This window comes from Cydia fagiglandana, chromosome 17, assembly GCF_963556715.1.
Source record: "Cydia fagiglandana chromosome 17, ilCydFagi1.1, whole genome shotgun sequence".
NCBI lineage: Eukaryota > Metazoa > Arthropoda > Insecta > Lepidoptera > Tortricidae > Cydia > Cydia fagiglandana.
Window position 1 is genome coordinate 10,308,070 of NC_085948.1, and position 71,180 is coordinate 10,379,249.

At 36.5% G+C, this 71,180-nt stretch overlaps 4 protein-coding genes across 5 annotated transcripts; 1 reads left to right on the forward strand and 3 right to left on the reverse strand.

Moving 5' to 3' along the window:
- Positions 1-44,620: 44,620 nt before the first annotated feature.
- LOC134672883 (uncharacterized) lies at positions 44,621-46,515 on the reverse strand. Its single transcript, XM_063530831.1, has 3 exons — positions 46,351-46,515; positions 45,122-45,272; positions 44,621-44,796 (listed from the first exon to the last, which is right to left on the reverse strand). The coding sequence occupies exons 1-3, from the start codon at positions 46,513-46,515 to the stop codon at positions 44,621-44,623; spliced, it is 492 nt and encodes a 163-aa protein (XP_063386901.1).
- A 15,545-nt stretch (positions 46,516-62,060) lies between these two features.
- Positions 62,061-65,217, reverse strand: LOC134672884 (uncharacterized). Its single transcript, XM_063530832.1, has 2 exons — positions 65,199-65,217; positions 62,061-62,725 (listed from the first exon to the last, which is right to left on the reverse strand). Exons 1-2 carry the CDS (start codon positions 65,215-65,217, stop codon positions 62,154-62,156), a joined length of 591 nt encoding a protein of 196 aa, XP_063386902.1. The 3' UTR covers positions 62,061-62,153.
- A 182-nt stretch (positions 65,218-65,399) lies between these two features.
- LOC134672713 (uncharacterized) lies at positions 65,400-67,814 on the forward strand. 2 transcript variants are annotated; one of them, XM_063530659.1, is made up of 3 exons: positions 65,400-66,675; positions 66,758-66,885; positions 67,361-67,814. In XM_063530659.1, exons 1-3 carry the CDS (start codon positions 66,187-66,189, stop codon positions 67,659-67,661), a joined length of 918 nt encoding a protein of 305 aa, XP_063386729.1. In that variant the 5' UTR covers positions 65,400-66,186; the 3' UTR covers positions 67,662-67,814. The 2 variants fall into 2 exon arrangements, with proteins under 2 accessions (XP_063386729.1, XP_063386730.1); XM_063530660.1 differs by having other exon boundaries at positions 66,758-67,814.
- Positions 67,815-68,971: 1,157 nt separating this feature from the next.
- LOC134672885 (uncharacterized) lies at positions 68,972-69,454 on the reverse strand. The gene has a single exon (XM_063530834.1). It carries the CDS (start codon positions 69,452-69,454, stop codon positions 68,972-68,974), a length of 483 nt encoding a protein of 160 aa, XP_063386904.1.
- Between the last annotated feature and the right edge of the window lie 1,726 nt (positions 69,455-71,180).

Here is a 71,180-nt window from a genome sequence, read left to right on the forward strand (position 1 = left end):
GTGCACATGGGTATTCAAAAATAATTATACTAATGGTGACAGTGTAAAAATAAATGGTTACTGTCAAGAATGCAGTGGTAAAATTTTTATCTACACCGATAATCGTGATAGTAATTCGATTTCTGTAAAGTGTATTCTGCAAAATGTAGATTCAGAATTGATCCACAAGAAAAAAGTTAGAATAACAAAACGCACTAAAGAAAAACTTGCTGCTAGCTTGGAAAATGAATATCCAATAGTATTTCGAAACAAATTAATGAATAGTGTCCTTGGTGATGATGATACACAGGAACCGCCTTTCATTCCTACACTTAAAACTCTTCAAAATATAAGGAGCCGGACTAATACTTCCACATATTATCACAGAGTTGTGACGATGGCGTTATGGATAATGAGTTTTACGCCACCATTTGATACTGTAATTCGGAATGTTTCCCTCAACCCCTTCTTTGTCTATTATTGGACGAAGTTGCAGCGAACATTTTATGAAACATTTTCACATACAAATTATACTTCACTGAGCCTAGACGCAACTGGATCATTATTTAAAAAAATACGGCCTCCAATCGACCCGAAACGCTGTTACCAGTCAAAACATCTGTTCTTATACGTTGTACTTCTTAAAATTAAAAACACGTCTATACCAATCGCTCAGATGATTTCAGCTACTCAAACACTAGACAACATATATTTATGGCTAAAAACATGGATACAATCTATGCCAAAACCTAAGGAAGTGATTACCGATGACTCCAGCGCTTTGATCGGTGCTTGTGTTAAAGTGTTCACTACCTTTAATACGACAAAAGCTTACATAAATCACTGTTTTTCACTTTTAGAAGGGCTAACGAAAGTTAGTCCAAAGTGTATAATGCGCCTTGATTCGTCACATTTTATAAAAACTTTATACAGACTTAAATGTTTCAAAAATGTTGACATGCGTGTGAAGAAATTTTACATACGGCAATTGTTAAAGCTTAAAACGTGTAATATTTATGCGACGTCGAAAGAAATCATACTAAATGTTATAATAGTTGCAGTTAACAGATTTGATCGATGTACAAAAAATGGCCAGATAACGAGATGTGAAATAGCTAAAGAAAAGTTGCTTGGCACAACTGAAGAAATTGAAAACATTCTTGAAGAAATGGAACAACCAGAAGAAGTAATAGAATCAGACAACGAGGGTTCGATATTTGAAGAAAATGATGACGAATTACTTCTTCAGAACACAGTTATTGCCGATTTCGAACATATTATAAACAGAGAAAAAGTGCACAGTGATCTGTGTGAAGACACTAATTTTGAAAATGTTTATTTTTTTCCTATATTTATAGAAAGCTTTAAGAAACTTATATATAGACTGCCCCTTTGGACTAATCTAATGTTGCCTTTTTTCAAGGAATCGACTGACAATGCTAGTAGCAGCAACGTTGAAAGTTATTTTAAAAACATTAAACAGCTACTACTCAATTCAAGAAGCGGTCTTTTGCGTGTGGATAGATTTATTATGGTTCATACTGATTATTTATCTGGAGAATTAAAGGCCGCGAAATGCTCTTATCCTGATATTTTTCAGACAGCAAATGGTTCCCTTGATTGTACTAATGATTCACAAGAAAAATCACAGAAAAGCTTTGATGAAACTGATAAATCTTTCGGGGATAATTCTATATTCATAGCTAAACCAAAAAACGAAGAAAACTGGCGAAACAAAAACAATACTAATAAATCGAAACCTTTAATCGAAACAATTAAACCAAAGAGTAATAGAAAGTATGTACATTTGATTCCAAACGGAAATATTAGTAGATCAGGAATGAAAGATATAATTTTGCAAAATACATGCGCGTTTGATGCTGTTCTACAAGCATTTGCCGTACTTTATAAAGAGAATAATGTTTTTGCTCAACATGTCGACCGTATAAAATCGACTTTTTCTATGTTGGTTAAAGCAGTATCTCTGAATGACTTGGATGTTGATGTATTACGATTAAGGTCAGATATTCTTATAAATTTTTGTGACAAAATTTCTTACCAGGGTAATCTCAAAATTTATGATTGTCAGTGTAATGTGACCAAGATTTTTGAGTCGATTCTCTTTAGTGAATATTGTAGTGCAAGAATTTTAAAAACATGCAATACTTGTGACAAGAGAACAGAAAGAATGTTACCAATTTTACCGTTGAATATCCTATACTTGGAGGAGAGTCTTGCTGGCTTAGAATCATCAGCAAACTCTATGTTGAGCAATGAATATACAAAGTGTAATAACGAACAATGTTTTGGCACAGTTGCGATGACCTATAATTTATCGGATCATATTATATTTGAAGTCGTTAATACAGTGACTATAAAAGAACTGCCAAAAACATTAGTTCTGCAAAGCAACAGACGATACGACCTAGCGTCAATTATTGAATTTGTACCTCCAACAGTTGCAACAGGACTTGGTCATTTTACAGCTCATTGTAAAACGGGACCTTACTGGTACTGCTATGATGATCTCAAGACAAAGGTACATAAAACAAATTTTGGTAAACCATTTCAATCAAACATACTTATTTACATCAAGAGTTAATTTTATTAAAAATGCAAAAAGTCAATCAATGTTTATATATGTTTAGATGATGATATTTTGTCAATAAGATAACTTAAAAATAGTTTTCAATCGATTTGTTTATTATGTTTCCTTGTATAACATATTTTACGTTAAACAATTAAAAATGATATAAAAATATGGTTTTATGAATTGTAACTCCTATAAGTACCTAGCAATAAAAATAAAAGTACTTAATCTTCGTTTTAACGTTATCAAGATACTTCAATAATGTCATGTAAAAAACACGAAGGTACGACTAAAAATAAGTACGTACGTTTATGATCAATGCAACTACACCCCCATTGCTGGTTGCCAAGAAAAAAATTGAACTCTCACCAGAAACCAAGTTCATAACATAAATAAAATGTGTGTATCTCATTATACCTAAATAAAAACACAAAGTTTCGTACGTTTGATGGCTCCTCTACACGATGGGCCAACGCCAGCCACTCCAAGGGACGCAGCCATGCAGTAGAATGAGATAGCAATATCACTTGCTCCCTCTAACGCATAAATGCGTCCCTTGGAGTGGCCGGCGTTGGCCCATCGTGTAGAGGAGCTATGAGAAGTCGGCTGGAGGCGCTTGCGTCCTGGCGACAATTAGTTAATTTAACTAGCCATGGCTAACTCGATCAACATTAAAAACTGCAGTACAATTTTTTTTAGGCGTCTTTTTTGCTAAAAAGTAAGTATTTACGTGAATTTTCTTTAATTAAATTTTGGGGTTGCTGGGGAGATGCTCTACAGCAAGTCCGAATTGAGTTAATTGTACTCTCGATCTATTGAGGTACAAATTTTTCTAAGTATGTACTAATTCAGTACATATTGTGTACATCAGCATTACGTTTCAATAAATCACAAAACAGACAGTGGGGTTTCCACGGAGCATGACGTAATCTAGAACAAATTCGGGATCCGGCACTGATCCGATACCAATCCGGCACAGATCCGGTACCAATCCGGCACGGATCCGGCACCAGTCCGGGACGGATCCGGCACGAATCCAGCATGGATCCGGAACTCATCCGGCACAAATCAGGTATGCATCCGGCACGGTTCCAGTATCCGGCACGGACCCAAATCCAGAAACGGAAAACACTTAACCCCGCTATATAATACTGACGTATTGATAAGTGATATATTGAAAATATGGTAAAAGTTGTAACCAAATAAGCGGTACATACATAGACTAAAAGAATTCGATCTACATCTGTAAATAATCATAAACGTATCCGAACTATTCAAAATAAAACGGTGTTCCAAAGGTTTCACGCTACCCGCGATGTAACGAATGCTTTAATTATATTATGGATAGGCATTACAGCAAACACTAAAAAAAAACCTAACTGTTGGTCTTGAAGAGAAAACTTGCAGTATAATTGCTCTCGAGTGAACGAATAGGCCGAAATGGGTTTACCCAATTATTTTGTTCTTGATAAAATTAACGGTGTCTTTGTTTCTAAGCGCCCGTTAAACATAAACTTCCTAACATAGGAAATATGAAATGATAATTAATTTCAACTAAACAACAACCAATATAAGTGTTACTAATATATGTATAGGTATATAATCATAATAATTTTACACCACTGTTACTATTGTAACAAATTAATTGGGTAATTAAGATTTAACTCAATCAGTTCTAATATTAATATCAGAAATACCATAGTGACTTGTAGGTACTTACCACTTCTGATGTATAATAAAAATTCCTTCTTTCATAACAGCAATATATTTCTTGATCACAATATTCCGTTACAGTTCAATCTCCAATCCTCTCACTTCACAATCGTCCTCCCTTCACCTCTGCCCGTAACCGAATGCCCGTTAACCGCCATGCCAGTCGTCTTTTATTCTTTCTTCCAACTACCTTCTATTTACAAAGGTCAACTATCAATCACGTTACTTTTAAATTTATTAAATTATAGATTACCAATGATTATTCAACTCTTTATTTCATTAAATCTGTTTCTAATAATTAGTAATTTTAATGAATCTTACATTTGTATGCAAAGTTGAACTAGAGCCTCGTCATTCAACTGTAAGAATAAAGTCCGTATTCAATAGGTTCTACCATGTGAATTAAATATTAGCGGTATTTCTGTCAACGGCAGTCCTGTTTAGGGACTAGGTATAATTATATATTATTGAAGTGTGGAAACCATATTATGATTTTAATTCATAATGTCTTAACGTAACTGCCACTGGGCTGGGACGCGACACAGAGCACAATACATTTTCACTAATCATTAGTCATAAATATTAGGTAAATGATTTTGTATAAGTTCTTCATTAATCCGAGCCCAGGCTTGGCTGGCCTAGCCCAGGCTGGGTTCGTTGGTTCGCTACGAACTCTGGTTTGAAAGTAGGATGTACCTAGATAGACATTATGATGTCTCTTAATTCCAAATTAATCCCTTAATTCGATCATAATTACCCGAACTTACCATATTGGATATAAGATGAGTAGGTACACTTTGCACTACAGTTGGTAAATTGTGTTGGCCAAGTTTGTGATCTGAATATCAAATTATTATGTTTCGGGATTCCATTTCCGGGAAGATCCGTCTTGAAACGAAAATCCTGATCTGACATTCAGTTAATCTTTACTGAGAACAAAGATTTTCAACCCTTCGGTAATCCAGATGTAAAAGAATAAAGAGTTTTAACTCAAAAATATCTGAGCAACCGAGCGGTGCTTACACTGACACAGTAAAATTTTATTGTTAAAAAAAACAGCTCGCTTGATTATCTAATTTAGCGGCTAGAACTTAAAACATGTGTTTAAAAGTAAACAAAACTAGGCTCTTATAAAAAACCGCCAGCATAAAACTTTTGCTTTTTATGATTAACACTCTCAAAACATATCTTGCTCATCTCCAGCAATAAAGCGGCTTTTTGTTTTTATTATTAACACAAACATAAAGGTCCAAATTGAACTTTCAGGTAATAATGCGGCGTTGCCGCTGAAAACGTCTTCTACCGGTTACGTTTATCTCGCAATTATGGTAATGTAAGCGAAACAACGTACTCGTAACGCTCCCGCACCTTTTGGAGCGAGTTCGAACTGCCACTGTGCTGGGGCCAAATTCGACATGTACAACTCGGCTGCCCTAAGCAGAAAACAAGTAACCCAGTTTTGGCAAATTTTTGAGGAGAGCAAAAAAACGTAATTTGTCTGTTTTGTTAGGTATTTGGTCTAAAATGTAACATTTTTTTATACCATTATGTTAAGGGCGATAAAATTAAGCTTATACGGACTTTATTTTTTTATATTCTTGTATACAAAACTTTGTACAGGCATAAATTGTTTTCTGTGTAGTTTACTGCCCGAAAATCTCAGAACCATTCTACACAAATTCAAGTATCTTGTGTTTAGCTTTGAAATAGCAAGCACTTTAGCTTCTTAAATACTAAACATATTTGGCTCTCCGCTCAATAACTTTTCAAATTTTCATGCAATTCTGAAGGAAATGGTATCAAATAAAAGCTAATGACATAAGCTACCGAAAACCCATTTTTATTTCTTTCAGGTTTGTCGACTTCAAAATTTCTGTTAGATAATAAAAACGCTTGAAAAAAATATATTTTTAATATATATTTAAAACTCATTTTCTCTTGGAAAATATACTTTTTTTCATTAGTAATGGATGTTCCCATCCTCAGACCTTCTGACACATGGTTCAATGGTACCTATTTCATCGATTTTATTTATTGCCCGCGATTATTTTGTGATACAATGTCCCATTCCTTCCACAAACCTTGTCTTCGTGGATGGGTGGTATCAAACTTCTAAATTAACGTAAAAAAAGATACGGTCGTTTATGCCAAAATACGCAGGTATTCGATACTCTCACGGGAATCAAAATTTAAAGGGTACCTAAGTAGGTAGAACTATGAAATTTGGCAAGTAATATTGTCTTACACTATATGTAGAGGGAATAATCTGAAAACTATAAAGTACAAAAAAAGGAATAATTTAAAGTTATAAGGTGGGCGAGTCCGACTTGTTGCATTTTTTATAGTCCTATTTGACAGATGTCTTTGATAGGAATGAGGCTGGTGCATGGCATGGTGAGAGCTGGTGAGTCCATTCAAATCAATATTTGGGGACAATCTTTCACCGGTTGACCTAGCCCCAAATTAAGCAAACTTTGTACTGTGAGTACTAGGCGAAGATATACATACTTGCATAGATAAATACTTAGGTACATAGTTACTTTATTTACTATTTAACTTTACTGATGTAACAAAGTAAAAATCTAATTAAATCCTTCAAGTCAGTTTTACCTATTTCTTATAAAGCAATATCGATTCTTGGCTATGTTATCTATTAATATGGTAAGTAATAAAATTGGTGGTTCTCTTTAGTGGCTAGAGTTAAACCAAGAAAAGTCTGCAGAGATTCTGACAGCACACGCAGTGCAGGTGTTATTTTAAACGTCAAACTTCTACGAAATTATGATATAAATAACACTGACACTGAGTGTGCTCTCAACATCTCTGCAGACTTTTCTTGGTCTAACTCTACTAATAGACTCCTCGAATGATTCACTTTACCACATAATATATGTCTTTATAAAAAATCAATTGTTGGCATTATTTCTGGATTAAATATTTCCCTTTTGGTCAATTGAATCCATTGAGTTATTGTTTGTTTCTATTTTTTCCAAAACCTTTGGCATGGATACGGCATGATTATGATTTTTGTTTTCATTACTGTAGACAATACAAATAATTTTAATTGTTTTAACAACACTTTTTCTCTATACTTAAATCTCACAGACTCTTCGCGTGTTAGCCTTTGACACGAATATTGCTAAGCAAATTTGTTTTCTATGTATATGTTTAAACAAGGTACCTTCTGTATAACTATGTAACTAATTTCTAACCTAAATTGCAGATTCTGTTGGGAGATACTTGTTTTACCATTGTAATAAACTGATTCGCAGTTACGAACATCTACGCTAAACTCAAGTATGTCGGTCATCTATATAAATTACAAGTATCTCTGTTTAGTTACTTGAATTTAGCGTAGAAATGGGACATATACTTGAATTTAGCGTAGAATACGGGGTCAAAAAAAGATAATTGGATTTTAAAAACATGAATATTTTAAAAACTACGCATTCTTTTACAATTATTTTTTTGGTGAAAGATGCGCCTGAAATTGTATATTCCGAAAATCCAAAAAACCCGTTTTTGAAAATTTCCGAGATACTTGTTTTCTGCTTAGGGCAGCCGTTACTGTCAGATTTCGCATCCACGTCAAATCAACAGTTGATTTTATTGCATACTGAGTGTTGATTCCATCAACGGTGGATAATATCATTTGGTACAACCAAAACTCAACTCTAAACTAAGGGTGGTTCGGTTTGGTTTGCTTGTCACCCTAACTGTGGATTGTTAATGTCAAATTTTGACATTGTACGTATTCGAGAACTTATGATTTTTCCCACATCAACGGGAGATCAACACGATACGTCAAACGTCGCTTGTCGAATAGGGGTCCTGGGACGCGAATAGGGTGACCAGATACAAATTTCAAAAGTCCTGACAAAATTCCTGATTTTCGGCCGAAATTCCTGACATGAGCTGTTGCGGCGGGTGGCGAGGTGGCGGGCGGGGGGGGGGTGCATTGGCATGCCGCGCGTCCAGTCCAGTTTATAACAGTGCGCGTGTCGTGTCCTTAACATGACGTCTAGTAGCAAACGCCCGAGACTATACAGGGTGAAATTTAATTCACTGGCCAAATTGAAACACCCGAAAGAACTCGAAAAAATATTAAACACGTGTTTTTTCTTTTAATACCGCTCAGTACATTTTTTTCGAAATAACTCATCATCAAGTTGTCCTAAAAATGGTGAACCGACAACTACCCACTACATCCGCTTCTCTCTTATCAGTTAAGGTCATTGACACCCCGCCCCTCCCGCTGTTTGCAATAGCGTCACCAATTATGAACCCTATTGCAGCGAGATAAGACGCTTACCTACATAAGTTGCTACATTTTTCCTTCATACTTTAACGGGCTTAGAACCGTCAAAATGCAAAGGCAACCCATTTTTAATCTAAAATATTATTTCTGACTAATGATTATTAACAAAACGTCCGTGGCTTAAAAACAATGAGTAAAAACTAGGTCAGGAATCTTTGCATTCAGGCGTATTTAAAAAATTGAATCAACTTATGTACTTACATTTGATTAAAAGTCGACGCAATTAACGAAAGTCCCACGAGATGGTACTCTTGGATTCAATCCTTGTGTGTGAAGGCGTGGAACTGATTCCATTTCGTATAATCTTTGTGCACCACGTAAACACTCACCACTTAATAAATAACACCGTACCATTTCCTAATATTCCCGGTTCGAAAACATTTTTTTAAACCTAAGTACGCGCGCGATTATTATTTTAAGGTTGGCGAGTGACGAGTGACTAATCATTTATGCTAACCGTTATGTTTACCGCTAGCGCGGAATGGTTTAGACTACCCTCGAAATTGATAAACCTGCCTACCATCGCCAACACTAACTGGGTGGACCCTATTGCAACGATTATAAGGTTTAGTGAAAGTCAGATAAGGGTTTTGCTGATGTTGTTGTTAAAACCTACTATTAGGTTTGTTTACATTTGTGGTAATAGGGTGACCACGACTCGTGGAAAATATTTAAAAATTGAAAATTTAAAAAAAAATGTACTCTTTTTTTCGCTAAATAGATTCCTTAAGTGTAACCTAGTGCCTGGAATGAATATGGCCAGCAGTGTTGGCCGAACGTTAATGCAATTGACCATTAAAAATTAACCATTGAAAAGGTTAATTGCCATTAGCCATTAACCATTGAAGGAAAATTAATTATCAATTGCATTGAACATCAATTTGCATTAATGTTAATTTATTACGAACCACTAACAATTAAAAATAATTAATGGTTATTGCTTTACAAACCATTAAAAACTAAAACAATTTTTAATGAAAATTAAACATGTGATTGATAATTAACAATTAACAAGAATAAATATCGTAATTTTATAAAGACGTCCAAGGGATCAAAGGTCTAGTGCAGCGGTCGGCAACATGCGGCCCGCGGGCCGCATGCGGCTCGTGAACCTATCACTTGCGGCCCGAGTGCCGCCTTGGCTATTTTGTATGTAATAGTGACAAACGACAATGTCTCATAAAGTCATAAATATTAACAAAGTACGGCCCGCGTCACCATTTATTTTGTTTATTTTGTTTATTTTATTATATATTTTATTTTATTTATTTTATTTATTTTATTTATTTTATTTATTTTATTTATTTTATTTATTTTATTTATTTTATTTATTTTATTTATTTTATTTATTTTATTTATTTTATTTATTTTATTTATTTTATTTATTTTATTTATTTTATTTATTTTATTTATTTGATTTATTTGATTTATTTGATTTATTTTATTTATTTTATTTATTTTATTTATTTTATTTATTTTATTTATTTTATTTATTTTATTTATTTTATTTATTTTATTTATTTTATTTATTTTATTTATTTTATTTATTTTATTTATTTTATTTATTTTATTTATTTTATTTATTTTATTTATTTTATTTATTTTATTTATTTTATTTATTTTATTTATTTTATTTATTTTATTTATTTTATTTATTTTATTTATTTTATTTATTTTATTTATTTTATTTATTTTATTTATTTTATTTATTTTATTTATTTTATTTATTTTATTTATTTTATTTATTTTATTTATTTTATTTATTTTATTTATTTTATTTATTTTATTTATTTTATTTATTTTATTTATTTTATTTATTTTATTTATTTTATTTATTTTATTTATTTTATGTATATGTGCAGTTTGCATATAAATTATTCCCATTTTTCCCCACTTTATTGGTGTGGGGACAAATGGGAACACATCATTATCCGATATTTTCCCATTTGTTCCCGCCTGGAGCAGATGGAATAAGCGCTTCATATAAATGAATAAATCCCATTTGTCCCCGTTTCCCATTTGTCTCCAACTCACATATGACAGGGACAAATAAAAATACACCAATAATGAGCGTATTCCCATTTAATAGTTTCAAGCAAAATGAACATAAATTATTAGTTTATGAAAAAAATATTTAATTCCATTAAACGTTAATGCAATTGAGAGTAATTCTAATTAATTTTTTGAAACTTTAATGCCATTAAATAGGCAATTAGATTGACAATCAATGTAATTAAACGTCTCAAGATTCAATTCTAACTAACTTTAATTAAATTGATGCGTAATGCAATTGATTAATTGCGGAATTAATGGTTAATGCAATTGATTAATTGTTAATTAGAATTAACCATTACGGCCAACACTGATGGCCAGTGATTTAAATTTCACCCTGTATAATATTTTTAAATGAAAGAAGTGAAGTTCTAAGCTCGTAAAGGGAAATACTTATGTCAGTAAACTGTTTTACTATTTTTTTTGTTATTTTGATTAAAAATATTATTTTTACTGTGTATACCATTTTATTGTTTTGTTTATTTGTCCTTCGGGAAACGGAAATGCCAAAATTCCTGACATTTCCCTTTTCCGGCCGCATTCCTGACATATGCCTAAAATTCCTGACATGTCAGGAAAATTCCTGACGTCTGGTCACCCTAGACGCGAAACGCAATAGAAATAACGATGAATATGTAAGAGCTTTTACTAGCCTTTTTTAATGAACAGTTCACGACTAAAGGGCTAATTTACACGGCGCGTGAACTTGCATGCGATTTTAGTTACATTGCGGACTGTTGATGGTAATGATGGTTACGTTCAATTCAATCGACCGATTAAAAACCGCAATGTACTCGCATGCGAGTTCTCGCATCGTGTAAATGAGGGTCTAAAAGTTTATTTAAAATACATTACATTGGTACAAATCGACAGACGCCGAAGAGACTAAAAAATATCACAGACATAAATAAATCATGTAATTCTTTAGATATGACACCGTAAGATTGTAAAACCGTTAGTTTATAATCTAACGTAACCTACTTAGGTTAGGTTAGATTGTAAAATCCTTACCGTCAGTTTATAATTTAACTAGCGATATTATAAACTGACGAGAGTTTACAATTTTATGGTGACAGATATAAGCCATACAAGAAGTTTGAGCGCTAATGCTGTGTTAACTTTACCTACCATCAATAGTAAGTACTTTTTTACTGGCAACGTAACTTACAAGATGTAGCACTTTTGAAATTGTCTTTGAATGAAACATCATCTATTAGCGAGTAAACCTTTCTACCTGCCAACATTTCAGGATTGATAATTCTAGTTTCCTTCTGTGGAAATGGACCTTTTTCAAACCGAAAACTTTTGTCAGGATACACTTTTGTCAGAAAAAGTGTTATTAATTATAAAGTTGCGACCTGTCATCTGATCCCCCTCGTATAATCTACGAGTAAAAGGCTATAGTTCAATGAAGACCATTTTTCATGCCATTGATCACTGTCAAATGCTGGCATGTTATGAAAACAAATGAAAGCGAGTGGCCCCGCGCGAACTCTAACCGTATTGTACACTTGTGATCAACTGCAAAATAAATATTATGAGGATATGCTCTGTATACAAAAAGAGTATAAGTTTTTCTGCTAACGCTTAAGGCGATAGTCAGTGATCACGGGACCTGACTCGCAAAGGCATACACGCCCGTCTCCGCAATATCTCCACTTGTGTCAAAATAGCCTAGTTATGATTTGTGTTGGTATTTAATTAGGTTATTTCATTTTAACCCCTTATTACTTAGTTTTAGGTATAGCAATCACTCAGTGTTGGCCGTAATGGTTAATTCTAATTAACAATTAATCAATTGCATTAACCATTAATTCCGCAATTAATCAATTGCATTACGCATCAATTTAATTAAAGTTAGTTAGAATTGAATCTTGAGACGTTTAATTACATTGATTGTCAATCTAATTGCCTATTTAATGGCATTAAAGTTTCAAAAAATTAATTAGAATTACTCTCAATTGCATTAACGTTTAATGGAATTAAATATTTTTTTCATAAACTAATAATTTATGTTCATTTTGCTTGAAACTATTAAATGGGAATACGCTCATTATTGGTGTATTTTTATTTGTCCCTGTCATATGTGAGTTGGAGACAAATGGGAAACGGGGACAAATGGGATTTATTCATTTATATGAAGCGCTTATTCCATCTGCTCCAGGCGGGAACAAATGGGAAAATATCGGATAATGATGTGTTCCCATTTGTCCCCACACCAATAAAGTGGGGAAAAATGGGAATAATTTATATGCAAACTGCACATATACATAAAATAAATAAAATAAATAAAATAAATAAAATAAATAAAATAAATAAAATAAATAAAATAAATAAAATAAATAAAATAAATAAAATAAATAAAATAAATAAAATAAATAAAATAAATAAAATAAATAAAATAAATAAAATAAATAAAATAAATAAAATAAATAAAATAAATAAAATAAATAAAATAAATAAAATAAATAAAATAAATAAAATAAATAAAATAAATAAAATAAATAAAATAAATAAAATAAATAAAATAAATAAAATAAATAAAATAAATAAAATAAATAAAATAAATAAAATAAATAAAATAAATAAAATAAATAAAATAAATAAAATAAATAAAATAAATAAAATAAATAAAATAAATAAAATAAATAAAATAAATAAAATAAATAAAATAAATAAAATAAATAAAATAAATCAAATAAATCAAATAAATCAAATAAATAAAATAAATAAAATAAATAAAATAAATAAAATAAATAAAATAAATAAAATAAATAAAATAAATAAAATAAATAAAATAAATAAAATAAATAAAATAAATAAAATAAATAAAATAAATAAAATAAATAAAATAAATAAAATAAAATATATAATAAAATAAACAAAATAAACAAAATAAATGGTGACGCGGGCCGTACTTTGTTAATATTTATGACTTTATGAGACATTGTCGTTTGTCACTATTACATACAAAATAGCCAAGGCGGCACTCGGGCCGCAAGTGATAGGTTCACGAGCCGCATGCGGCCCGCGGGCCGCATGTTGCCGACCGCTGCACTAGACCTTTGATCCCTTGGACGTCTTTATAAAATTACGATATTTATTCTTGTTAATTGTTAATTATCAATCACATGTTTAATTTTCATTAAAAATTGTTTTAGTTTTTAATGGTTTGTAAAGCAATAACCATTAATTATTTTTAATTGTTAGTGGTTCGTAATAAATTAACATTAATGCAAATTGATGTTCAATGCAATTGATAATTAATTTTCCTTCAATGGTTAATGGCTAATGGCAATTAACCTTTTCAATGGTTAATTTTTAATGGTCAATTGCATTAACGTTCGGCCAACACTGCAATCACTTATGCTTTGACAGACGAGAGTAGTCTGTTCGTATCCTAAGCATAAGCACACATTAGTTTAAATAAGCACTGAACCGCCTACATAATTTACAAACATAATTTTAAATAAAAATATAAATTTAATTAATAATATGTGTAAGTTTGTATGTGCACGGTGGTCGTAATTTCTGCATAATTCTCGATTTTAAAATCTGTGTAAGTTGGCAACACTACAATTCTAAAAGGTGCGTTGAAGTTTGAATGCGTTAACACTCACAAACGATTGCATTCGTTATATTAAATTTTAACTATACATAAAATAAATAAAAAAATTAAATAAATAAAACCGCAAGATCATTCTGAAAATTAAATACCTACGGATACAAAAACAGTAAAGAGATTAGGTAAACTTTCTCTGTGAATGGCTTTTCTAGTCACTGGCGTCAGAACTTCAAATAACATCAGTAATTGTATAAGTTAAGTAGAAACGGAGTTGACTTACCTACTTCTCGGATTTCACGAGTTATTTGTTGTAGAAATGGACCTATTTTTTTACCAAACGGTGACCCGCCTACTTATTCTGTTTGCTTCCAGTTTCTGCCTAAACGAATCATTGTTCATAATGCTGTAAAAATTAGGTCATTGGATGACTTGTTTTTTTAACATTGACACATATGTTCACACAACATGTTTTTTTATATAAGTGCCTATATTTGCGACGTACGAGATCTATAATTTATATTCTATTTATTTATTTTACAAAATAGATTGTAGATTTTAGATAATGCACTAGAATTTTAAATGGGCACAACATACATTTTAATTCATGTTATTACTAACTGCTTAAAAGGGAATATTTTGTTAGATAGTTTTTCTCTGTAGTTGAATGTAAAATAGTATATCAAAGTTGCATTTACCTTGCACTATGCGCATCTTTTCTTACAACTTGAAAAATGTTTCCTTCGTACTAACGTAGAATGGCGCTGATATAATAACAAACATTTTAGCGAGAACAAAACGGGGGTACTTACTTATGCATCCTTGCTGCCTTCTTATACATATATCGATACGGAATAAATTTTCTTCTTATACATAAAATAGAAAAACAACTCCCGAAAGTCTTTTGATATCTGAAGTTCTTCTGAAGACCTACAGTAATAATAAAAACGGAAATCAGTAATGGAGATAATATAACATACAAACGCTTCTTAAGTTGAAATCCAAAAATTACGTTGAAGGCGGTTGAAGATCGATTACTCTTCCGTATCAATCGGGATCCCCTGTCTTAACGATCTGCCGGAAAACGATTACAAAAATCAAAGAGTAGGAGGGTATAGGTCGAGAGGCAAAATATGAAATAAGTAGATCGTTCAATGATCGCGGTGAGCGAGTTTAATCCCACGGGCGAACGAGTAAGTAATCGACGTTTCTCGAGCGTTGGTATTAGCAAACTCGCGCTCTGATTTGCCTGACGAAAATTTATAAAATAATCCTCGAATTTAAGGATATCTAACGCTACAACGAAACTATTAAGCTCGTTTTAATATTTAATATTTTTCCACGAAGAACAGGTGTCAACTACTTACAAAATAAAATGACATATGCACCTGCACTCAAGTTACGGTGTTCTCATTGGTCATATTATTTTTCAAACAACTTGGGTACGGTGATAGCTGTCATCTCCATACAGTATAAAATTATATTCACCTAAAATTATATTGAGATGTTACGGTGTCCTCATTGGTCATATTATTTTTCAAACAACTTGAGTACGGTGATAGCTGTCATCTCCATACAACATAAAATCATATTCACCTAAAATTATATTGAGATGACACCTGTGTTTGAATAATACTATAAACTGCTGGATGGGCACTAGTCTCCTTTACGAATTTTCAACCCACATGAGACTTTTTAAATTACGAAATAGGAAAAATAAGAAATAGAAATTGATTTAATAGTAGATTGTACAACAAGGGCATAGAGTGACACATCTTTACCGGAGGCAATTTTTTGGTCTGAGCGAAGCGAAGACTAAACTAAACTAAACGCGCAGCCGTCAGGGAGGAGTGGAGGCGAGCCGTCAAACGTGTCACAAAGGGAGACTTCCAATGACGACCACGACCGCTCTATCATGAGTGACCCGATCAAGAAGAAGAAAATTGTGCAATATGTTTTGACTGTTTGGCTGTTGAGACCGATTACCTTAGTCTTAGAAGAAAATTTTACTTTTATGCTCTAGAGCATAAAATGCGATTTTATGTCGTCTACGCACGACATAAAGGTGCACTTTTTGAGCATGAGAAGTGAAAATAATATTATTGTTCAGAAAAAATCCTTGTCAGTTGTTTCATCTCTGAATCTTAACTATGACAGGCTTTTGCTTGCTGTCTCATTGCCTCACCCTGATTTCTCTGTCTTGATGTTTTAAAATGATTCCGTTGAAGCTTCGAGACGACAGTCAAGATCGAAATACCTACTCAGTATCAAAGTATTCTGTTTTCAAACAAATATTTGAATAACGAAAAATTGCTTTCTAGCACTTCTTCTAAATGGTTTTTCACACACGTGTCAATATTCAGGTCACGTTTGTGGTCTGATGGCGTACTTTGGGTCAAATCGGATGTGACGAAAATGAACCGAATTGCTGAAGTAAAACATCTAAATTGGCATAAGTGTAAAGTCAGACAGTAAATAGACACAGCGATATTCCGTATTGTATTGGATGGCAACAAAGTATTTTGATAGAAAAGCTGTTAGTAAATCAATATAATCCTTCGGATAGATGAAACGGCACACCCTTACCGCTACTGCAACGAAAGGATTTGCACATTGGAGACTTTCAAGAGCAATTGCATCCGAGAAATGGTGGCACCTTCGACACCACGGGTAGTGCTTGAAAAATCGTTGCATACAAATTCACTGAAAAATCGTTCAACGCCGAAGTAGCCGCGAAGAAGTAATATAAATCTCATTACCATTGCACCAAGATTGACGTTTACAGAATGGATGTAGTTTATAAATTCTTGAATTTATCTGTTTACGGCGTCGGAGTTTTCTTATTTTAGCGGATACGCTTTTCTTTTAGTAAGAGTTATTTATTAGGAGCGCTGGTAGCCAAGTGGTTAGGCGTGTGGCTTCGAATCCGAAGGCCGTGGGTGCCAAGTTCGAACCCCAACACGAATCAATTCATGCAATTTAAATTCGTTTCATATTCTATATATCATTCCGATATCGTTACAAATATCGTTTTATATGAAATCGCTAATATAAATAAGAAAAACTGCCTACGTTTAGGTACTTTTTGCTCTATTAACATATTTATAAATTTACGTCTTTAAACGATTCAAAAATACAAATACAGGGCTGCTCTTAATAGAACTTGGGAAGCATCCGCAGCTGATCTTATATTTCCATTTGTTTCAGTAATGCGTGTAATGGAAAGTATGACTAGACAAAATGAAAATATTTCCATCTTGTAAGTGAAATTGCGATTTTCCTTCAGCATTAGGTATACATTCCTTGAGGGAATTAAGGCTCTCACAAAGTGAAAGTTGTGTTGTAGCCACTTTAATACTCAGCGTTTAGGTATTAGGTATTATGTATATGTCATGTGTTCAACCGTAAAAACTAGGTACTGAGCCAATTTTGGTAAATTAGATGTCTAAGAGGAGATGGCGGGACGACCTGGGGGCCGATTTTTGAATTTCGATCGCTCGATTTCGTCACTCGAAAATCGGTGGAAAACGGCGATATGCTAATTTTTGAAATATGAGCGATCGAAATTTGGAATCTAGTGGTATTGACCACTTGAATTCAATTCTATTTTTAGAATTTAAACGCCTAGTAGTGGAGATATCATTTAACGAAATACACGAAATTAGGTAGTCGAATTTCAAAAATCGGCCCCCTGGACGCATTTCTCAGCAACTGGACGGAAGTTGCAGTTCATCGGGAGGATTAGGGGCTTCTTTGCCCAGCAGTGGGACATCTTATAGGCTCGTTAAAAAAAGATGTCTATCGATTAGTTTTTATGACGCATGTCAAAAATGTCACACGTATCACATACAAGACAATAGGCTACATAATTATTTAACCGAATTTGAAAGAGGAGGAGGAGTTTCAACAAGAAACCGTAATAGTAAGGTTAAAGTTTTTAAAGCTTGACTATTAGTCATAGTCATAATATACTTACATAATAATAGATAAGTTAAAGCAAACTTCATCCAAATATTATTTTTACGTCAAAATTTAGATATTATCTGTTACTTATATTCGTTAACTTTTGTTCAGTCTCTTTTAATAGCTAGCATATCTCTTAAAATAATCACTCCTCTTAACAGCCGGTTCTGCTTTATACAAAATTGATCTCGTATTTTAACGGCGTAATTTTAGGGCTGCCAAAATTTCAATGTCTTTCTGTTTTTTATTTTTTATTTTATAGATAGCCCTATAAATCGCTAATTGACTTTAATGTGTTCGGTTTGGCACACGATAGCAATATTCGCAACCAATAAAGCTTCACTTTAAGTTGTTTTTGAAGAGCTATCACAATGTATTTAGGATTCGCCAAGGGAAGTTTCACTTCAAAGGAATGTTGATTTTATCGACCCTTTTCCTAGGTTGATGTTTGATGTGCCTGAATAATGAGGTTTAGTCAATTATATAGTTAGGGGTGCCCTTCGTAAGCACTCAGCCGCTCACACGGTCAGAAACCGCTTATTCCGCAATTCAAACAATTTACCTACCTCGAATTATTTCGTTTTTAAAAAACATGACATTGATATTCGTAATGCGATTACTTAATCATAGGTATTTTTTACTGGTTCACTTGGGTTTGTGTGATTAAGCTTGTGAGTAACAACTCTCGAAACTTTAGGTACACTGTGGTTGAATTTATACTTACAAGTGCAAATTAAAAATACCCAGGCGAGCAGTTTAACTATATAGAATGCATTGTTCAACGTGAATAATTTAATTATCTGTCTAATCAGATATTGATAGAGAATGATAGACCTGTCATTATGTCAACATGCGAGATTTTTGCCTGTGTTTATGGATGTGGGAGAATTTTAACTATTTCAGAACCAACAGTAAAATCAATTTAATGTGACTTTCTTGATCTAATTTAGGTGCCAATTTTTCTGTTTATTGTAATTATTGGAATATTTTTTATACCAGTTATATAATCATAAGTATCATAACATGTACAACCACTAGGATGAGGGATGTGGTGTGATCCTGCGGTGGCCTTCGACCGCTACACCGCAGTAATTTGTCGCCGGACGACGGTATGTGACATTGTTATCATTTCCCTGCGCTCGACATATTGCCTTGAGTACCGGCAATAAAATGTTGAGTAGGTGATTAGTTGGTACCTCACCCCTGTGTGCTCGTGACATGTACAAATATAGGTTGACTTGATGTATTTTTGTTATTAGAGAGCGGGGCAGTTTACACCGGAGACCTTCAAACATGTATTCCACCTATCCAATTTCTTTGTCCAATGTGTATTGCGTCTCACTGACAAGAGACATGTGGAATTCCATAGGTAAGTACTAATTAGTAGTGAGGAGTTTTAGGTTAGATTTGTACTAATAAAATGATTGCTCGAAAAAGTACTGTGTTAGGCAATATTAATATTGTTAATATGTAAATTATACAATTACTTACCGTATCTCGTAACATAAAAATATAAATTAAAGGATTTTTACCTTTTATAAATTAAACCAAATTAAATTATTGGTGCAATAAATGGTGGTAAGAATATTTACTAACACTTAACCAGACGTTAATCAGTTAAACCGTTAACTCAGTGTCAAATTGTAACTGGTAACCATGGCAACTTCAGATTTAACCGGCTAATCCCGGGTTAGTGGAATGGTGCAAGTGGCGCTTACTTACCAAATCATATATAAATATTTTTATCCCTAACCACTTTCTAACGCTTTCAACCTAGGTTATTGGTTCCCTAAACCTAGGTTAGGTATAGGTATACCTAGGTTTCGTGCTTATGCACATGCTTTAGCTTTTACTAAAGCCTTAGGTAAGTATTGACATTTTAACCCTTTAAGTGTTTTATTTATTTTTTAATCTGTGCCGGGCACATAAGGGAAGAAGGGAAATGAATGATATAAATCCCTAGCGAGTAAAGCCGCGGTCAACCTTTAGAAGAGGCCCACACCGCATAGGGGATTAACGTTTTGTGACCAATGTCAAGTAAAAAATTATTACGGTTAAGCCAGACAGAAATAGTTAAGCTAAGTTTATGAGTCCTCCCCGATTATGTATAGTTAGTACGAAACTTAAAGTCACGTTACTCTGACTCCGTCAAGAACTCAACTTACCGCTGTTCGTGCAAGCAACGTGAATTCATACTCAGAGGGCTTACCGCGAACCATGCTCAACGTGCTGCCTCTCTGTCCCAGTTGTAAATTCGTACGTAAGTGTGACTGGGAGGCAACACGTCAAACGTGGTTCGCGGTAGGCCCTGAGTTACTCATCGGATAACGTACGATACAAAGGCTGGCTTAGTGCAATCTACCGCGGATTACCATCTTTGTTCACTTTCCACACAGTCTTTTTAATTTAATTTCGGAAGTATCCAAATGTAAGAGGATTACTACATTATGCATCTAAAACATAACACGTAGCGTTATTGGTATCCGCGTTCCGGGAACGTGATGAGAATTCGCCCTCACTATACAAACAAGGGACAAACCTGTGCCACAAGACATACGTGACAATACTTTCTAATATACTTGCTAGATTGTTCAGAAGTAACTATATTTTTGTGGCTCGTGCATCCTGTATTGTAATTACGAGATCTTGTGAGACGGAAGAACTCTGTGTCAAAGGATACGGAACGTAATACGAAAAGTTAGCTGAGCATAACCCGGCTTCATTCCTTTAAGAAAAACAGACGGCCCTGACGGGGCAAGGGAAAGAGCATTACGTTTTGCATTTCTGTTTATCCCACACGGAGACGGGATTATTTCGTATTTGACATAAACATCTAAATACCCGCATGGAACTTGATAAGGGTGTGCACGCACCGGGCGTAAATCGCTTTGGATCATCCACAATTTACGAAAGCGAAGGATCGTAAAGTAGCGCACTCTGAAAATTGTTTCCGTAAAGTAATTCCTTTTCTTACGCTTTTCACACTTCACGGGGTTCTACGTGCTAAAACCGTTTTATATAGGGAGATAACTGCGCATGGTATCGTTCCATTTTATGTTTCACAAAATGCTTACCAACAACTTACGATAGGCATATACAAAAAAGAGAAGTTCCGTCAAGATGTCACGAGACACCCAGTTTTTAGTATAATTGTGTACTTCCTACATTTGAAGAACATACCTTACAGATGTAGTGCATAATTGTTTTCCTTCATCATTTCCCGGAAACGTTCGTATTTGTCATGCTACTCGTACTTTCAGTCAAGTTCAGTATAGTACATTTCGATGCTAGTGCGGAAGGTATGTCATTACTTCACGAGTACCGAGATATCTTGCCACGAGCCGCAGGCGAGTGGCAAGACTCGGGACGAGTGAAGAATGACATTTCCGCACGTGTATCGAACGACGTTTTTTAATACAGTTGCGAAAAAATAAGAAAAACATTGTTAATCGTACACTAAGCAAAAGTGGTAACAGTGACAGCTCGGTTAGACGTCGTCTTTAAGTATATTATATCTATGGGCGTTTGGCAGCTATTCCGTTCCATTCAGTCAACTTATTAAGAACGGAATTTTCAATATTGAATATTAAAAAATAAACGTGTTATAATGATGAAGAGGTAAGTAATTAAATATGAAATATGTAATATTTTTCGTATTCTTACATTAACGGTAGGTTTTTATGCTGATTACGACGTTTAAAGGAAACTAATATTAACACTCATCAATAAGTAGTCGTGAATTGGAACAAGTATAAATTTAAAAAAATTGGAAAAGTAAAAAGCACTAGTTCGAGATAACCAACTTTCCGCACGCTAAACAGCTACGTAAAGTAGCACTTTTTGAGCAACTGTATTAAAAAGTACTTTTTGTACGTTGATTGACTGAAATAGCAAGACACATTCGTACGTTTCCGTGAAAATACGAAAACAATTACGCACTACATCTATCTGTACCTACGAGTACATTTAACGATCACACATAACTGAAAAGATAACTTTACTCGTAGGTAACTTTCCTGACAAAAATCTATTAACGCATTTAAAATAAACAAATAAATAAATAAATATTATAGGACATTCTTACACAGATTGACTAAGTCCCACAGTAAGCTCAAGAAGGCTTGTGTTGTGGGTACTCAGACAACGATATATATAATATACAAATACTTAAATACATAGAAAACACGCATGACTCAGGAACAAATATATATCTGTATCATCATACAAATAAATGCCCTTACTGGGATTCGAACCCAGGACCATCGGCTTCGCAGGCAGGGTCACTACCCACTAGGCCAGACCGGTCGGCATTTATGTATATATACTTACACAATACTTTTTTTATGAAATTTCTTAACAAATTTGCAGATTCAAATATTTTCAATTTCATGCCAGAAGAAATGACTGGCATAACTGAACGATCGGGCTTTGACTGCTCAGATATTGTTCACTTTTAGAGAATTGTTTGTGTGATTTCTTTGAGAGGCTTCCTTGCGAAACGTCCTGTGATTGCGAGATAGGTCCCGTTGAGATGGAAACGAAAAGCTTTTTAGATTGATGCGATAAAAACGCTCATTATCCGAATGCACAATCAGTTTCTTTGATTAATGCTGAAACTTTAGTGACTGATTCTATTCTAGTCTTTTTCAGAGCCGGACATTTAGTTGATGAAGTAGTATTTTTATGTATATAAAGTGCTTTAACTATGCAGCTCTTCTACATAATGCAGCGAGGTAACACTTACAGCACCCAGTTGTGAATAAGAAATACCTACTAGCAAAATGGAAAATTGCATTTCCCACCCTAGGGTGGAAAGTAATTATACTTAACTTACCAATAATAAACCTACATTTCTCGTGTTTAACTTTCCTCATAGTCGAAATGAAAAGTAGAGTGTTTAACTCGGGTAAAAGTAACCATCTCACCCTCGAACTATTGGCGCTCTCTCTTCGTTCGAGCGCCAAAAAATCTCGGGTGAAATGGTTCACTTTCCACCCTTGGTTAACAATCTACTATTAATACCGATATAATATTTTAAGCTGTCGCGTTTTGAACACATACCTATTAACTCACATTATAAACGGGTCTAACGCGAATTATATTCAATTACCTTGATTTACCGACGTTTCGACACAGGTTTCACTGGTCGTGGTCGCGGCTGACTCACATTTTCAAACCACCCACCACACATAATGTTAATTATTGTCAATAGTTGTTGTTATTGTAGAGTGTTGCGTGTCGGACTATGCATACGAATCAAGGTAATTGAATATAATTCGCGTTAGACCCGTTTATAATGTGAGTTAATACCGATATGTTACAAATTAAGTATATTTGCTAGCAAAAGACGTACGGTGCTGTGGTCATCAATTTGTATAAGTACCAAATATTTATGCTTGCTACATCTAATCAATATTCATTGAACCACAACAAAATCGTGTTTTCTACCTCGATCTTTTAAGCATTTCCATGCCGCAAAAATCGGAAAAGCACTTTGCGATTTCCGACTTTTCATTTCGGAGGCTGCAAATTGCGGTTACCCTTACCGAGTTATGATTATTACTAACGTTTTAAGAATATATACGAATGAATAGGTACGATTTTATATATGCAGATTCCAATATTTGAAACCAGCCGGCGGTGGATTAAAATTATTATGTCTTAAATTAATTAATTTGGTAGGAAGTTTAGTAACCTTTAGAACAGTCAAATCATAATTATTTAGGTACATACCCGACATGACATTACAATGGCTGTTTGACAAGCCGGAAGTAAAATTAGTCTCTGTTGAGCTTAATTGTCTCTCTAAGTATTTATAGCCCGCAAAGGGCAGACGTTAAGATTTCTCTTATTAGGTCGCCATTTCTTTTCTTTAGTATCTATCTAGTGAATAAGTCAATATCGAGTGAGAATCGTTAAGAGATTACAGCGTCGCGTCGTGAGTGGAGCTCGCCATCTCAAGAGCCACGATCTCGCTGACGCGACCACTCGGCCAGCCCTCGACCCAACCTAACCCTATCCGACGCCCACCCCTCCGACACAGTAAGCCCTCTTACTCACACCACGCTAGTTTGCAAAGGACGACACTATTTCGATAAGAGAATCGACAAGGGTCTGAGCAGTGCATACCAGCTAAGTGTCCTTACTCGCACTTTGTAAGCTACTCGACATTGAAATCATGTAACATATATACAAGATAGAAATTGTAAAATTTAAAATACCTTTATTGTGACATATAATTCTATACAGTAAAATAATCCGATTCTATTAATAATTGGACTTCGCACCGTTGTTTCGCGCCGCAATAAATTAGTCTAAAAATTAATTGATATATACCTACTGACCGCACTATTCTGAAATCAACATGACACGGTGTCGGCATCGCAAGGCGGGTTCATAATTTCTCAAATTATGTGTTGTTAAAAATGCAGAACAAAGACAATCTGCGCAGGGGAGGTTGTTCATTAGCGTCACATTCTTGCCGGCCGGCACTTGTTCACGGCTGACACCCTCGGAATTGCTCCACGCTTTGATCTGCCATTCACATTGTTTAAATAGCGAAAAGGGACCGTGAGAGATTCATTAACGGAAGATTAATAATAAACGAGTTATATTATAACATTCCGAACATAACCATTTGTTATTAGACGGGCGCCTCAAAAGGGGGGATGGAGCTGTTATGTAACTTTCCATTTTATGTAGGTACAGTCGCCATCAGATATATCGGAGCGGCCAAGGTGTTCACAAAATCTGAATACGCACTCTAACGCTTTGACTATAGAGGCGTGTTCAGATATTTGTGAGCACCTTGGCCGCTCCGATATATCTGATGGCGACTGTACCTACATGACATGCCTACTTCACTTTGACTGAAATATTATATACAGCATAGATATCACATTAAATATGGCGAATAAAAGAAAATGCTACGCTTCGGTTTTTTTAGCAGAGTAAACAAACTTGACACGTTTTTTTTATTGAAAAACACTTTAGTAAAATAATTTACAGCAAATACGAGTATGAAACAATTATTATTTAGGTATATTATTTTGGCTTAATAGTAATAGTTACTATTTTTAAAAGCGTTTTTAAATAAAAAGACACGTAAAGATTGATCCCGTTCCCTAATGCTAAAAAACGAAGTATAGGAATCAAAACTTTACTTCAGTTTTAAATATATTTAAATTTTATTGAGAAACTTACTTAGGCGATTATAATTAATGTATGCTTTCGTTTTACTAATAAAATAAGAAAACATTAAGTAAACAGATAATAGTTATTTGTTTTACAAGGGGGCAAAGTTGTTGTTTAACCGCTCGTGCTAATATTGATACCCGAGCAAGCGAAAGATTCCAAAATTGAAACACGAGCGTAGCGAGTGGTTCGAAAAATGGAATCTTGAGCGTTGCGAGGGTTTCAAAGCACGAGGGTTAAACAAAATTTGCCCCCGAGTGAAACACAAAATTTTTCACCACACCAACCCGAGGCAAATATTAAATGTAAAATATCAAATCCAAATGAATGTTATTAAATATTTATCATTCATAATCATCATTTAAAAGTCAATTCTACCAGTCAACATACGAAAACAACTTCAAATTTGCATTTGATTACTTTACCTCACATGTGAATAAAATGCAACTTTGCTATCAGTTCTTGAAGTGCAAAGTAAGCCTTTCCGAGCTGGTGCGGTGAAAAATAACTTTATGCCGACCAACTTGCTTCAGTAATGTATAATTGAAATTTCAGCTCAGAAACTATCCAACTGATTGTATCTAGAACCTATCTAGATCCCTCGTTAGGCCGGGCGTTACAACCTAATACAATATAGGGCAGCTGTATTTACATTAGTACAATCGGACATTTCTATTCAGACGGAGATAATGAACCCCATTCGTGCATCGGAGCACGAATGCCGTTACGCAAAGGTTTTATATTAAATCAATTATACAGGGTGTCGCCTTCGAATGATAAATGAACTTTTTATGCGAGAATTCTGGCTACCCGCCAAATCTACATTGACATTAACGATTTAAATGGCTCAATAATCCCTCGTCAATAGAATTTTATCATTTGCTCTAAGGATAAATTGTTATGTTTGTATATAGGTACCTACTTCATCTTATTTTCGTAAATACTTAATAGGTGTCCCAACGAACAAAAGCGATGAATAACAGCCAGGATAATACTATTAGAATATTTGTAATGGGTGGGTATTAGAGGTAGGTAGATTAAATTACTTATCAATGTGATCGATTCAGCGTTAGAAAGCAGAATTCTAAAGAAGTGTCACTGTCAGAAGAAGAATATTTTCAAATTCCCAATAGTCCCAAATAGCACTGTGTGAGATGGAAAGTGTAATCATTTTTGCTAAATCCAGAAAAAAATACACACTCATCACTTATTGATCACCATTATAAAATCCGACACCAACCTATACTCTTACTTACCCCATTATCAATAATCGTACATTTTCCAGCATTTTTGGTGCAGCAGAGTGGTGTTAACGGAATTGGTATAGATAATTTCAACTGAAATAGTAAATTAAGGTTAATATTAACGTAATTAACGCTAATCAATCATTAGGGTTGAAATTATTTATACCAATTCCGTTAACACCACTCCGCTGCACCAAAAATGCTGGAAAATGTACGATGTCTGCCCATTATACTACCGTTTAAGTTGTAGTATGTAGGTATGTAATTGCGGTCGGTCGATGAAGTTGGCTGCTAATTCGCCCATTTTAGTGTTCGCGGTCGAGTAGATAATAAAACGGATGCGCTCGCTGTATCGCCTCGGAAGCTAACAGGTCGCACGTTACACGCAATTTTACACACGCGCCCGCTGATCTTGAATGAGATAGCTTGGCAATACTGTACTTACTTGTTGCTGTACCCTGTTTGCGATAGCGATTTAAATCCTATTATGAAAACGGGCTTTTAAACATTGTTAATTTTAGACAGGAGCACAGAATAAATGATAGTACTAGGTACAGAAGACTCACTCTTTAACAAAACGTGTCTGTTACGATCAGCACAGATATGGCCGCTAGGTGGCGACAGCGCCACGCGCAGCTTATGGCTTTATTTTTGTTGTCGCTATAACAAAAAATACTTAAAAGTACGGATCCCTCGGTGGGCGAGACCGACTCGCACTTGTCCGGTTATTTAAATGTACTGTCAGTTTCAAAATGTTTCTTCCTAAAAATGACGAATAAAATAGCTTTTAAATCCGGCTGTCGAGAGCACTAAGCATTCATTAGAGAGCTCTCATTAATAGAGTAAACAAAAGAACAATCCCCTGTCCGAATTCGCGAACAGCTAGATTTTTCAATTAGCAATGAAAAATCCCCAGTACCTAATTACGCCGTAGGAAGGAGTTTTATATTTTTACGCAGCTCCCGGACCAGAATAATTACGTTGATTAATATTCAGGGGACGTTCGTGGAAGTAAGAGGTATTCACACTTCGACTTTCCGAAGCATAAGAAGGATTTTCCTTGATCCTTAACTTTTCTGCAGAACACATCTCACCGCAGAGATGCATTGTATTGAATTATTGCCTTGTATGTAAAGACATGTACTTAGTGAAAATAGCCATGTAGCAGCTGAACTGTCACGGACCATTAAATATAATATTTTTACAGCTTTTCTTCTAAATAAAATAGTAAGATATACTTAGTTACACAGTGTCTGTCGGAAATATGTAGATGCGTACCGTTTTAATGAAGTCAGTAATGACACCGCAGACTGTGGCACACCCGACGCAAGCTGAAATTAAACTGATTACTCCCAAGTGGCTCCTCTTCAGGTCACATTATTCAAATTGAATAGGAATATTATTAAGTCAATCCTGAAGACATCGCAAGTAATCTCGGATATTCAGCTCGACGTGATTCTTTAACGTTTTTATTTAAATTTATGCAACGCAAGAAAATTTATAATTCACTGGAAAAGGAATACTCTTTACCAACGTCACGTCGACACTTAAGTATGCCAGTTAAATATTCGTAACATATAAATGAATTTACTGGAGCTAAAAGCTCCGAAAAATTTGTTAATTTCGAAACGTTATTCGAGTTTTACGTTCCTGGTGTAGGATGGTCGAGCTTTCTGCGTTCGACTTTAATGGGCGCACGTGTAAGAGCAAAGGCTTGTTGCCGATGTAGGTATGTAAGTACCTCCCTACGCTGGGTAACGAAAAAGGTCTAGTCAGCCGTGAGTCAAGAAATTGGTGGGGCGTTCAAAATGACGTAGGTTTACTCTTTTTTTTTGTTAAAGGAGTAAATCGTGCGCAGATTGACTTCCTCATCCGCTAATCTGATACTGACTGTATAAGGCGCGCTGCCTTACTACTCTTTTTATTAACAAATGTATCCATCATATAATTACCACCAGCGGTAGGGTTGCGAGTTCACTTGTAGTATTTTTTCGTGATTTTCGGATGTGACCGTACCTGCATCGCGCTTTATCAAAGCGAGCGCAGTATTTGTTAATAGAAATTGTATTATTTCATTTCCGGAATAGCTTATGAGAAGCTTCGAAATATTCTCAAACCATTAGTCAAAGGTTAGCGTACCAGGAGATCCGTAAACAAACAATTTCGTCCGTTAATCTGGCCTCGTGGGCTCGTTCATCTAAAATTAGTATAAATTCTAAATGAAAATTTTCGAGGTATCAACTCGGTTGACTTTTGCTTTGTGCTGGTTTTCTTACCCCGCCGTAATTAAACTATATTAACGTTTTCCGCGGGGAGATATTACCTACCTTCAGTAAAATAATTACCAGTTGCCCGATTCGGCTTCAACAATTTGGTGATATTGAACTGGTTTTGATACGACCTTGACGATCGTCTTGGGGATTCTACCCTCCTAAGGTCCAAAGTCCTGCTTATAGTACTTATTCAGTTCAATGAAATTTAAATCATATTCGAATTATTCGATTGGAACAGAGTTGCTTTTTTGTTTCGTTCAGTTTTTAAACAACGCAAAATCAACTCTATTTCCCACGTATTAAGGTTCAAATTTCTGTGGCAAATTTTTTTATTTGCATGGCTGGGCCTTAGGAGGCTACCGCACGACACGACTTTCACTTTATTTCGCATACACCAATCAGCGTGAAGGATACTCAAAGTCGTATCAAAATAAAATCAAAACCGTTGCAAGTTGTTAAATTTGAAACAGGCTCCTGTTATAATTGCTGAATTAAAGTTACTTAAAATATAGAATCGCTGGGATTTAACACAGTAAATACCACTAAAATACATTCCTAGTTTATAATTAGACCTGAGCCTTCAGTGCAATCTCATTTAGAGTACCTAGTATTAACTACAATTTCACTAACAAGTCTAACAACATAATACTGAGATAACAATAGTGTTAATTGAGCTTTATGTTAAACCTAGTACGGGATGACTGTGTTCAACTGTGGTGTTTACCACACAATTCACTTGTAATAAGCATTTACTTTTCAACTTCAAAATAGTTTTTCATAATTGACTGTACATTGATTTTTAATAAATACCTAGGTAATGTTTTAGTTGCCTAAGGGCCACTTGCACCATCCCACTAACCCGGGGATAAGCGGTTAAACCGTTAATCCGGTGTCAAATTGTACTGGTAACCATTTGGTTTTTTTGGTAGACAGGTCATTCCGTTGCCGGGCGTCAGACTGTCAACATCTCCTGAGGATTGTCGAGTATGTCCTTTTGATGGTGGTTTGTTATATTTATTTGTGTATTTATTCTTGCGGTGGGAGGGTGGGGACATTAATTGCATGTAAAAAATACACAAGTAAGTATAACGGGTTAGCACTGATTGACTAGCACGTTATCTTTTCGCAGATTAGTAAAGTAATATTTTTGGTTTTAATTAACCATATTAACTTCAGGTTTAACCGGTTAACCCGGGTAAGTGGAATGGTGCAAGTGGCGCTAAGACACTTAGTAGAAAATTATAAATTCACACCTAACACGCTACGGGTTTTATGTGATAGATATTATGTCACGCACTTGACACTAAACAGGTGAAGTGATGTTGTGAGGAGACCTAGGAATCAACTATACCTAATCGTGTACTTAGAGAACATTATCTTTACCAATACGTACTTATATAATACATAACATGCTTAAGAATAAATGCTATAGGTTATTTAAAAAATCTACTTGTAAGATTAAGGTGAACATATCAGATTTGATGTTACACGTGGTATATACATAATAGATATGTTTGGGTTGAAATAGAACACAATGACAAGCGACCACAGCCACGCGGCTCGGCTCACCTTACCCTAAATAGATAGGCTTAGGTTTGACGGGGAACACTAATGCGACATTTGCTTTGATCTCCTAATGTACCTATTATCCAGATTCCTAATTCTAGTTTGGAATATAAGCTCAAAGGCTGAAATGGTGATATTGATGACATATGGAAAAACTTTAACGATAGGTCTTTGATGTGATCACAAAACAAACAACGAGATTTCTCTTTTATGTAGTTTAGTCGAGATGAAATGTACGGGCCCTGTTTATATCAACATTTTATTTCATATTTTCCTACCGCTGTCAGTGCAATTGAACTGAAATCCGGGAATGCAACTAAAATACTATTTTATTTTATAACCGTTTCAAAAATTTAATTAAACGTCTTAGTCGATTAAGCTCGTACTCGTTATTTCATTAAAATGTAGTTCATTCCAGGATACTAATTAATTTGTTGTAAGCCTGTATCGTCGGCCGTATACGACATGTACGTGCATCGAAATTGCTGAAGCCACGGCAACTCAGCAGCTGATTAAAATTTAATTATCATCACTTGTCGCGAAAAGCCGGCAGCCATTTTAAGACTTACAGTTTGTTCTCACAGATAATAGGGGGAAACGAGGCTCAAAAGCGGCATTACTTCGTTCAGTTGGAAGATGCCTCACTGATTACAAATCGCGCATATGTATTTAGGTTGCTTATGAGAACTGAGCTTTATTTTGAAACGCACTAGGTTTCATCTACAAACAGAGGATTGATTGAGTAACAAGGTTTGGTAAGTAACTGGTTTATATGTGAGTCGTTCAGGTTGGGAGCATTTTGACTCTCCGCGCTCTAATCCCCGCGTCGTAAAGAAGCTCGACTGTCGCCCAAAAGAAGGAGGCAGTAACATGATGGGGCCCTCATATATACGTAGTGACTTCTTTATTTGGTTCTCAGTCACGGACTGTTCCTCTTTTAGATCTTTCCTAGTGTAGCGTGAGGTCATAACTTATGTAGTATTTTTGTAACACTTTAAAAATATATTATACAATAGTGACATAATCAAGGTTTTCAATCTCGTACCTTAATTAGGCAACTCAGCAAGCTTCGTTGCCTAAACACGGTACTCGACTGAAAAGCTCTCTATTATATCACGATTGTAAAAAATACTATATTTTTACTTTTGTAGAATAGTATTCAAGCGATCATAATTAACAACGTTGTTTCTATGACCGAATTTCAAAAGCATTGGTGGCCTATCATCAGTAAGGTGTGTGACTTTCAAGCAAAGATCGTGGATTCGAAACCCGGCTCGTACCTACTTACTAATGCATTCTTGGTGCCTAATACCTACCAAAGAATAAAGATATATATGTAATTCCGTTCCATTATCTTTGCTATACCTACGAAGCAGGACTTCGTGAGAAAACCGGACTAATACAAACGAGGGCTAATTTCGCCACTGAGTTGCAAGTCAAACTGCAGTACCTTTTGTAAAAACTAGTGCCTGCGCCAATTCTTAGGATCAGGCTGCGAAATCAGACAAAACCTCTTTAGGATGCAATTTCTAAAAGTTAGGGTGGAGTTCGAAAAGTACTCATTCATATTAAATAATTTTGCTAGTGCCTGGTAATAGATAAAATAGGTAAGTTAAGGAAATCGACACTGAATATTACGGTATATTAAAGTTTTACTACCTACTAAACCGACTGAAATGAAGTCACGCTTCATTGAATTTATTCAATTTAATTCAAGTGTCCATATTTCAACCTACACTTTTTGGTCGTCGTCGTAAATTTAAGAGTTAGACTCTTGTCGGTGTAGCTCTCTCCATTTGACTCTATCCAGGGCCGCCTCCTTGATTTCCTTATACGACATTACAGCTACCTTTTCTTTTATTTGTGTTATGTAGCTTATCCTCGGCCTTCCCCTTCCTCTCTTGCCTGCAATCTTCCCTTCTATTATATTATTTATAAAAGCGTCATGTCGTATAAGATGACCAATCATTTTCCCTCTCCTACTCTCTATTGTCCTTAACAGTTGCCTTTTGGTATTTATTTAAAATTTTAGGTATAGTACCTAATATAATTTACCGCATTATTTATTAGACGAAATTGCAGTAGACAGTCGAGATTCCGATGCAGCTGAGGCTTCCCCACCGCCGCGAAACAAGTACTTAATTGAAGTAATACTAGGTACCGTGCATTAATAATCAGCGCCGACGCTGCCGACGACGTAATTAAACACTTATCTGCTTAATTTTGTGGTGATATTACCTGGGATACGTGGTAGTGCATCTCGTCAGTATAAGCACGAAATAAAGGAATAATAGTATTTCGTACAGAATATGTAAAGGAGCCCCCTGATTAACAGTTCGCCGGACGGTATCGGCCTGTCAGTTGTTCGGAACTGTCAAAATTTTGTTCTAACTGACAGGCCGATACCGTCCGGCGGACTGTTAATCAGTGGGCCCCTTAAGTATATTGATGTGATATGAGTCAGGCGGTTCAAAAAAATTAAATTAGTCATTAGTCAATTTGTTCTTAAGTATTTTAGGGATTAAGTAAAGTTATTCTAAATTTGTTTATTATTGTAAACCAGTTAACCGCCCCGGCACGGCATCGCACGGGTTAAGGATCGGACAGCACTAGTGTAAATGTAATAAACGGGTGGCCCTGACGCCCCGGCCCCGGAACGGCCCGGTCTAGCGTGAGTCATCCTTTATACAAAGCCTTAACAAATTATGCACTTAAACCCTCCTCAAAAAACACTCTATTGATAGGTGACAACCGCATGAAAATCCGTTTGTTAGGAGTTTTCGAGTTTAATGAGTTTATCGCGAACATACATACCTACACACAAACAGACAGACGCGGCGGTGACTTTAAAACGAATGTTAATTATAAAATCATAATTTTGAATGAAATTTCATTTATTTGAAAGTAGGTAAAAAGGGCATGGCTATATATTATAAGTACATTCTCTTTAAACACGTCGAACACGAAAGATTCTTCAATTTATTCCCCTAACATAAACTCAATAATTAGATTGTTTATTGAGCACGTGGGTGAAGGATTAAAGGTTGACTCACGCTAGACCGGGCCGGGGCCGGACCGGAGCTTCCGGAGCGTCGTTTTCTACGCTACGCCCTTTATGAAAAGCACCACGTGATTACAGTTCAGCCGTCGTAGAAAATGACAAGTCGGACGCCTCGGCCCGGGCACGGTTCAATCTAGCGTGAGTCATCCTTAAAGCCGACCACTGACTAACAGGCCGCCGGACGATATCGGCCTGTCAGTTAGAACAAAAAATTTACAGTTCCGTACAACTGACCGGCCGATATCGTCCGGCGGACTGTTAGTCAGTGGTCGGCTTTATATGTGTCCGCTCTCAATTAATTCAATGATCCCGACCAACCGTACCATAAATCAATCAAACACAAACATGTACGTATATAACTTTAGCATGCAAAACATTTCACAAAAATCGTTATCGTCCACTGGTTGGGATACGCGACCACCCTTTTATTCTGCTAATAGGTAACAAATGGACCCCTTTTCACGGCAGGTCGGTCTGATTGATGTCACTTTGGTCGCCTTGGAAATGACATCCATTGAAAGGAAACGGGAGCTCTTTAGAAAAGCATTCCGTTTATTTTCAACAACACTGAGTTTTTAGTTCTACACGCCGGATTGTAACAAATAGATATTAGAAAATTGAAGGTAACAGGTATTGCTGAAGCGACAATGGCGTTAAAAAAGCCACATTATTTTTAAAGACCTATCTAATGTTACCCCCCATGGGGTTTTGTAAAAAGCAAACGTGGCAAACTGATTAAAAATATACGAGGTTTGTTTTGAACTACCTATCCCGCAAAGTTGTTTCAAACATTTGATTGGCTATTTGAGTAGCTAACTAATGCAGAAAGTAAACTAAAGCTCTGGAACAGCGATTAGCCGAGCTGACAGATAACAACTATCGCAAATTCGCGGTAGAAGTAAATTCAATAGCCCTTGTTAGCAAACGTTGAATCTATTACGGCGAAACAATTCGCTTTCTTTCCAATTTAATTGTAATTGCGGGTGTTCCGGTGAGTTTGGGGTATTTTGGGCCCGGCTACAAAAAACGAGAGTTCAAACTGATTCAAGTTATATTTTTGTAACGTTTAGTTAAGATTAAGATTAGTTAAATAAGCTGTAAACTGACCTTTCGTGGCGTTAATGATTATCGCGATATGGCTATACATTTTGAACTATTTATGAATTAAAGTTAGCTACCTACTTTTGTTTACGTGCACAATTGTGTCGCTTAACTTCAAACTCGGGTAAATCCATTGGACCCTCTCAGCAAATATCTACCCTATTACGTTTTCTTAATACCAAAATCGCATAATCTGACAGATGGATTTACCCGAGTTTGAAGTTAAGCGACTCAATTGTACTTATATCTACACCTACCTAGTTATGTCCATTATTACTATTATTAGTTACCAATACCATATTGCTTCAAATTAGTTAGGCACATGTACCTAATTGTACGACAAAATTGACGTAATAAATACGAGTAATACAACTTAGACGAGCATTGCTATAAATGCTATGTTTAAACAAAGGGGGATGCGTTTATCACCAATTTCAATACCAAAAAGCCTGAAAAGACCTTTATACCGTTCTGGTAATTAGTACGAAAATTGCATGTAAAGGAGAATTAACATGGATCTTATCGGTGCACAATGGTCACTACGAATATGGTCAGTTTGTTGTTGGGGAGATTATTATTTTAACCCGGGTAGCGGGAGGTGTAAGCTCCCGAATAAACTACTACTAACTAGGTTGGCAATTAGTCGGAATAGGGGTTATTGTTATTGTTTGACGGTACAATCTTAGTTTGAAAATGTGGAACTGTTAACAACGCTCGCATTGGTTATATTGTATATTGGTGCTTTCAAATAATGACATTTTAGTGTGGCCGAAATTCTAGCAAATCATACCTACTTCTGTATAAAAGTTATATATTTAATTTTATTAATGCAGTGAAAAAGGTTTGCGTCTTTACTTTGTTTCAGTGGCATTGAATGGCGTGGGTACATCGCTGAGATTTTAACCAGGTTCAGTCAGTGTCTGAACTGATTTTGCACCACGCAATTTAATATCAAATTACAATTATTAGTGACAAGTACGAGTAAAGTTCCAATTCACAAACACAACAGCGAGCGAAAATGTCCAACAATCCGACTGCCAAGGGTTGGCAATAAAATTATGTTTTAGTCAGCTCTAGCTCATCGGTCAGGGCTGGCGATTCGTCTTCGTTACCGCCCTGCCCGCAACCTGCCAGCATTCATCAAAAACCTTGCCCATTAGGTACACCGTGGCCACACTTCACGGCCCCATTCTCAAGTAAACTTAAACGTATCAAAATTGTATTCAACTGACTATATAATATTGGATTCGTGAGTTTACATGTAGGTACTTAAGCTGGATTTTTGTGGTATTTCAGCAGTTCCGTGGGAATCTGCTGAATTCTACACAGGAACGGGTGACGCTACAGAGAACAGTGTCGCCAAAATAACTTTCAATTAGCTTTTAAGATTATTATTATTGTATATATATATTAGTTTGTAATCTATGGGCATTAGTTGCCTGAAAATAAATGATATTTAATTTAAAAATGCTGCATACCCACTACTAACACATACATACACATGATTTATTGCTACTAACTAGTTTGGATAGGATTTAGTAGCCACTGAATGTACGCCCAGATTGAAAAAAAAATATTGCACAGCTCAACAAAAGACTACCTCCCTCAAGCTAATTCAATAGTTATATTCAATTACAGGAAAATAGCTTTATTTAGATGGTAGATAGTTGGATCTAATCGTTTACCTTTGTATGAAATGAAATGGTTAATAAGTTTTACGTTTTTCCGGGTTTTCCGCTTTGTTCTTTTGTTTGAACGATGTAAGGTACAGTTAATAAAAGGAATTGACGAAGTGGTATAACAAGCAAATACTTAATAATAGGCCGGCATAACAGACATAAGAAAGCTAAGAATATATGCTTAGAAACTATTGTATTTTTATTATTTGATAAAATATTTCATTATAGTATATATGGTATACCGAAATAGGTGCGAAGAGTGCGAAGAAACAGTTACATTCATGTTATTGAACGAAGAGTATTTACTGCCATTCTAGTTATGGGACAAAAAATCTTGGTTGCCTACAATTTCAGAAATCTTTTCATGTTAAAGAGGCAATATGTATGATTTCATAAAGCATGTAGTTACTTCAAAATTTTGTTTAGTCATATAAATGTTATGAAAGTAAATATACTCATGATGATATACATATAATAGAAACAAATGACGCCCTGACGTGACGTCTATCCTAAAGAAAACTTGTTTACCATTCGCTCGTTGGGGTGTGAAAACAAAAGACGCGAGACGCGCTTATTACGCACAAGGCGTTAGCGGGGCTTACCTGCCTTAGGCGCTATTAAACAATGCTTAATTATGTATATTTTGTGAAGCGATTCACTTTGTTTGCGGTAGAGAAACACATTAGCATGAATATCTAAGCGAAATAAGTCTAAAGTTGTTATTAAAAACAACACGGGCGGGACCAGTAACACGACAATTCAATTACATTAAAAGTGAGGCTATATTCGTTGCGTATATAAAGGTTAGATATTTTCCTTCCGAAAAAATATGATATAAGTACGTAACTATTAACTTACCTGCTTATAAATAATAAAGGGTACCGCGTGTGTCTGTCCACCTGGGGACCACGGATGATTAATTAAGCCGCAACCTAAATGATCCATGATAAATGACCCTGTCTTACACAGACAGTATCTTCCATATGTAGGTAGTACTTGACACAGCGACAACAACGGGAAATTGCCATTACAGCAAGTAACACATATTATCTTGTCTCATTTTAAGGTGGCCACTGACGAGCCTTCCAACAGTCCAAATTGCGTGGCTGCAATCCAAAATCGGTCCTTGAATGGCAAAAACGTACAATGTTTAATATTAGGATGCCGTCCATTTGGATGAATCTATTGTAACGGCATCCATTTGGAAGGCTCGTCAGTGGCCTGCTTTATGTATCATGTCGCTTTCCATGAATTTTTGTCAAAAGAGACATTTATGACCGTAGCGAACAGTACTTATTATGCATATACATATTAATCATAAACTACCTACTTTATATCAACTTTCGACTTAGGCCTACTGTCCACGGAAGCGTAGCTGCATAGACGCGTATTCGTCATTGTACGCTTGCTTGCAGCCTACATACAAAACCGCACAACTCTGTCCACGGAGCAGCAACGTCGCGTCAGCGACGCTGCATGCAAGCTTCATGCCGCCGGGCGTACTGCGTGTTATACGCCGGGCTGCATCGCACGGACAGCACGTTGAGTATTTGTGAGAAAAAATGGCAGGAACGGCTGCAAAGTTTGTTCAAATAGTGGAAATATCCTTTTACTCATTCTATAAAATGAATGAAATACGTTGTCATTTGCTGATAGTTCTCTAGCAGCTACGAACAGTCTACAATGTATGTTTCTTTATATATATGGATGTATCCAATATAAACGGCGTCGTCGCCGACTTCGAAGATAATAATAGGCCAAAATAACTTCTTCATCACTGGACGACATCATCACGAATGAAGGAAAATGCAGGCTACGATACGCTTACGCTACGCTTCGTGGACAACGTCAGTACGCCGGGCTGCATGAATGCTGCACGGCAATGCGTGCAGCGTCTATGCAGCTACGCCTCGTGGACAGTAGGCCTTAGAGTCAGTTTGATGTAGACATCAATATGGTTGTTTTATTGTGTTATAGAGGTAACTCTGGGAGGAGTGGGAGGGAATATGAATATAAGAACACCATTTATTTACCAGTAAACATATTAGGTATGTAGTTACAAATACATACAAAACAGTTATAAGTGCATGCCTGCATGGCCACTTTATGAGTGTGTTCCATTGTGTCATCAAATAAAACAAAAGAAGTCGGAATTTATCAGTTTTGCTTATTCGTCACATACACATTACCCATCAACCACCTAAAAACGGAAAACACGCAAAATAAAATATAAAATGAAACTTTATACTCGTTATTATTAAATATGAAACTATGGGTAACATACATATATTTTTTGCCAATTTAGGTCTGACGGCTCACTGGAAAGTTTTGACAGTGGTATGTTATTTACCCGTATATTAGTTGCCCGTATCCGCATGTAACTTCCCACCGGCTTTCCGGAGGGTTATATAATTGGATTAAGCAAATCTGACAATGGTGCCCCTCTTCGGACTGTCAGCTAGTTAGGTACATTTACATTTAAGGCTAAAACTTCCTCCTATTGTATCGAATCACTCAAGAGAACTCGTAACTTTACAATGGTAACTTGGCGAATTACGCAAAAGGAAACAAATAATTGCACGTTTATTATTTGCAGCTTAACTTAAGGATTACTTTTAACGTATACATTTTGGGAACAGAATGTTATGATTATTCTTTACAAAAATAATACAAAGGAAAATATTCTGAGAACGCATTGTATGTAATGACTTTCGTTCCCCTTGCTGCTGAGTTTTTGTCGTAAAATCTGCATAGCTAAAGGAGCAGAAAAAATGGATACCAAATTACCTAAATAACCAGCAGTTTGGACTAAATTGTACCTAACTAGGGGCTAGCTCACGATTTAATTGGGAAAACTAAGCTCAATATGTCGTCTGACACTGTTGCTTTCTACGAGCTGAAAGTATAGGTACTTACACAATTTGATAAATCTTTTTCTGTCACAGGAATAAGAAAACGTTATGACCACGGATCCTCCCTGAGATTCAAAGCTTAGAAAATAATAATTCTATGTACGCGTGGCCAAAAGAAAAGACTTTTTTGTTTCGAAATTTATAAAAAAGCAAGTGCCTAAAGCTTAATGAAGGGGATTAATTCGGATGCGGGTTAGAATACCTGTGTTGAAATAAATAAATGTTAGTCCATCGATCAATCGACGAGTGTCGGCCGCCAACCGCTTCCAATATTCACAGGGATTGCCTCGGGATGATTTATTGTCTTCGGGAATATGTACAGAGTGGGCTTATATTGGAAATATCGAATGAATATTTTCTCAACCTATTATCTTCTCCAATGGATAATTGCAAAATAAGTTTTGTTCTGTGCTGAATAAAGTTCAAACTTCGATACAGTAAACATAAGATAGTAAGGTTGAGAAGATAAGCAGTCGATATGAATAAAATCTTCGGCAGGCATCTCAACAAATGACGTTGGCAAATCTGTTTGCGCGCGAAGTTAAGGCGCAGTGAAAATAAGCTAAGCCCGAGGGAACAATAATGTAATAAAATGCCGTTACAAAGCTGTTACCGAATGGATTATTGATAAATATAAAATCAGGGTAAAAAGTAGGTATAGCGCGTTTTCATGTTTTTTTGTATATGTACATATTTTGCGCTTCATCTTGTTAGATATTGTAGAAGGTAGAGTAGGTATATTGTAAATGAGAACGTACCTACGTTCATTATCATTACCCACGACGGTATACCTAAATAAATACGGAGATGTAGGCAACATGAAAAGTAATCTGGGCGTTTGTGTACCAATACCAACGAATGTGTTCAATGTTCCCGTAACCATGGACCAACCTGGTCATCTATGTCGTAACGTTGGCTCTGAAATAGGTACTTACTATACGTACTTCATAGATACTCGCCATCGCCGCACGATGCTACCTACAACTTTTGGTTTTTTTTTTAGGGTAGCGTAAGTAAGAGATTATCTTTATACCTACAATTTCGAATGTCCGTTAAAATACATATGTAAATGTGTGTGTGTGTAACTTCAAGCAAGTTTCCTCTACGTGTAGGTACTTCACGATGATTTCACGCTATGAGTATAGCGCGCCGTAATTGATTCCGTGCCTACGAAACTTAGTTAGGTAACTGGCTGTTCGCATACTCTTAAATTCACTTTACGGCTTCTGATTAAAAAAAACTCGTTTCCTTAAAAAAGGACGACCTAAGGATGCTTTTTCAAAAAGGTACTACTTAGCTGAAAGTATAAAAGAGGAACAGGACATGCGAAAATAAACAGCCTGATAATGGCATTTTGCGTCGCACAATGTACCTACCCTATGCATAAACAAGTGTGAAACATAATATAGCTGTTTTTGTCTTATAACAAAAATAGTGTCAAAGAGGTTAAAAAAATACTAAAATTGCAAATGATCATTCAGTTATTTATTTATTTAAACTTAACTGCACAAAACATAAAAATAATGTACAAATGGCGGACTTAATGCCTAATGGCATGCATTCACTACCAGTCAACCATCCGAACCAACCAACCAAAAGTTAACAATAGGTACTATTCAACACGAAGTACCCGACTTCAACTAACTACTTTTCTGTGGCATTATGGCAAATGGCATGTTTAGTGAAACCTGTTTAGATGGATAAATATTATTAAATATCTGGGAGACCGAACTTTGCTCGGAAAACATAAAAACTCAAAAATGCGCGTTTTCCCAGACATAAGACCTAGCTAGATCGATTTATCACCCCCGAAAACCCCCATATTCATTGAATCATTAGAACTGTTTCAGAGATCCTCGAAATATATATATGTATAAATAAATAAACAAGAATTGCACATTTAAAGGTATTAGATATAGTTGTACTTCGAAGAAGATTGTTGTTCAAAGAACGTAGGGTCACCAAATGTTAGCGCGATACTGGCGTTAACTATATTCTTGTCTTTTGCTATAGAATTATTGAAACTAGATTTATAGTAATAAATTCGTAATATTTATTGTACTTTTACAATGAGATGTTGACATTAAGTAAATTGTTTTTTTCTTGACATATTTCAAGTATTTCAAACTTAGAATGCGCGCCGCATCGTAGACTCTTCTGGCGGCGCTATGTATAAAGGTTGGATCATTAACAGATATATGTAGGTACCTATAAATGAATAGAGGTTTTCACTAATTAGGAATTACAACAGTTGTCGGTTGCCGTCAACGTAAGCCCTCTCAATGAAAATTTTGAATCCCTTTAAATTAATATAAGCTTAGATTTTTCAATGAGACCTCTGCAACTGAGTTTTATTTCAAAGGATGACACAGCTTGCTGCAATTTGTAGCCTGTTAGCCGCTATATGGCAGGCAATAAAACTACGTAATCCCGCGGGAGTACTCCGACTTACGTAGGTGCAAAGTCCAAGAACACAACTCACATCGTGTTAGCTTTAGATAGGTACAATATACATAGGTAGGTACCAAGTACGTAGGTAAGTACTTGGCTGTCTACTTGTACTCGCGAGTGTTTGTACCGTAATCGCTTCAGAAGTTTAACTACGATTCTTTTATTACTTTCTAAGACGTACGAGTATAGTGGTATAAAGTAGTTATTTGTGGAGTTTCTTCTATATTATGTTCTCGTAATTTTGTATGTGAAGTATGTGCTTTATAAGTAATGTCAGTGTAAGTTACCCAAAAAGTAACAATAGATCAAATGGCCTTAATATTATAGTTTAGGTATTTCATTTAAAGCATTATATGATATTTGTCACCATGCCTGTCACGTTGTAAGTGCGAAAATGGCGGACATAGTGACAGGCGATAAAAATGGAACCAGGCTGCGCCCGCTGGACGCTAGTTTTTAACAGATATACACCCGGTTTGAAACTAGCACTATTCACCACTCGGCTGCCACTGTATTTATATCAATATTGATTTTTACTCGTCACTAGTTAGCGACGAGTGTAGGCAAAACGCTCACCTTTATTTGAAAAAATACAAATGAAGCGCTCCCGATCGCTTCGCGTTATACGGCCGTATTCAAACAATACTTGTAATAGGTATATCACAGCGATACAATATTTGTCAGTTCGGCAGAAATTTTTTCAACCAAAAAACGTCAGTTTTGACACTGACAGATCGGTATCGTATCGTTGTGATACCTATAGGTAAGCATTGTTCGTATACGACTGATAGTTACAAACCATATATTGTTGGCAACGCAATGGCTAGGCATTATAGGCAACACGAACCGTGTAGACACAGACATTTTAATTAAACGCGTATTCAAATCTATCGACACAGGGTTGTGCCAAGGGTTAAACTCGTCTAGAAAATGCCTTTAGCTATCGAAACTTAGGTGTAGGTAGTGTATACGCATATTATAAGAATTAGGAGCGAAAAACAAATATTATATAATAATTTGAAAATCTAATCTGTGGTTAAACTTAAGTACATCTATGGTCAATATATGTATATTAAATTATGAAAAAATATTTTCTATAATGTCAATACCCAAGGAGGAAAATGGGGACTATCTCTTCTTCTTCTTCTTCTTCTTCCTCTTATACTTCTTCTTCTTATTAATATGCGTAACTCTGGTATAATTTTCTTAATAATTAGGAATAGCTTCCACAACGTTGTACCTACTGGAGTTAAACCAAGAAAAGTCTGCAGCGATTTTGATAGCCCACGCAGTGCAAGTGATATTGTTTGGTCATAATTTCATATACTTAAGTTTGACGTTTAAAATGACACTTGCACTGCGTGGGCTATCAAAATCGTGCAGACTATTCTTGGTCTCTTTCTATAAAGAACGTTGACGCGATGCGCGTTTCCTTTACTATATGATTTTAGAACTCCATTACTGTCTCTCTCTCTCTCTCTCTCCAAAAAAGCCTCTCGTAATTTTGGGAAGAATTTACAACAGGGAGTTATATATATTACTGTCAAATTTCGATCATGTAAATATTTGCAACCATATGTGCCAGCACCCTATTTCAAACTGGTACTCAAAAGCGCTGTAATAAAATTACGGCAGTAATAAAATAGAGTACAGTAAAGTAGTGAACAAACGAGTCTGACAATAAATTGTACCACATTATTGCGGATTACCTACGCACTGGGGCCGGCGCTAACTCTGTCGACATTAACGGTATGCTAGATGAGAATAAAACCAGCACGGATATCATGGTCGTTTTTATCACTTGTCACGTCATACGTCACTTTCGCACCTTCATACTTGTTAGAACGTGACAGGCATGGGTTAAAAAGGCGACCATATTAGCCTTGCAGGTCAAGTGAGAAATAAATAAATAAGAAATAACCCGATTGTGTCTAACATTGCTCTCACGACTAAGGTGATTCTAACTATTATTCAGTAACTTAAGATAGGCTATTTTATCGTTTAACTTTTACGAGTAGGACATAGGTACTTCACAACAAACAAATCCCTTAATGGGCGTGGTTCGTCGTTATCAGTTTTTAATTATTAGGGTTCCACACCTCAAAAGGAAAAAACGGAACCCTTATAGGATCACTCGTGTGTCTGTCTGTCCGTCTGTCACAGCCTATTTTCTCCGAAACTACTGGACCAATTAAGTTGAAATTTGGTACACATATGTAAGTTTGTGGCCCAAAGACGGGCATGTAACGTAAAGAAATGAATTTTAAACATGGGGGCCACTTTTAGGGGGTAAATAAGAAAATTAAAAAATAAAGTTTTTCACTATATCGTGTTACATATCAAATAAAAGAGCTCATTGTGAGAATCTGAAATATATTTTTTTTTATAATTTTAAAATAAACAGTTTAGAAGTAATTCAAGTAAATAGGCAACAAATGACCATTCTCCACCCCTTTATCTCCGAAACTACTGGGTCTAAAATTTTGAAAAAAAACTTAAAATAGGTCTTTACCTATTGATGACAGGAAAACCTATTAAAAATTTGCAGTCAAGCGTAAGTCGGACTTAATTACTTAGTTTTTGATCCGACCCCTATGGATTTTTTAAAGGCACTTCACTCACGTTTAACCTTAAAAAAATACATTGTTAAAAATTGGGTAATATACGGAACCCTTGGAACGCGAGTCCGACTCGCACTTGACCGGTTCTTATTTAAGTCCTCTTGTTGCAACATATGATCCAGTAAAATAACTACAATTAGAAACGTTTATGTACAAAATTATCTTAAAAACAATTCACATTTGACGAGCGCTTTCAATGAAACAATTTTGTGCATGATGCAAAAGGGTTTAGCATTTTTAAAATATAGATAAATGAAATGTCATTTTATGAAGTAAATGAAGTACAAATACGTTGCACACGAACTATCATTTAATAAACAAATAACTCTACACAAAAACGCTCAGGGATTAATAACTTTTTCGAACTGCAACAGTATGATAAGGTAAGTCAAGAGCAGCCCCATGAATTTGAAAGGGAGAGAGATGTCGATGTCGAAGATTTGCAGCAGCGAGAAGGACAAGTCGCGCGCCTCCGTCAGGGACAGCAGCGCCCGCGCCACGTTGCGTCCCGGCTTGTCTGAAAAAATACAAAGTATAAGTACCACATCTAAATACAAAAACGCGTTATATAAGATAGTGACATATAACGCACAGTGAAACTTTTGATGGTAGAAATTAGAAACTTCTAATGTTGATGTAGTACTTAATGTTGTAGAGCTACTTAACTAAGATTTTATGAAATTCAATCGACTTTAATGAGGAGTAAGCCACAGGCGGGGCCGTATTTACAGGCTTTACTATATTAACAATAATAAACTCAATGTTTTTTTACTCAACGACATAATGAGCAAACAGCGGACTATAGCAAACACCGTGAAATAATATTTTGTTTAAGGTCTTACTTAGTTTATTCTCGTAGAGCCTAGAAGCCAGCAGCTCTCTCAAGCGGCGCACCTCCTCCTGGATCTGATCGGCGAAGACGCACGGAGCGAACAGCGGGAACAGCCGGATACAGTGGAACGCCGACTCTATCGCCACGTTGTAGAAAGGTCTCTGAATACAGTGACCGTGAAACATGTAAATGAATTAAGGCCAATGTGGCCAATTCCGTCATAGTGACTGTTCCGTCCACGAGCGTCTATTTAGTTGATTTTCAATCGTAGGAAACAAAATCATTAGCTTTTAGTTGCTGAAACTAAAAGCAATCGCTGCTTTGTCGACGAAATTATGTCGAAGAAAAACGCTAAAGGACTGTATAGTCCCTATGACGGAATTAGCCGCATTGACGTTACCTATACTTAAATCCTATAATAAACCTTGTGGAATTATGATACGATAATAAGTGGACTTCAATCGTGCCCGTCAGGATATGACTCGAATTCAATGAGACTTGAGAAGTAGTTAAGTACCTACTAATGACAAAATAATTTCTATCTCGAAAATAAAATTCTGACTCCGGGGATTTTTATTCATTTTATTTATGGAGCCCATGTGGTGGCTACTAATGGCGTTATCCTTAAACGTGGAGATCTGCCAAGTCTAAATACCCCTATTGTTTCTTCATTTGAGAATGATTTGGGCACTGAGGTGTTGATTAATCGATTGTCGCATTCGTCATTTAGATATATGTATTTGTTAGAATGAGATTTTTATTTTAATCTTGGTCCCTCGAGTAACCGTTACGTAATTGAATAAATACTTGAATATAAAAAAAAAACACTTATATAATGAAGGGATTAGCTATGATAAGACTCTCTTCGCTTACGCCAACGCTCTCGGGAAAAGCCGTTATAACCTACAATCTACCTACACTAATATTAACAAATCTGATAAATAAATAATAATAGACAAAGAAAATAATACTTACTTCGCTACGTATTACCATCAAAGCGGTGCTGTATGAAAAACTAAGAATGGACATAAACAACGCAGTTAGCGCCATTACAAACTGTAACAAGCAAATATTCTTAGATAAGATTTCATTATAATATAATTTATCGTTTCCTACTTAGTAACATTTCTGTGATATACGGATAATGTACTTGTACAGATATGAAGGAATTGTAAGGGTTCTCTTTTCATCATGAAAAAAATATAATTTTGTCCCCTATCTCCCCCAATAGTCACTTACCTGCCACTTGATAGCATCAATGAGTATGTCGTACGCGTTGATTATCGTACAGTAAAGGTCCATCAGTTTCTTCATTTGACAATTTTGAGACTCCAAAATAACACTCTTGAATGTCAATTCGTCTATTTTTGGAGCTATCACTTTAGTTTGGTGGCTCAGTGACATTTTCATATAATAATTGATCAGTCGGAGTCGCGGAACAAGCAGGCTCAGCAGGTGTCCGTAGAAATGAATATCAATTAGAAATAAAAGACGAACCGGTAAAAGCATTAGTGAACCGACGAGTTTATCGAACATGTACCATTCATACGGCACAATAAGAATCGAAAGAGATACCGCAATACACGACAAAATTAAGTTTTTGACTGATGACGACGATATTTTTGGTCTGCAACCTATTGTCGTGTCAAAATCCTGTAACTTCAGATAATAATGCTGTAATCGCTTCCAAACTATTGAACTCAACACGACACCCAATAGATAGTGTATGAAATCTAACCCTATGTCGAGATGTTCCATGAACACAGGGTAAAAAGAGAATACGTTGTAACATACCAAAGCATAGCATAAAATACTGTACACAAATGCCAATAAAATAAATATAGGTTTTATTTTAAGGGATAAGACCAGCCTGTTCAGGCCTAACGCCACTTCCATACAAAGGTAGGCCTTCGATATAGCATCGATGTAGCAATTTTCTTCTTCTTGAACTAAATTATTGAAGAGTGTCGTTGGTGACGCCATAGCGACAGGGACCACCTACACCACTCAAGCCGAAGAACGAATGCTCCATCAATTATGATAGCAACAGAAACATCGCTTAATTCCCTAATAGCGTTGAAGTCATTAGTATGAGTGATTCTTGCCACATTACCACAACATACATCATATTTGATGACAGTAGTCAGACATTAGATTAATGAATTCGATCCTTTTGAGCCTACTACGTCTTTTTTAATTAGTAAACAAATTATTTTAATTGTTATCCAAAGACGCAAAAGACATATTCAGGAGTATTTCAGTACTGACACTGCAAGGTCACATACACACATATTAGGATTTTTATGAAAATTATTCTAAGCAATAACGCATTCAAAACGAGGTCATTATTCTCCCGCCATCCTGTACGTCTGATATAAATCCAGGCAGTAAAAACATTCGCGGTCCTACTGACACCATCCCTCTCGGATTCGCATCTAATCTCAGTCTCACAAGGGCAGAGTTTACGAAATAAAGCATAAACCGGTATCAAAGACGAGCATTCAAACTTTCAAGAAAATTTAATTGTGCAATTTATTCAAATTTTACTACGGTTTTCTCGTAAATTATACGCTATCAAGAAATCTGGCGTAGGTAAGATATTTGACAAAAAGGATTTGTTTTTGCTAAGATTAAAAAAGTGAGCTTTTATACAATGCGTACCCTCGTCAAATTATGAACATTTCTGTGATTTCTGTATGAAATTAGATGTTCATCTGGCCTGACATCACACAATAAAGAATACTATTTATCTTCGACAACAAGTCAGTGAAAAGGATCGTAATTTCGTACATAATACGATTTAAAGCCCCTTTTCGGAGATAGGTAAGTTTTCTCATTTGTTTGAGTGCTGAGATTCCCTTCCAATTTATATTTAAAGAACTGCTATTTATTATGCGGCTTTCGCTTCATATTTCGGGCGTAACTTGACTTGTGAAAAATTTGGTCACGGTCCCGGTGTGTTTGCTACCGAGTCCCGTGAACCGCGGAGGGCGGCGCGAGCGTCCTTCAGCCGCGACACGCTTTGTCCCTGCCTTCAAATTAACCGCGGGAAAGTTTTAAAACGCCTTTGTTTGCCAGTGCCCGCGGCCGTCACCGCGAGTGTTTCAACAAAATGAGGATAAAAATCAAAATATTGGATACTAAAGGACAGTGCCGAGGTACTCATCTAGTTGACTTCCAGGAGGCTAATTCTAACTTACATTTTGATACCTAAATGATGTCATTTTGTAATCATTCGCTCGTGCGTCTAGTTCGCACATTGGCGCAGTATTTCGCTCGTATTGTACTTGTTCGTACATTATGCGGCTTAGTCTCTACGTAACCGTTTAATTTATCAGACTTTAAGTTATTATACGACGGCATTCATTGATTGGGTCCTGAGACCTACCGTTTTCCCGCTAAACTTGTACAGATGTAGAACATAAGTATTTTCACGGAAACGTACGAACGTGTCTTGCTATTTTAGTCAGTCTCGGTACAAAAAGTACTGAGGTTGAGTGAAGTAGCATGAGTAATACCCACGAACGCTTCCCTCTTTTGAACAAATCCTGTCCTACCGAGACCCAGTTTATCGTTAAAAATAAAAGTGAAACTAAACGCAATATTCACGTATCAAATAAATTCGTTCGTGTATAAAAATAAATTTGGACAGACCCGAGTCGTGAGCCGCCATGCGCAAGACCCCGTGTTTTATTGTTCAACCAGAAACGCGTTGTTTTTATTCCTCTACTTTTCTCCACGTTTCGTTATGACCTTATGAAATAAACCGAACAAATGTTTTTTTACAAACAATTATTCTTTCTAATATAAAATTATAATGTGAAAGTAACTCTGTATTTAGATGACATTTGGCATGGAGATAGTTTGAGGCTCCGGGGATCACCAACGAATAGTCTTTATCAATCGTCATCAATCATCATCATTCTACGCGGGCAGACGATAATAATAACACATGTACACATATCTTTGTAATTACCTGTACCTAGTGTTGCAAATGGGTATTTCTACTTAAAGTTGTGCCCCCAACTTGCATTTTATATTTTGGAACTTTTATACTTTTTTTCACTCAGAATCACGAGCTCTTTCGATCCTAATAGCAGATATATTATAACAATTTCATATAATTTTTTTTGTCCGTTTTGTTACGGTCATATAATTGTATTGAAGACCGTAACTAAACGGACCAAAAATTGTGGGGACACTTTATTCTCAGAAAAAATGGAAAATACTCGTGATTCTGAGTAGAAATAATATAAAAATTCCAAATTGTAACACAAACATTTTTGGTACAATTTTAAATAGAAATACCCCGATACTCCAATTGAAGGGATGTTTACAAAAAAAACATAACTGACTACACTGGTTGACACCTGAAACGATTAACAATGTTCTTAAAAAAGTGTCAGCCGCTCTAAGCAGTTATGTTGTTTTTGTAAACATCCCTTCAATTATCCTCAATGTTCCCATTCAAAATGGCAAGAAAAAGATTAAGTATTAACGAGACTACATTACGGAGCCGAAAAGAATATCAACATGACGTCGTCATCTAAGGGGCTGAAGATGTGCTGCTTCACTCCGCAAACATTAATATTCCGAACAACTTTATGTACCACAATGGAACTAATACGCTAGATTGCTTTACCAGTTTCGCTACATGACAAATTGCAAGCAATTCACTTAGCCCGACGACGTATTTAATCTCTTCGATTGGTTTTGTGCACTGGGAAATATATGCGTTTCCACTCAGCATAACTCAAACCTCTAAGTTTAATGAGAATACTGAAGTACGGGAGAGAAAATGTGGCATTAGTGAAGTTAAAGTGTAAGGCAAAGAAAAATAGGTGGAAACGTTGGGTGCAGAGTTCAGGTAAAATTCTAGCTCAAAAATGTGTTTATGTTTAGAATTATTTACGCTGTAGGTTGTAGTAATTACTCGTATATGCACGTGTTCTTAAATAAATTTTGGGCAGTCCAAGCAACGGTTTAAAATTGCAACCAAGAAGAAGATTAATTAGAAGATGTAAATTATACGGCACATGCATGTATGCGCATGCACACAGGGTGATTTCGGGGTCGTGGAGCAAGAGAGCCAGACATCATACAGAATCCAAAGATGAGCCTAATGATGTTGTTAATTATTGTTTATCACCAATAATGATGATTATTTTCCAGATGACAAGTAGGAAAAACCACTTTTGCATACAATTTGGTGACCCTACTCAATGTGACGTCTTGTCGCTTTCCATACAGCGTATGTCAAAAGTCATAGGGTGACCATAATTACTTAGTACTTATAACATTAATTTTATTTGAAAAATAAGAATAATTAAAGTAACTATCTTTTAATCAAATACTACCATATGATAATGTGGATCATTTACAGAGTCAGAAAAACTGGTTCTGGATCACAACCCAGAAATCACCCTGTATATTGTACGAGTACTTATATATTATTTATACCGTAATACAGCTTATACAGCGTAAACACAACTGATCGTAGCAGCCACACAAGCGAGCGTAGCCGGGGCCAATCGTAGCATGCCTACGCCTGGCCTACGCCTTCAGCGGCCGATGTATAAGCAAGGAGTTTTTATACACAAGGAACCAGTATGTACTAACAGAAACACTTCTAAATGTACATCGGTGGACCTTATTACAAACGACATAAGGTCCACCGAGGTTGTGGGTGTAGTTTTTTTTTACAAATGTCTGTGTAGGGAATATAAAAAAAGTTTAATATACTTGCATGAATGACTTTAGCACCTACCATATCATTTCACAACACAATATAATTAATCAGCGACGAATAAATCAGTGCTATAATTATTAATAGAACACAATGTAAACAATAATCGCCCTAGGGAATTCGTGTCATCGATATGTAGCTGTCAGCTGCCCCGCTAGACAATAGCGCGTAATGGAACACCTAGTAGCGTTGTTCGCGATAAACCTGCCGGTGATTGATTGTGCGGACAAAAGCGGGCACTTGCCAAGTGTTCACTTTAGTTAGGTGAACGCAAGAGTCGAGTTCAAGGGCATACCAGAGTAAAGTGACCTACACCATAGGCGTACGCACGGTGGGGCAAGGTGGGGCAGTTGCCCCACCCTGGTCTCTGACCATAAGCTAAGAATTTCTGTTTCAACCGTACCCTGTTACAACATACCCAGCCTCCCCTACTTCTGTCCCAAATTTGACATTTGCGCGATTCTGGAGATACTCTTGAACGACTTCCACAGGATATGACTTAGAGATCCAATTCATATCTAATAGATATCTTACTCTATCATACGTAAAAGTGACATTGCGCTGCAAAAGAGAACTAGTTGATATCTAAACTATAACGTATCTAGAATGGATCTAGTACGTGTTGTCTCTTGTGAATATCTTGAAGTTCGAATACGGCAGATTGATGAGTAACGGCAATAGACTCGCCTGTGCTTGGCGATTGAAATCACACCACTGAGCTCTCTCAGCGTTTCCGTGGAGGATCATGTGACAAATAACGGCAAACTATCTTAATTCAGGCGTAGTTAGAATGCTTTACAATGGCCTTGTGTTACGTAGATTAGAGCGTTATAATATCATAATTATATATTACGATTCATAATTCCGTGTAGTGTCGAAATTTTGAAAAGCATAGAGGCATAGTTTAGTTTTGTCAAGAATTTGAAGTTGTCATTGAATATTTTCCTATCGTTTTGTTTTAGCGTAATAAAGCCTAAGATTCAGGTTTATTATTTATTCTCATTAATCTCATACCATGTTTCAATTTTAAAGTTTAGATTATTTCTTATGTTCGTTATTATGTATATGTAGTATGTTTTTTGTTTAAATACAAAATATAAAAATATTCATAGAGCCACAAAATATGTATATAAAGCAAGTTCACATCGCCATACATGCAATTATACTCGTATACCCGAAACCAGTTCATACTGTCAATATAGCCGTTATTTTTATTGGGTTATTATTCCTCCGTTATTAGAACAAAATATATTTTTGTTGAATAAATGTCGAAACGATAATATATAATAGAAACACGACCGGCCGTAGCTATAAGAAGCCGTAGCACTTACTCGTGCATCAGCCGCCTGAAGGCGTTGGCAATGTTGGCATGCTACGAGTGACCACGCTACACTGAGAGAAAAATCATCACCAGGAATTAAAAAACAGTTCTGTACTGGGGGAAAAAATGAAGTTTTAGTCATAATTATGGACGTTTCACTATTTCTGTAAAGTTTATTTATTTCTACAAACAGCTCAGTAATCCCAAATATAATTTCAACAAACAGATACTAGAAATTGCAAGAACTAATAGAAATTGCAAAAGTCAATTTGTTCCTATTAGTTAACTCTCCTTGTCCCCGGATTAAGTTTATTTTTGTAATTCTAAGTGTATTTTTAACCGACTTCCAAATCCCAAAGGAGGAGGTTATCAATTCGGTTGTATGTTTTTTATTTTTTTTATTTTTTTTATTTTTTATGTTTGTTACTCCATATCTCCGTCATTACTGGACCGATTTTGAAAATTATTTTTTTGATTGAATGTATATGCATACAGATTGGTCCCGTTTCTGTCAAAACCCAGTTCTGATGATGGGTTCCATGAGGAATCGAGGGAACTCCTCAAATCTTAAAGGCATACATATAGTGATTTTTGGGTTTTTATCATCAAATCAAGCATATACATCCAAAAGAGTGACATTTGATGAAGTGGAACTGCTGATGATGATCAGAACGGAACTCCTCAACGACGCATAGTTCACGGTTGGCGATTTGTCCTCTTCGTTATGTTTGTTAAGCAAGTTCAGTTTTAATGCACATTTTTGTCAAGCTCGAGTTCTGATGATGGGATCCATGAGGAATCGAGAGAACTACTCAAATCTTAAAGGCATGCGTATAGAGATTTTTGTATTTACATCAGAAAATTAAGCATTTTCATTAAAAACTGTCACATTTGATGAAGTGGAACTGCTGATGATGATCAGAACAGAACTCTTCAACGACGCATAGTTCACGTTTCGAGATTTTTCCTCTTCGTTATGTTTGTTAAGCAAGTTAAGTTTTTAATGCACATTTTTGTCAAGCTCGAGTTCTGATGATGGGATCCATAAGGAATCGAGGGAACTCCTCAAATATTAAAGGCATGCGTATAGAGATTTTTGTATTTACCTCAGAAAATTAAGCATTTTCATTAAAAACTGTCGCATTTGATGAAGTGGAACTGCTGATGATGATCAGAACAGAACTCTTCAACGACGCATAGTTCACGTTTGGCGATTTTTCCTCTTCGTTATGCTTGTTAAGCAAGTTAAGTTTTTAAGCCACATTTTTGTCAAGCTCGAGTTCTGATGATGGGATCCATAAGGAATCGAGGGAACTCCTCAAATATTAAAGGAATACGCATAGATTTTTTTGTATTTTCATCATAAAATCAAGCATTTACATTAAAAACTGTCGCATTTGATGAAATGGAACTGCTGATGATGACCAGAATAGAACTCTTCAACAACGCATAGTACACATTTGGTGATTACGAATTTCGATTTTGATTTGGTCTGGGTCCCGGACTCGGACCCAGAACCGGACTCATACCCGGATCCGGTTCGGACCCGGACCCGGACCTGGACTCGAACCCGGGCTCGGACCCGGACTCGGACCCGGACTCAGACCCGGACTCGGACCCGGACCTTGACCCGGAAAACCACTATGATACCTTAACTAAATAAACCACTATGATTACCTACCATAAAATGTGTAAGTATATAAGTATGATGATGCCAATCTTACTAGCCCCTCCCGCTTAAACCCCCGTACACCGCACCGCATGCGCCGTTAAGTGGGTTAGGTTAGGTTTGAACTGCGATCCTCACAGAACCGAACTGCTATCAGAGAAGTGGGTTAGGTTAGGCTAGAACTACGACCCTTACAGAAGCGAAATGCCAGTAGAAAAGTGGGTGGTTTTACCTCCTTTTCTACATAGTGTACCTCTATCTACAATAATCTTTCACCGGCCCCCATAGAAGTCGGTTTTTTTTTCTTAAAAATTATTGTTGTACTTTTCTCTCAGTGTACGCTTTGTGAACGCTACGCGCAGTTTCATTGCATATATGTACATACCTACATACATGTACACTTGTACAGTCACCACACGGGATTGTTGTCAATCACGCTCCGCGATTGGTCCGCCAATTCAGCAAGAACCCTAAATGGCATAACAATCCCGTGTGGTGACTGTCGTTGCATATAAATACAAATGTCGTAACAATTACTGGAAAGCCCACTCAACTGTGTACTGTCTTCTCACGCTATAAAATTCAAATTCAAGTTGGTTTTACAATATGTCATTAATGTCATTATGGCTCTTATGCGCGGTGAGGCAGGACTGCAAAACTTAACATTTTACATATAAATATGTAATACAATACTCCCTCGTTGCAACCACCAACTATTGACAAATATTTCCGTGTATTCTTCTGCCATAATCACCAAAAATCTGTACACACCTGACGAAGCGTGAGTGGCAGCAGGGTGCACTTTTAACAGATATAAACTTTATATCTGTTAAAAGTGCACCCTGCGCTTTATATTATAAAGTAATGTAAAACTAGGTCGCAGAATGCAGCTCCTTATTTACATCACACAAACACTTCTCCTTTCGCGGCACTTCAGTTATAGGTACTCGTTAAACTTAGAGATTTGAGCTATGCTTTAAGTTGAATCGCCGTTCTAGTGCACAAATCAAGGGAAACCAATCGTTGCCATGCAATTTGTCATGTACGTTGTGTAATGGGGAATTCGGGTCGTACAGTCGCCATCAGATATATCGGAGCGGCCAAGGTGTTCACAATATCTGAACACGCACTCTAACGCCCTGACAATAGAGGCGTGTTCAGATGATTGTGAGCACCTTGGCCGCTCCGATATATCTGATGGCGACTGTACATTAATTGTAAAACGAAGGTTGTGTCTCCTGTGGACAGGAGAATATCAAACAGACCGTCGTCTACCTAAAACATAAGCCTTTTTGAGCTTAGGTACATGTAGGATTACGTAATTTTTGTAAGATTGTCTCGTAAAATATTACAATAGCTTCTTTGGAGACAACTTACATTCTTATATACTCGTAGTTACATCCGAACCTTGCAAGTTAAAATTAAATTTATTTAATAAAAGCATGTAAATAACATTTTGTATTTATTACGTAACTACAGTATAATTATGTAATTATGTTCAGTCCACTCCATTATAATAGTATTATATTACAGCAAAAAAGCACTCCGAGTACGGTACAAAAGGATTTCAATTTTGCTGAAAACAAACATGACGCAACAAAACTTCGAGGCTTGTTGTGGAGTGCTTAAAATACATATTCATTTACTTCGACTTTTGTGTCTAATTGTAGTAATCTCTAAAAGTCTAAAATGTACATGAATATTCCCACTCTAGAAAGGTCTCTTTGCCCTTGTCTAATTAAACGGATTTTTTTTATGTAAGTAGTTTGTAGAAATGTAGTAATTATGTGATTTTTTCAATGATTTAGGTAAGTAATATTTTAAATTGTAATGTATTTAATTGTATTTTAACGTTAAGTTTAGAAATGACCTTTGTACTTTGGTAAATCAGCTAAACGTTGGCTAAATGGTCGGTAGTAATTTTTGATAAATATACTTTTTACGCACAATTCCTTTCAGTGTCTAACAGTCTAAAGGTAACATTGCATTTCTGACCGCAGCTGCACTACTGGTACTGAACGCGTCGGTGTTATTGTCAATTTCCATAGTAAAATGAACAGTAGTGCAGCTGACGTTGGAAATGTACTGTCACCTTAAGTGTTGGGAAAATTCAAGAAGATTGGGGATATTTGTTAATGGCAGGCTTATTCAAAATTGCAGACGTTTTCCTAAGTAAACATCACAAAAAGGTTTTTGCAGAGAAACCTGAATAATTATCATTAATCACGTCTGTTGATCTTCCCTTAGACAAGTTTGTATAAAGTGTATTCATAATTCATAAAACAGTGTCCTTCTAAATTTCCGTCGAACAATAAATGTCGTCTTAAAGATTGATTAATGAATTTAAAAACAGCTGGATATAGAGATTAAGTCGACAAAAAGTTTCAAGACGCAATTAACGATCGTTATCAAAGGATTACGACCATTCAAGTGCCCCGGTCTTCATCCAAAGGGTTTTCAATAATTAAAGTACGACTGAGAAGAAGATAATTAAATGCACTTCTATTAATAGATAGATATTTAATCCATAGACGTAATATGTATTTGATTTATAGATGGTCAATCAAATCTTGTCAGTAGAAAAAGGCGCGAAATTCAAATTTCTATTTTCAAATTTGCCGCCTTTTTCTACTGACAAAATCTGCTGCCAACTATAGTAGTATTACCCTATAATGGACGTGGAACCAGTAATGGGACAAAAAAACATAATTCCTCTAAAATAACTATCTAAAAGTAGTTTATAAACACTGGCTGTATATTATCATAAATAAGAGTCCTAGAGCTGTTTCAGTTTGAAGTTTCATTAAATTTGGCTGTTTTTTAAGAAATTGGCGTCAACCCAAAAGTTGTCGTGTCACTGAAAAAAAATACCACTACGAATTCTTAACAACTTCGCTAAGAGAGGCGAGTTAATTTATTAAATTTTATTTAATTAATACTTGATGAAAACTAGAATGTGGTTAGTTAATTGCATTTACCATGAGATAAGGTATACAACACACTATGTTGTGACTCCACAGATGTAAAAAAAATAGTGGTATTTGGCCCAATCCCATTATAGGAGCTGTAAAACTGCGTACCTCCTATGATGGGACAATTGACAGAATGATGCTTGCCACGCCATAATTTCATGTTTAAATAATACAGAAGTAAAATGTAGTTACGAAATATGTCAATCAGGAGGTATTCTCGGACTTCGGATAAATTAATATCGTTTTTCCAAACTTTTATTTAACTTGCCCTGTTAGTTAGTGTGGGTCCAATCTTGGTAGCTGAATTTGAGCCACTTTTCGATTTCCGATTCAGTTGAAATTTTGTGTACGTAATTAAGTATGCAAATCGGATGATAATGCAATATTATGATAACATGGACCTGATCTGATGATGGAGACAGGAGGTGGCCATAGGAACTTTATCGCAATAAACCCTAACTAATTGTGTTTGGGTATATTAGAATTGTCTCGATGGATCTAATACAATAATAATTGGCTCTGGAAAGAAAAATACATTCAGCGATAAAAGCTTATACCAAAAATTGATTTTTTTTGCCGTAAATTATTCCCCATTTCAATATTTTATACTGATAGAGCAATGTCCATTATAGGGGGCCCATTACTGGATCCACGTCCATTACTGGGGGCCCATTACTGGAGCTTTGGTGTCCATGACTGGAGAAAAAAAGCATAGTTTTAATTTGTTAAATATGTGGAAACTAATTGCAGTATCTTTGATACAACACGCCTAAAACATGACAGACGGATAGGACTTTCATCTTTTAACACGCTAAGCGGTAGACCATTTACATGTATAAGGGAAATGTCATAAATACTCCAAATTTCCTCTTAAATGTCCCATGACTGGTGCTGTTACTATATATCTTAAAGTTCGAATCGGGCAGTAAGTCACTACAAAATCTGTTTGAGGCTTTACCCAAGTGCTGTTGAAATCCCCAGTGGCAGAGTGTTAAAAGTTGCACGCTAATCCGACCCACTCTGACATTACAGTTAAGAAGAGCCCATAAAACAAAGCAGGTGTGGCGGCAAAGCGACGCCAAACGGGTAGCCAAGCAGTCAGACCACTTTAAATTGCTGTGTTTCAAGATTTAATTGCTGACCTCCCTAATTAAGCTGCCCTTTAATGTATGTTGGCACAAATTGGGCTTTTCACTCGCAGACCCTCATTTGAATTCTACAAAATCGCATACTTAAGGATGACTCACGTTAGACCGGGCCGTGTCCGGGCCGAAGCTTCCGGCGCGTACTTTTCTATGACATGACAGGCGATCACGTGATACTGTCCGTATAAAACGATGCGCCGGAAGCTCTGGACCGGACACGGCCCGGTCTAACGTGAGTCATCCTTTATGTATGGAGCACAACTGGCCGGATACACCGGATTAGACTAAAGTTTGGCTCATCAAAAGCTTTCGGAACTATTCGCTCCCTTCCAAAGTTACGGGTAGATATCTACCCCGAGTGCTTACAATACTTATTGGATCTATGAAAATAAGAAAGAACCCTTTTTATTAGGGTTCCGTACCCAAAGGGTAAAACGGGACCCTATTACTAAGACCTCGCTGTCCGTCCGTCCGTCCGTCTGTCTGTCACCAGGCTGTATCTCACGAACCGTCATAGCTAGACAGTTGAAATTTTCACAGATGATGTATTTCTGTTGCCGCTATAACAACAAATACTAAAAACAGAATAAAATAAAGATTTAAGTGGGGCTCCCATACAGCAAACGTGATTTTTGACCAAAGTCAAGCAACGTCGGGCGTGGTCAGTACTTGGATGGGTGACCGTTTTCTTTTTGCATTTTTTTCCGTTTTTTTTTTGCTTTATGGTACGGAACCCTTCGTGCGCGAGTCCGACTCGCACTTGCCCGGTTTTTTAGAATGCTTTTGCTGGAACACAAAGCATAAGTATACACAATTTTACTGACATAGAGATATAAAAATAAGAAAGAAATACTCTAATCCCAATCTCCGTAAACAAAAGTAGGCACCTCTAACCGTACTCATAGAGGTGGCGACTCTAAACTAAGACACGCCGATCTTCTTGTGTTTATCTTGTATCTTGTCATGAAGTCACACTTTTGTCTTATGCTACCTTACTTCTGTCTATGTGTCATCTCTGTGTAGCAATCAATATTTCATGAATATTCTGTCAACTCTTATGAGGCAATTTACAGGTACCTAGTAAGTAGAATTTGTTTTCTTTAACAAAGACAAATCTGAAAACAATACCGCTATGTCACATCATATAAAACTTTCGCGGAACTACTGCGTTTTAGCAATTATTCTTAGCAAAAAATACGAAACTAGTCCGAGGAAGTCTGCAAATTGAAATTTTCGCTCACGGCGGGCAGGCGGTGTGCCAGTTGAAAGCGGGACACTTTTCTTTTCCAGTCTCTTTGCTCGGAGCCGAGACACTTCATTCGCCCGCAGAGCTGAATCATGAGTATCATAACACATTGTTGTTGTAGGACAACAACGCAGATTTTCTTTTAAAATTCCAACTGGGTTATCATCTTCCATCTTATCGACTAAAGTTTGGCGATTGAAACCTCGCCGCCGTTCCAAGTCGAACTCGAGATAAGTAGGATGCTCTCTACCCCAGTTTCATGGTATTGAAAGATTTATTATTTTGTTTTTATTTTATTGCTTCAAACTTCGGTCTTGCGGATGTTATCGCTGATTTATTTTCAGTAAGTTTTGTAACCAGCTAGCCACGACGGGAAAACGAAAGATGAAAAACTGTTTTATAAAAACTTGCGCTCGCTATGCATTTTATAAAAGAAAACTCCTCAAACTGAACTCTACGATCCATACTTCGATACTCCATTGATTCACATTTAAAATAGTAAAAAAATTGCTTACGAACTGGTACTTTAAATAGGTACCTATATTAAACTACTAATATACTCTTTTCATTGCTTATATTATCAATTAATTAAAAAAATACTAAGGACATTTAATCCCGCCCTATAAAATACATCGTTAAGGTGGTTCACATACTAACACCGCAATCTGCCGCAAGCCCCGAAGCCTCGAGGGGATTGGGCGACATAAAACAGCCTTTGATAGCGATCTAGTAAACGAGCACAAAACAACAAATAAGTAGGAAAATTCTGTTCACACCGATAAAAACATTGAACAGGTACTCTCATATCTTTTAAGATCAATTTAAATGTTGTTTAATGTTCTGTGCGGTTTACAAAATATGTGTGTGTATAGGTACGAGTTGTATAATTTGCCAATTATTTGAAGCATATTAAATTATTATATTAAATTAAGATTAGTATTATTACAAAACCTATACGTTTAAAACGGTACGTAGTAAATAAAATTTCTATTTAACCTCAGTCGATTGAATAGTTGCAAGTTGTAGGAAATACCTAAAGCACGGTGAAAAATAATGCGCTAGCAACTGATATGTTTGAAGTCGGTACCAAGCCAAATCTTACTACTTTTTGATAAGATAATGTAAAATTTAACTTTTTCGAATTAGACATTTTAGTAGGTATGACACTTATTGTTTTTTTTTAATTACCTATTTCAATTTTATATTTTGAATACTGTTAATGAACAATCTAACTTAGTGTAAATCATTACTAACAAACTATATGGGCCTATTTTGACCTGAAATAAATGAATTGAATTGAGTATGGATTTCCGCAAAGTAACGCCTGATTCTACAGGTGGGCCCAAAACCACAATTACATAAAATGTTTAGGGATAATTTTCTTAGGGGCATCCATTAATTACTTGGGAAAGAGGAGGGTCAAGCCGAATCTCACAATATCTCCACGTGGGGGAGAGAAAGGGTTTCGAAAAATATGAAGTCATTATTTTGGGGCAAAAATATCAGGTATAAGAGGCAAGCATAAAAAATATATCTCAAAAACACCTCACGTAATTAATAGACGCCCCCTTACTTAAATGTCTTTTACAAAATGTCATTAAAAATTAATATAGGAGCGTACCTTCAATGTATTAACATGTATTATCTTCAAAATATTTTCGTTTCGGTTTGATTCACAAACGCAAACGTTTATAAAAATTATCAACAAATTACGAGCAGTAAAAATCTTTGTTAACGTTTTTGTGGACCAACCTGTAGCTCTACTATGAGTTCCGTGAATGACAGTGAGAAGTGAAGATAGTGAGAAAGTTAAGGAAAATGTATGGAGTAATTGTACAGTGCCTCTACCGGTCACGTAAAGAACTAAAAATTTCAATTTGTACCATGAGTTACAAACGTTTTTACGCGAGTTTTCCATACTTGCCTAACTTCACACCTAAAACGCTCTCTTTCTAATTATATAATGAAAACTGAGCCAGAATTATTCTGCGTAAATACTTTACGCGAGTAAACGTGACAGATGTTATGGAAAAATACGTGCGTTTCCAACGTGACATTTCTGTCAACTTCTAAATACAACAAATACGCAGATTTTTCACGAATATTAATGCAATTTTCAACGTAATATGTACAAATTTATAACAGTATGTGAACTTCAAGCAAAACTTTAAGGGATAAATAAATTAATAGTTCGATAAAAGGCTGATTTAGTACAAAGGTAATGAGTTATACTTGACATCATATTTTCCTATTTCTACTGCTACATTTGCGAAAATCACATTGCTTACGAGCAGTTTTTGGTTTTAGGCAAGAAGCTGATTGAAAACAACATTTCCCTGAAAACCCGGATTGCATCATGTATGCATGCGTATGCATGTAGAAGTTACATATGTATTAAGAATTAAGGCTCAATATAATTTTTAAGAAAAAAAAACCGACTTCTATGGGGGCCGGTGAAAGATTATTGTAGATGGTACACTATGTAGAAAAGGAGGTAAAACCAACCACTTTTTTACTAGCATTTCGCTTCTGTAAGGGTCGTAGTTCTAGCCTAACCTAACCCACTTCTCTGATAGCAGTTCAGTTCTGTGAGGATCGCAGTTCAAACCTTTTTTTTTTTTTTTACATGGGGAATGCGTCTACGCATACCGCCGGGCCTGGGAGAAACCCGGACGATTATGTGGGACTCAGGGCTGTAAAGAGGCCCCACTACCCACTAAACCCCATGGTGTCCTCTCGCCGCTATGGTTGCGGGGTTACGGGGAAGCTCGCGCAATGCGTCCGCGACCCCGCAGCGGCTATCCTGACTAGGATCCATACCCCTATTTTTTTTTAGTGATCTTCCCTGTGGAAGCGCTTCCGGAACACGAGGTTGCGCATACCATCTCGGGAGCCAGCGTCATGGGCGGGGACGCCCCCATGTCCGCCGCCCGCTGGCTCTCATCAGGGCGGCAGGTTCCTCTCGTGAGCGGCACGTCTGCGGCCTATGCGGCGGCGGCGCATTGGGTCAGCCTCGGCCCGGACTTCCCGTTCGCGCTCGGCCGCCTCCTTGTCTCCCATGACGTGCTCGCAGAACGTGAGCACAGTCTCCCACGCACTTTCGCTGCCCAGCATGGCCTGAACTACGGCTGGCAGCGAAAGGTCTTGACCTACCTGGGCGACCAACGCCTCCCGTTCCTCGCCAAAAACTGGGCACTCAGCCAGTGTGTGTTGGGCCGAGTCTACGTCGGCTCCGCATTGGTGACACTCCGGTGTCGGTTCCCTCTGGGCAACCTTGTGCAGGTAGCTGCCGAAGCAGCCATGCCCCGACAGTACCTGCGTTAGTCTGAAAGTAAGGACACCGGAGCGTCTTTCAACCCAGTCCCGAAGGACAGGGCGCACCGCCTCTACAGTGCGGGTGCCAGCCCTCGGCCGTTCGAGCCGCTGCACCCATATCTCCGTCGCGTCTTTTAGCAGCTCGGTGCGCCGCTTCGCCACCTCCTGAGGTGCTTTCGGGTCACCCCGGGCTCGCGCCTCTCCGCGATCGCAGTTCAAACCTAACCTAACCCACTTAACGGCCCATGCGGTGCGGTGTACGGGGGTTTAAGCGGGAGGGGCTAGTAAGATTGGCATCATCATACTTATATACTTACACATTTTATGGTAGGTAATCATAGTGGTTTATTTAGTTAAGGTATCCTAGTGGTTTTCCGGGTCAAGGTCCGGGTCCGAGTCCGGGTCTGAGTCCGGGTCCGAGTCCGGGTCCGAGCCCGGGTTCGAGTCCAGGTCCGGGTCCGGGTCCGAACCGGATCCGGGTATGAGTCCGGTTCTGGGTCCGAGTCCGGGACCCAGTCCAAGTCAAAATCGAAATTCGTAATCACCAAATGTGTACTATGCGTTGTTGAAGAGTTCTATTCTGGTCATCATCAGCAGTTCCATTTCATCAAATGCGACAGTTTTTAATGTAAATGCTTGATTTTATGATGAAAATACAAAAAAATCTATGCGTATGCCTTTAATATTTGAGGAGTTCCCTCGATTCCTTATGGATCCCATCATCAGAACGCGAGCTTGACAAAAATGTGGCTTAAAAACTTAACTTGATTAACAAACATAACGAAGAGGAAAAATCGCCAAACGTGAACTATGCGTCGTTGAAGAGTTCTGTTCTGATCATCATCAGCAGTTCCACTTCGTCAAATGCGACAGTTTTTAATGAAAATGCTTAATTTTCTGATGTAAATACAAAAATCTCTATACGCATGCCTTTAATATTTGAGGAGTTCCCTCGATTCCTTATGGATCCCATCATCAGAACTCGAGCTTGACAAAAATGTGCATTAAAAACTTAACTTGCTTAACAAACATAACGAAGAGGAAAAATCTCGAAACGTGAACTATGCGTCGTTGAAGAGTTCTGTTCTGATCATCATCAGCAGTTCCACTTCATCAAATGCGACAGTTTTTAATGAAAATGCTTAATTTTCTGATGTAAATACAAAAATCTCTATACGCATGCCTTTAATATTTGAGGAGTTCCATCGATTCCTTATGGATCCCATCATCAGAACTCGAGCTTGACAAAAATGTGCATTAAAAACTTAACTTGCTTAACAAACATAACGAAGAGGAAAAATCTCGAAACGTGAACTATGCGTCGTTGAAGAGTTCTGTTCTGATCATCATCAGCAGTTCCACTTCATCAAATGCGACAGTTTTTAATGAAAATGCTTAATTTTCTGATGTAAATACAAAAATCTCTATACGCATGCCTTTAAGATTTGAGGAGTTCTCTCGATTCCTCATGGATCCCATCATCAGAACTCGAGCTTGACAAAAATGTGCATTAAAAACTGAACTTGCTTAACAAACATAACGAAGAGGACAAATCGCAAACCGTGAACTATGCGTGGTTGAGGAGTTCCGTTCTGATCATCATCAGCAGTTCCACTTCATCAAATGTCACTCTTTTGGATGTATATGCTTGATTTGATGATAAAAACCCAAAAATCACTATATGTATGCCTTTAACATTTGAGGAGTTCCCTCGATTCCTCATGGAACCCATCATCAGAACTGGGTTTTGACAGAAACGGGACCAATCTGTATGCATATACATTCAATCAAAAAAATAATTTTCAAAATCGGTCCAGTAATGACGGAGATATGAAGTAACAAACATAAAAAATAAAAAAAATAAAAAAAATAAAAAACATACAACCGAATTGATAACCTCCTCCTTTGGGATTTGGAAGTCGGTTAACAAGGAGCGGTACATAGACATGTTGCTGTTTTTGTTGCTGGGTGCACATAACACATAGTAAGAACATACACATAGTAAGAATATTTACACAAGAATTGCTACGTATTTTATTAAGCATTATTATCTTAAATAAAATAAAACATACAAATGTTCTGTGAGTTTATTTATTTTTCTTTACTAAGTAAGTATTATTTTATTTTCCGTTGTTCAAATTATTGTGTTTGGTAGGTACTCGTTTTTCATGTCAACTTGGTAACAGGAAATGTAAAACTTTCTTCAAAAACTTTTGCTGGTGGTTCAGAATCTGAAAAAAGTAGGGTAAAGGATGACTCGCGCTAGACCGGGTCGTGCCCAGGCCGGAGCGTCCGACATGTCATTTTCTATGACGGCTGATAGGTGATTACGATTGTTTACTAACATTGATGTGTTTATTTATGGAGTGTAGAAGTAAAGGAGAGCTATCTTTTATGATAAGACGGTTGTAAAAGTGTCCAGCTGTCAGTATAAAGAATAGTTCGAAATCTCTCCGGTGGCGCTAGTAGGTAGCACCGGGAACTAACATGAATTTAGACCTTATTGACTGAGTGAAGTGCGCTGTCAGTTTTTTGAAATTGTATAAAAAATTTTCATAAAGTGATTTATTTAATTTAGGATTTCCTTGTGCAGTAAAACTAGCCGCCCCTGTCTCAATACGCAATATATAGACTGCCACCTCTGTTATCTAGCCACCTCGGGCCTGGGCTTACCAGGCCTTAAGCCCCACATTCACACTCCTACCTTGTAGGCCGCCTCGTAGTCCGCCTCGTTGGGTAGGATTGTGTATGGGGGTTGCGGACTACGAGTCGTCCTACCGTTTAGCCGTTTGTAGGACGGCTCGTAGTCCGCAACCCCCATACACAATCCTACCCAACGACGTGGACTACGAGGCGGCCTACAAGGTAGGAGTGTGAATGTGGGGCTTTAGGGCAAATCCACCGCTATAGGATATATTTTCTATAGTAAAAATGGGAAAAGTTTGCATCGTAAACAGTTGCCAAAGTGGGCGTAAGAGGAAAAAACAGAAAAATGTTACGAAATCCGTATCTTTTTTCCAACCAACGGTAAGTATGTAATTTTCACTACACCTTATAAAACAAAGTCCCCCGCCGCGACTGTCTGTTCGTGGGTTTGAATGTATCTTTGCGATAAACAAACTACTGGACGGTTTCAGTTCGATTTTCATGTATCAATAGAGTGATTCTTGAGGAAGGTTTACGTATATAATTTGTTGACTATAGTTCGTTTTTTTTAGCATTAGAAAGAACTTGCAAGAAGGTAAGCGATTTTGACATGTCTTTTAATTGAAAAACGCTTTTTAAAATTCAAAAACTATTACTGATGAAAGCAGAAGAATATAAATGATCGTATTAGATTCATAATTGTTACATATTTGCCGTAACTTATTTTTAAAATGTGTTTTTCAATTAAAAGACACATCAAGATTGTTTACCTAATTTCTAATGCTAAAAAAAACGAACTATAGTGCGAAGCCGGTCGCTAGTTATTTAATAAAATATTATATTGTGATTTTTATATTTTTCTTATAAAATTCACAATTTCACTTCAACAATTCTTCATTTTTCTATTAATTCTCAGACTCCGGCACGGTTAGAAAGTTGGAAAAAGTCGTTAGGAATTGCATTAAAAGCAAATGATTATATTTGCCATCTTCATTTTAAAGAAGAAAATATAAATATGTACGAAAAGTTAACTATTAAAGGAGAGCTCAAATATATTCCTACACAAAGAAAAACGCTTAAGGAAGAAGCTGTGCCCACGATTGAGCATCAGTTTATTCCCATTCCCGAACATGAACTCCAAGCCAATACTATTCACATAGAGGAATCTTTCGAACCATACCCCAATCAACCTAAGGACGAGCAGCAACAACAAATCAATGCCGAGCAACAGGAATTATCAGAAGATCAAAATGATTCTAATAATTTAATGGATTATGAAATGATACAACAGGACTTTGCGGAACCATTGTTTAGTCAATATCAGGATACTAATGTAACAATTAATCCAATAGAGAATTTTAAAAGTAAGTTTCGGGCATTTTCGTTGTTGCCGCCTTTTTGGCTACATGCAGAAAATCCTAATGGGCTGGAATTTATGCGAATGGATCCAAAAACTCAGAAGATTAAACATCATATACGTTTAAACGATGATCTAACTGTCACTGTAAGTGTTTATTAATGTAACAATAAAATTCGGTTGGCATGATTTGAATTTGTAACGAAACATAATTGCTATTTAATTGCAGGTAATTTTTCCCAATAATGAACAATTGCCACTAAAGGAGAAAATTAATTCATATGACAACACCTACGATTACTTAAAATCGGTTGAAAGATGGCCTTTGTGCGTTGGTACTCAGATTGACGACAATAAGTAAGTTTTGGTAGATTGTTAACCAAGGGATGAACGCAGTGAGAGTATAGTCCGAGGCTAAAATGATGCCATTCACCCGAGTTAAACACTCTACTTTTCATTTCGAATACGAGGAACCTAGCCCCAAAGCTTGTACTATGGGTGTAGGCGATAATACAACTGTTTGCAGTCGTCTTATGAATATATATACCATAATGTAACAGTTGTATTTAAAATAAAAGGATAACTCGTAAGCCTAATAACTTTGATTTTATTTAACATTTTTGTCATTAAAAATATTGTATGTAACGGTACATTAAATAGGTCTTAATTCTTGAACCTATCCTATTAAAACTCGACTTTTATGTGTATTTTAAGAACCCTTATTATGTAGGTACCTGTAGATTAAAGCACTATTTATACATAAACAATGGTACAGGAGAATAATAAAAGATAAAAACGAATTTATCTAATATATAATTACATCAATTTTCAGATTTTGTAAAGGTGTGATTATTGGAGATGATACTTACGAAAGAAATCAACAGTACCCAAGATGTAAATCTTGTCGAATATTACGAAATCGTTTGCAGAACCGTAATTCCACTTCAACTCTATTACAAAAAATGGCAGAAGCTAAACGGCGCGCTTCAAATCTTGTACATAAATGCAAGCGTCTGAAGAGGACGGTAAGTCTTATGCCGGCTACATACGTAACGATAAATCGTTGCGATAAAACTGTGCAGTCCGACTGTGCAGATAAATCGAACCGTGTGTATGACAAATCGTTACGATAATCGACAATCGGACAATCGGACTGCACAGTTTTATCGCAACGATTTATCGTTACGTATGTAGCCGGCATTAAAGCCGTAACAGACTACCGCACCGCGCCACGACCTTGATGGTGCGGTTAAAATATCTCTTTCACGCTCCAAATTATAGCTACATCCTTAGCCCCCTCCAGACTATGCGCGTGAATCGCGGGCGAAGCCGCGAACGCGAGTGTGGAGTCGATTTCGCAGGTCTGCGTTCTGGACTCCACACTAGCGTTCGCGGCTTCGCCCGCGATTTACGCGCATAGTCTGGAGGGGGCTCTTAACGCACGTACGGCGACCACCTTACGACTATCGGTACGTGCGCCGCACCGCACTAAAGTCGCGGTATGGTGCGGTAGTCTGTTACGGCTTTTTATCAAAAACATATTAAATAAATAAATATTAGGGAACATCTAAAGGCCCCTGTACACAATGGGCCAGCGCCGGCCAGGCCAAGGGACGCTGCCATGCGGTAGAATGAGGTAGCAATATCACTTGCTCCCTCTAACGCATAAATGCGTCCCCCAGACTGGCCCACGCTGGCCCATTGTGTACTGGCCTTTACACAGGTCAACCTAGCCCCAAACTAAGCAAAAGTTGTACTATGGGTACTAGGCGACGGCTTTAAAAATTTGTATGGAATATATTTTTTGCTCCTTACTAATATCTGTAAATGTCTACTACTGACTATACTTTTGTGTGGAGAAGCGGCCGTCCCCTTTCCTCTTAATATTTCATTGTATAGCTTTGAAGCTTGTTTACTTAATGAAGAAATACTTTTTTCAGGCAATCCAGGAATTTTTAGAATTCCTTGCAGACTGGGAAAAGCTCGAAAAAAAAATACCTGTGTCAAGGAGCACGTTAACTGGATTAAAAGTAACTTTACGGGCAACACTTGAAATTTTGGATATGCTGAATGTTGCATGTGATTACAAGTATTTGATGACAGCAACCCTATCTCAAGATCCGTTGGAGGTAATTAATAATTACTAATTATGTAATCCAATGAATATGAATCTGCTTGTATGGAATCTGCATCATGTATGCTGCCTTACTTTTGGAGAAAGTCCAGAAAGCCTTTTTAAAAATAAAAAATAAATTTAAATTCATTAATTCAAGCTAATTATACTCATATTTTTACATTATTTACATTTTGATTACACAACATTAATAACATTACATTTAAATATAATCTACTAAAATTAACAATAAAATTTAAAAATTTACAAATCACATTAAAGAATAATGATATACAATATATACACAAAAACACAACAATACATACAAAACTAACCTACACCTGTCCTTACATGCCTGTTGCAGCAGTGCACAATATAAGGACAGTCAAGCCGATCTGCGATCATCGCCAGGACAGTGTTGGCGCTGGCCCGCACGCGCCGCACCAGCGCAGCTGCGCGCACGCGCATCGTGGCGTGGAAATAGGCCGCGAACATGCCCGAAGCGCTACAGTAGCGGGGCAGCCCCAACACCGCCCTGAATGCGTTATTGTACTGGACGCGGAGCGCGTTGTACGCTCTTTGCGTGTAGTCCGCCCACAGGCCACACGTGTACAGCGACGTGCAGTACGCTTTGAAAAGCGTTATCTTCACGTCACTACTACAACGAGCAAACCTGCGAGCCAACATGTTCGCCCTTACGCACAACGCCCTCCGCTCCCGCTCCATATCCACATCATCCTTGAGGTCCGCAGTAACAATATGCCCTAGGTACTTGAAACTCTGTACTCTGTCTAAGAGAGCTCCGTTAAGCATGACAGGTGGCACATATTTTTTTAGGATACAGTTCCTACCTAGTCCATATACTTAATGTACCCATCAATATATTTCTGCCTGGTGTTTTTGGGTTTAATTCTTTTGAAATGAGGCGTAACTTTGGGCTGTGGACGTTTTTTATCGCTTACCTTCTTTCTAATGCTAAAAAAACGAACATAGCCATATAAATATTAGTACTATTATAAATGCAAAAGTGTGTCTGTTATCTCTTCACGCTTAAACCGCTGAACCAATTTAGATAAAATTATGGAGATAGTTTGAGACCCGAGGTCCTATATTTTTTATTGAATAATAATTTTGACTTGTTTTCAGAGATTTTTCTCCGTCATGAGATATTCGTGTGGAGGAAACGATCACCCTGATCCCAAAATGTTTGCACAAGTTTACCGATTGGCGTCTTGTTTTTCCCTAATACGCCCTCCGAAAGGTTGTAACGTTTCCGGCAAAGATTTGCTGAAGAACTTACTAGGAGCAAAGGATATGGTAACTGGTTCAAACGAGGCTAAGCAAGCATGGCTGGAAAGCCTCGACCATATACTAGATAATGGTGAACCATTGATTGATGGTTATGAAGACCATGACTACAACGAGGCTGTCACCAGTGACGCGGTGCAGTCTTACATTGCTGGGTACATCGTCCGCAAATTGCGAAAAATCGTAAAATGCAATAATTGTTTGAAACTCATACAAATGAGTCCCAATGAGGGAAAAATGTTAATGAGAAACGACGTAATCGATAAAATGGATTTATACGGCGGGTTAATTTATGCTAGTGACGATCTATTCAATCTGACCAAAATGATAGAGAAATGTGTGTTAAGAGCAATAAGCAAAGCTTTAACCAATATGGAGACGATCAGTGAAATTACGCAAGAATTACAAAAAGAAACATTGATAAAAGTTGGATGTGCCGACCATTCCAAACAAGTATCAAAAAAAATTATCGATATGTACGTAGTTATGCGAGCCCACTTTCTGGCAAAATATGAAAATAAACGTTACGACGCAGCCAAAACCAAAACTAAAATGAACAGGAAAAATGCCAAGTTATTGTCTTAATTACTAGTAGTTCGCCCCGAACTAAGAACTCGTATTCGCTGAAAACTACCGCGCAGCGCGCACACTCAGGTTTTGATTTCCAACTCAATCTCACTAGTGATACCTACTAATACTTTATATACGAGATTACCGCCACGTGGGATGTTGACTCGACGATCATTGTTGCGATAGTCGTCTCGGTTTTTTTTCCGTCATGAGATATTCATGTGGAGGAAACGATCACCCTGATCCCAAAATGTTTGCACAAGTTTACCGATTGGCGTCTCGTTTTTCCCTAATACGCCCGGTTGTAATGTTTCCGGCAAGGATTTGCTGAAGAACTTACTAGGAGCGAAGGATCTGGTAACCATTGATTCATGGTTATGAAGACCATGATTACAACGAGGCTGTAAACCAGTGACGCGGTTCAGTCTTACATTGCTGGGTACATCGTCCGCAAATTGCGAAAAATCGTAAAATGCAATAATTGTTTAAAACTCATACAAATGAGTCCTAATGAGGGAAAACTGTTAGTGAGAAACGACGTAATCGATAAAATGGATTTATACGGCGGGTTAATTTATGCTAGTGACGATCTATTCAATCTGACCAAAATGATAGAGAAATGTATGTTAAGAGTAATAAGCAAAGCTTTAACCAATATGGA

What these genes read in the sequence shown, in the direction of transcription:
- LOC134672883 (XM_063530831.1), bottom strand. Translation starts at nt 46,515, where the DNA reads ATGTCACTGAGCCACCAAACTAAAGTGATAGCTCCAAAAATAGACGAA. An exon ending in TTGATGCTATCAAGTGGCAG is followed by an intron (nt 45,273 to 46,350) that starts GTAAGTGACTAT and finishes CACTGTATTCAG; the next exon opens with AGACCTTTCTACAACGTGGC. An exon ending in GCTCTACGAGAATAAACTAA is followed by an intron (nt 44,797 to 45,121) that starts GTAAGACCTTAA and finishes GTATTTTTTCAG; the next exon opens with ACAAGCCGGGACGCAACGTG.
- LOC134672885 (XM_063530834.1), bottom strand. Translation starts at nt 69,454, where the DNA reads ATGCTTAACGGAGCTCTCTTAGACAGAGTACAGAGTTTCAAGTACCTA.
- LOC134672713 (XM_063530659.1), top strand. Translation starts at nt 66,187, where the DNA reads ATGTACGAAAAGTTAACTATTAAAGGAGAGCTCAAATATATTCCTACA. An exon ending in ACGATGATCTAACTGTCACT is followed by an intron (nt 66,676 to 66,757) that starts GTAAGTGTTTAT and finishes ATTTAATTGCAG; the next exon opens with GTAATTTTTCCCAATAATGA. An exon ending in ACTCAGATTGACGACAATAA is followed by an intron (nt 66,886 to 67,360) that starts GTAAGTTTTGGT and finishes ATCAATTTTCAG; the next exon opens with ATTTTGTAAAGGTGTGATTA.